This window comes from Vigna angularis, chromosome 5 (genome assembly GCF_016808095.1).
Source record: "Vigna angularis cultivar LongXiaoDou No.4 chromosome 5, ASM1680809v1, whole genome shotgun sequence".
Taxonomy (NCBI): Eukaryota; Viridiplantae; Streptophyta; class Magnoliopsida; order Fabales; family Fabaceae; genus Vigna; species Vigna angularis.
In genome coordinates this window covers 10,287,763-10,359,851 of record NC_068974.1, presented here as the reverse complement: position 1 = coordinate 10,359,851, position 72,089 = coordinate 10,287,763, and the positions used below count along the sequence as shown (strand labels likewise).

At 34.4% G+C, this 72,089-nt stretch overlaps 4 protein-coding genes and 1 long non-coding RNA gene across 10 annotated transcripts; 2 read left to right on the top strand and 3 right to left on the bottom strand.

The window, feature by feature from the left end:
• Positions 1-5,196: 5,196 nt before the first annotated feature.
• LOC108321761 (uncharacterized) lies at positions 5,197-6,968 on the bottom strand. The gene is made up of 5 exons (XM_052878110.1): positions 6,532-6,968; positions 6,332-6,458; positions 5,959-6,237; positions 5,768-5,872; positions 5,197-5,682 (listed from the first exon to the last, which is right to left on the bottom strand). The coding sequence occupies exons 1-5, from the start codon at positions 6,966-6,968 to the stop codon at positions 5,197-5,199; spliced, it is 1,434 nt and encodes a 477-aa protein (XP_052734070.1).
• A 12,712-nt stretch (positions 6,969-19,680) lies between these two features.
• LOC108321768 (NAC domain-containing protein 83) lies at positions 19,681-23,871 on the top strand. Its single transcript, XM_052877515.1, is given in 7 exon segments — positions 19,681-20,043; positions 20,195-20,388; positions 20,760-20,820; positions 21,778-21,808; positions 22,923-23,173; positions 23,291-23,439; positions 23,441-23,871. Coding segments are annotated over 4 exon segments (546 nt in total). The 5' UTR covers positions 19,681-20,043; positions 20,195-20,388; positions 20,760-20,820; the 3' UTR covers positions 23,556-23,871.
• Positions 23,872-25,572: 1,701 nt separating this feature from the next.
• On the bottom strand, positions 25,573-55,829 carry LOC108321756 (sucrose transport protein SUC4-like). 6 transcript variants are annotated; one of them, XR_008248804.1, is made up of 14 exons: positions 54,108-54,141; positions 32,434-32,675; positions 32,152-32,355; positions 31,835-32,071; positions 31,061-31,763; positions 30,725-30,978; positions 30,293-30,642; positions 30,163-30,211; positions 29,983-30,078; positions 29,843-29,893; positions 27,927-28,074; positions 27,197-27,229; positions 26,142-26,213; positions 25,612-25,933 (listed from the first exon to the last, which is right to left on the bottom strand). XR_008248804.1 is itself a non-coding variant. In XM_052877514.1 (4 exons), the coding sequence occupies exons 1-3, from the start codon at positions 55,247-55,249 to the stop codon at positions 54,131-54,133; spliced, it is 609 nt and encodes a 202-aa protein (XP_052733474.1). In that variant the 5' UTR covers positions 55,250-55,829; the 3' UTR covers positions 41,581-43,318; positions 54,108-54,130. The 6 variants fall into 6 exon arrangements, 2 of the variants coding, with proteins under 2 accessions (XP_052733473.1, XP_052733474.1); XR_008248805.1 differs by lacking the exon at positions 54,108-54,141 and having other exon boundaries at positions 30,293-30,395; positions 30,475-30,642; positions 32,434-35,437; XR_008248806.1 differs by lacking the exon at positions 54,108-54,141 and having other exon boundaries at positions 25,573-25,933; positions 27,160-27,229; positions 32,434-35,444.
• Positions 55,830-64,836: 9,007 nt separating this feature from the next.
• On the bottom strand, positions 64,837-65,484 carry LOC108321758 (uncharacterized). Its single transcript, XR_001831520.2, has 4 exons — positions 65,403-65,484; positions 65,215-65,316; positions 65,062-65,121; positions 64,837-64,918 (listed from the first exon to the last, which is right to left on the bottom strand). It is a non-coding gene; the product is annotated as an uncharacterized LOC108321758 (long non-coding RNA).
• Positions 65,485-66,133: 649 nt separating this feature from the next.
• LOC128196622 (uncharacterized) lies at positions 66,134-67,995 on the top strand. Its single transcript, XM_052878109.1, has 5 exons — positions 66,134-66,618; positions 66,699-66,825; positions 66,937-67,215; positions 67,298-67,386; positions 67,518-67,995. The coding sequence occupies exons 1-5, from the start codon at positions 66,137-66,139 to the stop codon at positions 67,993-67,995; spliced, it is 1,455 nt and encodes a 484-aa protein (XP_052734069.1). The 5' UTR covers positions 66,134-66,136.
• The last annotated feature ends 4,094 nt before the right edge of the window (positions 67,996-72,089 follow it).

Genomic DNA, 72,089 nt, shown 5'->3' with positions numbered 1-72,089 from the left:
TTACTCTGCAGAAGTTCTGTATAACTTAGTCCACGTATACTGTTTTTTTCATTTAATATATATGCATAATATTTTCAAATTTTCTAATAATTGCTTAATGTATTATTTTATATTTTATATTATCATTATATTATTTTATAATGTCCAGAGGAGCACAACAGAGAAGCAGAGGAGCAGAGGAGAGAGAACTAAAAAATTAACGTCCGTTTTGGTGAATTTAACGGAACGGACTTGATTGAAGCAAATTTTACATACGTTTGGACGAAATTGACACTTTTAAACCAAGTTTGTACGTAATTGAAATTTTTTTAAAAAGATGGACTACTTTGACACGTTGCAGCCAAACTAGGGACAATGCAAGCAATTAAACCTATAAGTTTCTTTTATGAGGAACTTTTTAACTCTGAGTTTTTCTGACGTTAATCCACAAAAGTCAAGGTGAATCCATCTTAAGAAGGTCAAACTAAACGTTTATGCATCACCGTTATTATACAAATAAGTCAAACGATATTAATAATTTCTTTAGTAGTTTTATAATATTAAAATAAAATATCACACAACCGTTTTTTCTCGAGGTCTTTCTCTCCACGTCTTCATGCTTTTTTCTCTCACATCTTCATGCTTTTTGTTTACTTCCAATAAACAAGTCAAACATTTTATTCAACTTATAAGGACAATATTAATTTTTTCATTAAAATTATTTAATTCTTAAATAATTAAATTTTAATTAATTAAGTTTTGGATAGATCATATATTAATACTTTACCTTTTACTAAAAGAAATTAGAAAAATTCCTTTAATAATTTTTATAAAGAAGGAACACATGAATTAATTGTTAGCTTTAGTTTGAATTAATTTGAAGTGATTTTTTAAAATTTGGAAATTAAAACTTGGAAATTATAAGTATATATAAAAATTCTCTTTTCTTTCCTTATCTTCCTAATGAATTGAAGTTGAATTTTAAATATAGCTAAATATCAATCTATACATATATATATATATATATATATATATATATATATATATATATATATATATATATATATATCTCAATGTGTTTAGAGGATTTATTGCATATAGCCATATCAACCTACTTTGGATTGATTGCATTGAAGGAAGAAATATTGTCCCAAAGTTGAATTAGAATGAAGATCATATTCTCACTTGTGTTAGTTATGCTTCTTTCCATTGGGATTGGTATGCTTTGATTTTGATATGTTCATGTTGTAGTCCACTGTGTTCATAAAAAAATTGTTGTATTTTAAACAAGCTTTTTTCTTTTGTTGCAGAAAACGAAGGAACAGTGAAAGTGGCAGAGGGAAAACTCTGTGATGTGCAGTTGTATAACTACTGTGATGAAGACTGTTACAATGATTGCCCAAAGCTATATGGAGCAAGAGCAATTGGTATGTGTAATCCTGATAGTCTAGTCTGCATATGTCGTAGGCGATGTTAAGTTTTCACCAAATTCTTGAACTCTTCCAACATTCTACAAACTTAATTCTAAGACAGTTAATGTCACGAAGAAATTAAATAAATATTATAAGTAAAACAAAAGATACTATGTTGGTTTTGGAGAGAATTGTAGTATCTTATTTTAAGCTTTAAAAAAAAAGAAACAAGGTACTGCATCGGTTTCTCTTTTTATTCCAACTAGTGTGTTTGATTTCTTATTTTCACTTCTTCGTGTTCGCGGCCGTGCTTTATTCAGCATTCTTATGCATCCTACATTTCCACGCCGCCATTACAGAACCTCCCTCCCATTTGCAGACCCTCTTTTCCACTGTCGCTGGTATCGCTTTGCCTTCATAACCTTGCGTTTCCACCTAGCCTTCGTCGTTTGCCCCTAGGTTGTGGTGGCTGTTCCAAATGACTCCCATTTGTTAAAAAAAAAACTATTAATTATTTACTTTGTAAGACTGAAAACTTTAAAATAATGAAAAATATTCATTTTTAATAAAATAATTTTAAATTCTAAAAAGTAATTAAATTATGAAATTACCTTTGTGAGAGAGACTTTAAGACTTAAATTTTATGTTTCAATTTAATATAAAAACATTAAACAATTTTCAATTTTTATTTTTAACAATCACGTCATAAGCTAACAAGCCCTCCAAAGAAATTTACATTAAGTTCAAAAGTCAAAAATCTATTAATTGTTATATTCGAATCAAAAGTTTTATTAGTTTCAATTGACTAATTGATAAAACTCTGTTTAAAAGTAAGGCTCGCTGTATCTACAAGAAAAAAAATATTTCTTTTGTAAGTATATTCGAGAAGAAAAACTCTGTTTAAAAGTAAGTTTTATTAGTTTCAATTGACTAATTGATAAAACTCTGTTTAAAAGTAAGGCTCGTTGTATCTACAAGAAAAAAAAATATTTCTTTTGTAAGTATATTCGAGAAGAAAGAAAACGAAAGATCCAGAAAAAAGGAACAGAGACAGTAAATGAATATTATTGATTGAATTGTAATGAGTACAACGGAAGCTTTATACAAAAAGGGAAAAAAATAGAATGAATATTAAAATGAAAACAGTAAAGAAAACTATATATGTTACAGAGACCGAACGGTAGGTAAACGTAGAACACCGTTCAGTTGACAATCAGAAGAAGATCTCTATCACCCTCTCTTAAGCTGAACATGGATATTATGCAGGTTTAGCTTGGAAGTAATAGTATTAAAGGTAAAAGAGTAAAGAGACTTGGTGAAAATATCTGCAAGTTGATTATTAGAAGAAACGTGAAGAAGCTTGATAAGACCGTCTTGGAGTTTTTGTCTGGTAATGTGGCAGTCTATGTCTATGCGTTTTGTTCTTTCATGAAAAGTAGGATTCTTAGCAATGTGAATGGCAGAAGTATTGTCACAGTAAATAGAGTAAGCAGTTGGACACTATATATGTAGATCTGCTAAACGATATTGTAGCCATTGCAGTTCACAAGTTAAAGAGGCTAAGGACCTGTATTCGGCTTCAGAAGAAGATCTAGAAACGGTGGTTTGTTTCTTTGATTTCCAGGAAATAAGAGCAGTACCAAGAAAAACACAAAAACCAGAAACGGATCTGTGAGTGGTTGCACAAGTGGCCCAATCAGAATCAGAGTATGCATGAATGCGGAAGGGATTATCAGCAGCATATAAAAGACCAGAACCAGGAGCATTCTTTAAATATCTAATAATCCTCATGGCTTGTTGCATATGAGGTTGACAAGGAGTAGAAACAAACTGACTAAGTTGTTGAACGTCAAAAGCAATGTCAGGTCATGTGTGAGTGAGATAGAGTAGTCGTCCAATGAGGTGACGGTAAGAAGAAGGATCTGTGAGAGGGAGTCCTTCATCAGCGTGAAGCTTAACGGAGGGATCAACTAGTGTGGGAGCAGGTTTGCATCCTAACATTCCAGCTTCAGAAATCAATTCAAGACAATTCTTTCTCTGATTTATACATAAACCTGCTCGAGATCTAGCAATTTCGAATCCCAAAAAGTATTTAAGATCACCAAGGTTTTTGATGTGAAATTTGCGATGTAGGTGATTTTTTACAATAGTAATTTCAGACAAGTTATTTCCAGATAAAAGTATATCATCAACATAGACCAGAATGATGGTGATATTGGAGGACGAATGCTTAATGAATAAGGAGTGGTCACCAGCACTTTGTGTGTACCCGAGAGAGAAGTTCAGATGTAAGTTTGTGGTTCCAATTTCTACTGGCTTGTTTTAAACCATAAAGTGACTTATGAAGCTTGCAAACGAGACCAGAGGTAGACGGGCAAAGACCAGGGGGAAGCGTCATGTATATTTCTTCATGTAAGTCGCCATGAAGAAATGCAATGTCAACAAGCTTTATATCTGTCAGCAAGAGCAAGAACAAGGGGGACAATAGTGATTTTAACAAAAGGGGAAAAGGTTTCATAGTAATCTATTCCTTCAATTTGAGTAAAACCTCTTGCCACTAAGCGAGCTTTATATCTGTCAATAGAACCATCCGCTTTGTGCTTGATACAATAAACCCAACGACAACTGATGGGTTTCTTGCCATCAGGGAGATCCACCAAAGTCCAGGTGTGGTTGCTTTCAGGGGCAGAAAAGCTCAGAATTCATGGCTTATTTCCAACAATCAAACTTACTGGCCTCTTTAAAGGAAGAAGGTTCAACTTGAGCAGAAATATTGTGACAAAAAGAAGCATGATTAGAAGAGCATTTATCATAAGAAAGAAACAAGTGTATAGGATACGGGGTTGTATAGGATAATGTAAAACTAGAAGTAGTACCACAGTAATAATTATCTAAATATTTATGTCTATTCTTATTTCTAAGAGAAAGTCGTTGTTCAACACTAGGAGTAATTGGATTATCAGCAGTATGATTAAAAGTGTTATTAGCAAGATAATTTGTGGCAGTGGAAATAGGTATCATAATAGGAAAATAAAAAAGAAGAACATCATAAGTATCATCAAATGTAGGAGATGAAGATGAAGTCAACGAATTTTGATAAGGGAAAATATGTTCATGAAAAATAACATGTCGTGAAACAATAATAGAATGGGAATGTAAATCATACAACACAAACCCTTTGGTTCCAGATTTGTATCTAAGAAAAATGCATTTGTTGCTTTTGGAATCAAGTTTTGTGCGGCCTGCAGTAGTAGAGCTGGAGTATCACTACAAGAAAAATCGCATTTATATACGGCCGAAATCCGTATATAATTTATATACGGAATATCCGTATATAATTTATATAGGGATTATCCGTATATAATTTACATACGGATAATCCGTATATAATTTATATACGGATAATCCGTATATAATTTATATACGGATTATCCGTATATAACGTATATACGGATATTCCGTATATAATTTATATACGGATAATCTGTATATAAATTATATACGGATATTTCGTATATAATTTACATACAGCTTGACTTGAATAGCAGACCTGGTCATCCAACATCCAAAAAGAGACAATTTACAAGACCTGCCCATACCACACAGACAATTCACAAGACCTGGACATTATATCCATTCACAAATTTGATAAATAAATTAAGTCTTTAAAACCTACAAACATGCATTTCATTAATCATAATAAGAAAGTTTACATAATTGTTAATCATAATAAGTTCAAATAACATGAAAAAAGTCATTGAGGGAATAAGTGTGAGTCATACATGTCCTACTTCTAAAAACATAACTAGTAATCTCCATAAACAGTATCATCTTGTGGTTGATCTGTTGGTTGCTGTGGTTGTTGTGGTTGTTGTGGTTGAACATTAGCTTGTGGCTGATTCTGGGATTGAAGAAATTGTTGTGCAATTGCGGCTGCAGAAGGTGGAAGATACTGCATCATGACACCAATAAAGCCTTGCAATTGAGAGTTCATCTGTCGAAGTTGGTCATCATGGGTTGATACTCGTGTGTGGAGGTTAAGAATGTCCTCTGCAATCGGTTGCTGAGAAGAAGATGCTTGTGTCTGTTGTATGTAACTATCGACACAGTCATCTTGAGCACTGACATTTCCAATGCCGTATACGCGTCCCTTGTACCTTCCACCAGCAACATCCAACCAACATTGGTTCCTCAATCTTTCCTCATCTGCAGGGTCTAGGGGAGCACATGTTGAAGCCCCAACGGATGCTGTCTCAGATCTTATTTGAGAAAATTTGGCTTCAAACTCTTCCTGTTAAATGAATACATGATTATCGTTAAATAGATAGACCTAAGAATTATATAACCTAATAAAGAATAAGTTAGTAGAAACTAACATGTGTCCGCCTAGACCTTTCATCGACAAATTCTCCTGTTGATGCTCGAATATGTGTCTGCTGAAATATTTCATCAACATGCACTGACCGACCTAGCTCCTGTGACTGCAAGCAAAGAAGATGTAAGTTGTTAACATCAATTATTTTTAAAGTTTATCCGTATAGAAATGTAAAAATAAATTTATATGTACCAGACGAATTGCATGCTCATGCACGCTAATGGATCCCCCAGTGTGCAAACAACCACCCTTGTCAGATGTCCTGTTCTTTTTGGCCGTTTCACATTTTTGTCTATAAAGTGGCATGTTCCACTTCTCCAAAAGACCATTCCAAACAATATCCCCCATCCAATCAGGTTTTTTTCCTTCTGTTCGAGCTTTTTTAAACATCTCAGATAATCTATGAGATGCTTTTGTGTGGAAATTTTTTTTCACCTTTTCTTCATGGTTAGACCTCCATGAAACCTTTCTCTGTTAACAAAAAAGATGAATACGGCCGAAATAATTGAGGACCTTAACATTTAAAATTAACTGTAGTACATAATGTAAATGAACACAAGTGTACCTTAAAACGCTCAAAGAAAACATCTCTTTGTGTCTGAGGTATTTGTCCCCATGTCACCCATGGCTCATCAAACTGTTGCTTGATGGTGGCTCTGATTGCTTTGGATGCTGTTTTTGTCGGATAAAACCTATACCAAAATAAAAGTCAAATATTAGAATAATACAGTATATGCTTGGAACATTAAATTGATGTTTTCTTACCCTCCTCCAATAGGTGTAATGATTGGACGATTGTTGGAAACATCTTCAAAGTCATTGGCTGCTGAACTTGAACGTGGAGGGTTATCCCCTATAGGAGATGGTGATGGCATATTTGTGGGAGTTGTTGGGTTAGAACCAACATGGGGGGAGGGTGATCTCCATTGATCAGCAGCAAATTGTGTTGAACTAGGTGTGAAAGGAGGAACTTCCAACGAAGGTGGAATTGATGGTGGAGTAGGTGTCAAACCAGGAACTTGTAATGGTGGTGGAACAAATCTAGCAGTGGAGGTAGAGGTAGGTGTAGATGGCTGACTACTTGAAACATTTACGTTATTGAAACGGTTTAACAACTTGACCATATAAGATTTCTTCTTGCCCTTCTCCTTATCTGATTTTGCTGAAGGTGGAATAGGAGGGTCACAACCATCTGATGCCATATTCTTGAACAAAAAACAAAATTGTGGGGTGAATTTATTTTTACAATTGAATGGAAAGGAAAAGTAAGAAAAGAACATTTTGTGTTATTATGATATTACCTATTAAATGTGCAGGGAAAATGTATTGAAATTGCAAAACCTATTATTGAAGCCTTGAAAAGGAAAGGTGCTTCTGCTATGGGATTTGTTGGTTTCTGTTGGGGTGGTAAGTGGCTTCCACTAAATTGGTGTTGTATTTTGCAATTTCAGGTCACCTTAAGTATAAACTACAGAATGTAATGTGTTTTTCTCTTTCTCTTAGCTAGGACTGTGACTAAAGATACTCTTATTTTTACTAATTTTTACAGCCGGTTTAGCATACTATGCCAACACTACCAGCCAATGGAGATATCCCTTCTTACAAAGCATTGTATGATTACTCATTAGCATGTTTTATGTGTCACCCTTGCCATGAAAGCAATTGGGTGATCATTATAAATAAAGCACACTTTTCAAACGGATTGCACTACAAGCAAGCTTTCCTTCCTATTTCTCTCAGAGTTGTTGCTGCTTTCAAGCTGTAACATTCCATTCGAGAGTCATGGTAACTATTTGCATATTGCCTGCAATATGCAGTTTTAGACTTTGCCTGTATAAGGGTTCACAGTTTTATGGTTCATATATACATACTTATCCCTAAAGTAATATAACTATAATACAACTTATCCCTAAAGTAATTGTGTTCCTAATTTCAGGCTTGCCATTTGGCCTTATGCCAAGTTGATACTTAGTTGCAAGCAACATTAGACACAAAACAGAACATTGAAAGCAACATTAGACAGAAAACAGAACATCATTTCAAACAATTAAATGGAATCTCACAACAACTCAATAAATGCCAACAAAAACCATTAATCTCTTTATTGCAGATTAACAAAAGAAACAATATATAGCACTCTATCTCTTGAGATATCAGTATTACATTATCCTCTGCTCATACTAAGGTTATATTTTAAAGTACTGGTGTAAAATTAACCAAATGAACAGTAACTACAAGTTTCAAACGGTAAAAGACACATGCACAAATGTTTAAACTGCACTGAAACAATCAGATTCTATAATTCACAACAGTTGTAGCTTAAAATGCAGCAAAATGTGATGGTTTAAAGGTGAATTGTGCATATAGGCTTCTCAAGGACCATTTGAAAATTGCACACAACTTTCAATTGACAACATACACTTGCTCAATTGGTTAGAATACATAGACACAACCAATGGCTTCATATGACAATAGCAGTTGCTTAAAATGCCGAAAAATGCATTGAAAACTTTTGCAGATTTAATAAAACAGTAGATTCAAAGCTGGCTGGTTCAAATAAAGACTCAAAGAATGCCTAAACACTAGATCTAACTACAGGATATCAGCTACAAGATTTAAAGTGACCTAAAACCACACAAAGAAAGCAAGCACGGTGCAAACACTTCATTTAAAATTGTGACAGTTTTGAAATCCAGAATTTAATCAACTCAACCATTCATTTTTCAATTCTGTGATTGATTGGAGTTGCTATCACTTGAGATATGCTTAAAATCATAAAAGAAACTTGTGTCAAGCTTTATACACAACAAAACTGAGCATAAACAATATTGACCAAAGTAGACCAGATTAGAATACTTGGAGTATATATGAGAAAAAGAGCTTCAGACTAGATCTCTCTACTGATTTACTGATTTATATTCATATGTGTGTGTGTAAGGACCACTAGCTTAGAACCAAAGCTCAAGAAAAGAAAGAAAAATACAATAGAGTTTACCATTTTAGGTTACAGATGAATACAACACAAAACAACTATTCTATCAAGGATACAAAAGGAAAATGTTATAGGTTTGGAATTGGTTATAAGAGGAGGGATAAGAGGTATAACTGAATATGACAGTTATAACCTCTTGTAAATGTTTCTTTTTTTTCATATAAACTGGCTATTATAAGTAGTCACTGTGGTGGGAGGGAAACGAGGTTGTTGATATTTCCTAGGAAGTAATAGGTTGTGGGAGTTTGAGGACAACTCGAAAGTCCTTCTGTGTTGATGTTTTACTGTCTTGTACCATATTGGTAGAAACAGTGCTTGTTTCAATAAGAACCTACCAAGAACGTGTCTTCTTTGTTCTATAATATTGGTTGAATCTATCAATTGGTATCTAGAGTTGGTTCTGTGGGGGACACAAAATAGGGTATGGTGCGTATGAGAATGGAGTCACACATGGATAATGTGGAAAAGATGATGCAAGAAATGGTTCAAGATCAAATGAATATCATGGGAGGTTTCAATGCTGGGAAGATTTCAGTCGTAGGCTAAGAAGGCACAAATGGTGACAAATTCTTCTCCTATGATTGGAACTAATCAGTCAATATATGTATTAAATTTTATATGCATCCACATATAGCTCCCTTTATCTGATTAAGCTCATATTTTGAAATGCTTAAGGTTTATACCACCCTCTTATAGGCTTTCCCTGGTCTAAGGACTTATAATAGCCTTATTCAATACACAATAAAATACAACACAAGATCATTCTTTGATTTCTTATACAGTGTATCTATAGGATATTTGATAGGTCCTCTTTAACTGTGTAATTTTTAAAGGGTTGTAAATATAATTGGGAAAAGAATCAAGGTTAAAATGTAAGGTCTGGGGCAATCAAGAAACAAGCTGCCATTTTTTATAAACACCAGAACAACACATAAATTTATTACTGAAAAATGGACATAATATTACAAGATCTTACAAGATAATATATCTTAAATTATAAAAACATGCAATACAGGCCTTTTCTGTATTCAGAAAGATGATTATGAGAGATAAGTTACTAAAACACAACCATCATTGACATACAAGATTGAGTAATACCTCTAGGAGTATCGAATACAGCTAACAATCTCCTGCCAAGATCTTCAGCTAAGTTTAGTACTTAAAACTTGGTTTGAAGAGGCTGGATAAACATGAATTTCAGAAAATATGTCAATAAATCTCTTCCACAGGTGCACACATCCTAATAGTAAGAAAGAAGTTTATGTTTGTATCCAAACTAGTAGAAAACAAATACTTCTACATGTAATCATAAATAAAAAGATCAATCATTTCAAACATTAATCAAATTATACTCTAAATCCTGACCAACTTCTTAAAAAAAATCTTAAACACAACACTTGCCATCAGATAAGATGCTTCAGTTACATATCACATAAAAAGCCAGAATCTGACATCATATATTATATTTACAAAAGAAGAAAATGATATCAAACCAAAGTAACAAGACGAACCAAAACCAACCTTAAACACTTACAGATTCAATATGCCCAGTCAATGAGTATACTAAGCTTTCGTCAAATGCATTCCAAACACAAATTCTGCATCTGCAAGAATATCATGCAACCAGATAAAATAATAATCTTCTAGCTTCAAATCATGAAACAAGATTACAACGGCTACAACATTATTATCCTCACACTTGCACAAGAGTTGTATGATAACAAGAACAATGCTTAAGTAATTAAGGGTTTGCTTAGTAAAGAAAATTATTTTACATTTTCATCACTTGTCCTATTACTTATAACAAAAGAAGCTAGTTGTTTTCAAACATTTGCACGTTAAAGGATGAAAACACCGACTCAGGGAAAATGATGCCTGCAATGCCACACTACGGTTCGGAGAACGAATGCCAAGTTACCGTTTCAGTGAAAGCGATTTCGGAGAATGAATGCCAACTACGTTTAAGAAGGAGTGTGAGCTCAAGACTAACAGAGTTGCAATCAGACACGGAGAATGAGTGTGAGGGAAGAAGACAGTGCAGGGAGAATGTTAGGGATGCATAATGAGAAGAGTAAGGGGGAGAAGGTTAGGGCTGGAGAGTGAGAAGAATCGAAAGTAAGAAAGAATCGAGACTGAGAAGAGTCTAAGAACAGTGCACGTGCTAATTTTTTTAATTACATACCGATATTACAGAGGGATAATCCGTATGTAAAATTTTCCCCCAATTACATACGGAAAATCCGTATGTATTGCCATTATTCACATCCGTATAAAAATTCCGTATGTAAAATTCACATTATATACGGATAAAAATCCGTATATAAAATTCCGTATATAAATACCATTTTTCTAGTAGTGTATGATAAACATTCAAAATCTTTTAGATTTGAAAAATCAGGTTTAATTGAATAAACAAGTTCATAAGGAGATTTATTTTGAAGAAAAGGCGTTGGCAATCTATTAATAATATAAATGGCATGCTTTATAGCATAAGACCAGAAAAGGTTAGGAACTTGAGATTGAAAAAGAAGAGACCGACAAACATTGAGAATGTGTTGATGCTTCCGTTCAACAATGCCATTTTGTTGGGTAGTAGCAACACAAGTAGTTTCATGAAAGATGCCTTTTGTGGAATAAAAATCATTAAGATGAAATTTTTGTCCATTATCAGACCGTAAAATTTTAAGTTTACAGGAAAACTGGTTTTCAGTTAAAAGAATGAAGTTTTGAAGTAAAGATTTAACATCAGATTTGTGTTTCAAAGGAAGAAGCCATGTGAAACGACTATAGTCATCAACAACGGTTAAAAAATATTTATAGCCATCAATGGAAGTGATAGAAAGAGGGCCCCAAATATCAACATGAATGAGATGAAAGAAACAAGGAGATTTAGTTTTGCTAACAGAAAATTGAAGACATTTTTGTTTAGCAAAAGCACAAGCATCACAAGCATCAATGAAGTGAAAAGAAATATGAGAATATTGAAAAGCTATTGTCTGTAAAATTTTATTTGAAGGATGGCCAAGTTTCATGTGCCACAAATTACAAGAATCACTAGAATTATTATGAAAAGACGAAGGAAGAACATTTAATTTTGAAGTGGTTATGGTATTATTACTAAGGAGATAAAAGAGTCCTTGGTATTTCTTAGCTCTCGAATTTTGCTATGGTGGATGGAGAGGAAACCATGAGAAGAGAATAAGGAAGAAGAAGAAGAAGAAAAAGACCCTAATTATCTCTTTCTCCTGATACCATGTAAGTATATTTGAGAAGAAAGAAAACGAAAGATCCAGAGAAAAGGAACAGAGACAGTAAATGAATATTATTGATTGAATTGTAATGAGTACAACGGAAGCTTTATACAAAAAGGGAAAAAAATAGAATGAATATTAAAATGAAAACAGTAAAGAAAACTATATATGTTACAGAGACCGAACAGTAGGAAAATGTAGAACACCGTTCGGTTGACAATCAGAAGAAGATCTCTATCATCTTTATTTATATTTTTTAGTTTTTTCAATAGTTATTCATTAATACATTAAAGCATATATTCTCTTTTTTATAATTATTTTTTCATAATGATATTTTATTTATAGTCGAAAAAAGTTATCGAATTAGTTTCGAAACTATAGTCACAATCAAAGTGTGAAGTTATAAGACTATGAAAATCATCTTAATTAGTTGTGATAAATGTGTCAGAGTACAAAGGAAACATTATTAACAGATACTAAAATGACTAAAAGAAAGTCATACCGACATTGCAAGTAAAAAGATAAAACGTAATTTGCGTAGTTCTAAAACATATGTTAAAATTAAGCAATAAGTTAAATAATAAACATTTAAGCATCACTTTTCTGACAATAAGTTTATTACAAATATTGTATAACAAAATAAAATATTTTTATATGCGATTCTGAATATAGTGCAAGGGCCTAAGTCCGAATCAGACATCACCGTGAGTTCCTAGCTCAGGGATTAGTTGTTGATGGAATCGTACTTGATGTAATCTTCCTTTTGTATTTTTACATTTTATAAATAGTTTAGCTCTTAAGGAGTATGGGTTACTATAAATACCCAGCTCCTCTATTGTATTGTTACTTTTGAGCTTAACGAGAATTTAAATTTCTGACCTTCAGAAATAATTCTTTCTTGAAAGTCATAGGCTAGAGAGTCCAAAGACTCCCTCTAGCCACCTTCCAAGCACCTCTCTCATTTTCCAATTTCCAATTACCACCGTGCTTCTCTCTCACGTCACCATTGCTCCACTCTGCTTCAGTGGCGTCAGTCTCCTTAGCCACGCGTCATCCAGCACTCGACATCCACATCTTCATTCCTCCTTCATTCTCGCAGAACCGCGCCTCTCATTTCTTTGTGCATTTCATTCTCTCGCGCATCCATCCACATCTCAGAGCGTCTCATTCTCGCTCTCGACCACAGATCCACACTCCATACACGTCTTCGAAGGTATCTTCTCTTCGTTCACCACACTTCCTCATCTTCTTCTAGGGTTTCCACTTCCTTCCACCATTTTCCACCGTTCAAACACCTTAATCCCTTCGATCGTCACTTTTCACCGATCATCCGAGTCATTTGAACCGATTAATCAGTTTATATTGAGTCTTATCACCATTTTAGGGTTTCTTCGTGTCCAATTTGAGTTTTCCCTCTTTTCTAGAGTTCGTTCATGACTTTAGGGTATTCTGCCATCTATTTCGATTCTCTCGGTGTCCTTCGAGTCAGCTCTCAATCTAGAGCTTCGTTTACATATCCGCTGCGTCTTATCTCGTCGAGGAAGGTTCGAGGAGTCCGAATCGAGCTCTCAAGGCTTATGTCGTCATCTTCTCGGGCGTTCGTCCATCAAGTGGTATCGAACACACTTCAAAGGTAAGTATCTTGGTTCGTCTCTATTCTGAGTTGTTCGGTTTAATTCTGAGTTAAGTGTTTCGCGTCTCTGTTTCGAGTTTTCTTCTGTTCTTGTGTTGTTTCGCGTCTCTATGCATTCATCTTATTTTTTCTCGGTTTGATTCTGTTCTTTGCGTTTTGTTTCGATTCGGTCTTGTCTGATTCATATTTTGTTCCTTTGATTCTAAGTCGCGTTTCTATTTTGCATTTATTGTTGTTTTTTTCTTTTTCTGAGTTGTTCATCATTTTCCTTCTTTGTCTTGTGTTGTAATCTGTGTTGAATTCTATTTTGTGATTCTGTACATCTGTTTGTGTCATTCTGTGTTTGAGTCTTTACCTTGAGTCAGTGTTTTTATCATTTTATTCGGTGAATCCAATTTGTTTGAGTCTTTTAATTTTTAAATCCATTTCTGTCATGTTTTAGTCTTGTGCTTTGTTTTATTTTGTTATTCTTAATATGAGTTTAACCTTTCAAATTTCCAATTCATGATTTGATTTGATATCTGCCTTGTTTGAATCTTGTCAATCATCAAGAGCCGTGACATTCAATTGAATGAGTTCGATGACAAATTTCAGTGGCAGCATTGGTTGATGTATCATGTGCTAATTGTGCGATTCATGATCTGAAATGTGTTTGAAATGTGAATGTCATTGCACACCAAATGAGTGATGAATTTCAATTGTGAGCTCGGGTGCAATTGACTAACATCAACACTGTTTTTCACCAATTACACCGAAATTGGAATTTGCTTTGAAGAGTCTATGAGTCTTTCATACTTGGTTTTAAATTCTTTGCCAAGTTCTGATTCAAATTTTTCCAGTATTGTCTTTGTTTCGTTGGCATCTATTGAGGTATATGAATCTGCATAATTGCATTAAAACTGTTTACAACAGTGATTGAATTTAGTTTGAACTTCTGAGTTTGTGATCCATAGTGTGCATTCACTGTTTTCACTTTGCTATCAATTCTACAATTGAGAATAAATTTTTGTTCACTCAAGGAAGCCTAAACCAGTGATATTGAAACTATACTATAATTGTGGCTGAGAGTGATAAACCTTTTTTCCTTTGGATTTTTTTTAGTTGAACCATGTTCACTTTCCTTTGGCAAAAATCTGATTAAGTTGCAAAACTGATTAGGTGATCTGTTGTGAATTGTGACTGAAAATAGCAAGTGGTGCAAATTGTAAAAAAAAAAGAAAAAAAGAGAGCAAAGAGAACTGGTGCAATTCACAATATTGTTCACTGTTTTCAGTAAACTATCTCTGCCAAAATCAAATCAGATATAACTTTCTTCAATCATAACTGGTTCAACTTAAGTCCTTTTTTTTATTGTTTTTAAAATCTGTTCTAGTTCTATTCCTTAGGTTCTATTTGTTGTGCTTACTTTCTTCAAAGCTTTGTTTCTTGCTTGTCTTGGTTGATAACTCTGGTTTTGTCTATCACATGTGCAATCTATTCTGCTGATCTTAATTTGAAGCTTTTACTTGCTTTATTCATCTGATCTAGAGTTGTCTTAAGCAATAGATCTGCTATTCTGTCATTGTTTTGTGGCTGTCCTGCTCTGTTCTGCATATCACTTTACCTTAGCCTAGACATTCTTGTTTGAGAAGTTGTTACACTCTGGTTTCTGGAATTTGAACGAAGGTTTGTGTGCTTGGTAGCATCTTAGGTGGTGGTGGTCTGGAAGACTCTCAAGCCTTGAACTGCCAAGGGAGAATCTCCCTTCCAAACCTTTCGTTTTTTTGAGTGCTTTAAACTTCCAGAGATAGACCTGATTTTTGTGAGTTTTGTGTAGTTGCATCTAAGAACCAAATTTCTTGTTGAGAGGTGTTTTTGTTTTAAGGGTTGAAATAACTTCTGAACTTGCAATATGCTGACCATTTAGTTGTGCAGATTTTGTTCTAATTAACATTGTTCAAAAGCAGTTTGCACGTGTGGGAAGTCTAACACAAGAATACCTACAGTGGGGAAAAAAGAGCTTTGCTACCTTCATAAACTACACCAAGTTGAATAGGGAGTTTTTTCATTCTGTTGTGTAGTTTCGTGCTATATTTGTGCCTGATTAGAAATAGTTAACCATATTTGATTGAAAATTATGCTTGGATATCATATGGTTTAACTGTTCCTGAAAATTGAATTTGGTTTAGCAAGTTTGGACATCCATACATTAAGTGATAGTGCTGGTCTAGTGTTATTGTTGGCTTAGCAGATTTAACGTAGGCAAACTATTTCTTTGATTCAATTTAGGCTAACAAATTGGATGTTGTAATTGTTGTTTGGAAGCTGCAATAATCCTTTAAGGGTTCAAAAACACCAATGCAGGGAGAAAGTTAAATTAGGGCTGGGATTTGTTTTTCTGTGTTGATAATAATCCAATCTGAACTGTGCTGTTATAAATACTAATTCTGTTGTTTCTCTGGGATCTTGGTGTATAGATAAACTGCAGCATTACGTGGGATAGGAGTTCTTTCTTGAAAAGCATTTAGAAGCAACACAACACTTGCACACGGTGAAAGCCAGAGAATAAATGGAACTATCTGGAGTTTAATTGAGCAACCAGTAGCAGCCATCTGAAATGAAGGGAGTTTCTTTCACCTTAAATTGCTTTTGTTTTGGTTGAACTATTCTTGCTATAATGTTGAATCTGGTATGACAGTTTTTGTACACTAGGATTAGCCAATCTGAATTCTAAACTGCATTGCATTGGATTAATCTGATTTTGATTAGACTGAGCTGATATTTGAGAGTTTAGCTTGAGCAGAAACTTACTGAGAAAACAGCAACCTAAGCACTTAATGTGGAAGCTTTGAACTAAAGGGAGTTATTTAGTTTAATTGCTTATGACTGTTTAAACTGTTTTGGATTTAAATTGTTCATTGTTGAATTACATGATCTGCTGAATTAGTGTGAGTTATCTGTGCAGAGTTGCTTTCATTGGAATTCAAATTGTCCAGGAGTTTAATTGAGCAGTTGCAGAATCTCACTAGAAAGCTTGTGCAGCCAAGAGAAAGGGAAGTTCTTACTACCCTATAACTTCTTTTGCAATCTATTTTAACTAAGTGAATACTCATAGCAGTTTTGTACATGTGTAATTGTAAGATGGGCATGGCAAGAAGATTCAAGACAACTGATTCCAGAAGCAACAAAGTTGAACCAAGACTAAGATGTTAAGAAGCCAGATTGGGCACGTGGTTTTCCTCTAGGATGAACAGGACCGTAGCATAGGATGGTTGCTTTTGTAATTGTTTTCCTTCAATTTGTTTGTAATAGGCTTGTGTTAGCCTATTGTTAGCCTTAGCTTTTGTTTTGTAAAAGGGCCTTTTATAAAGTCCAAGTTCTTTGGAAGAGTCCTTGGTGCTCTTTCAAACTCTTGGCAACTTTTCTTGATTGCTTTGATTTTCTTTAACATAGCTAGACAAGTGAATGTGTCTTGTTAGCCAAAGCTACAAGCTTCACCATAGGAGTAGACTTTAATATTGACTTGAGTTGTGTATCTCGTAGGGGTCATTAGAGTCTGCTGGTTTCTTAAGTGTTTTGTTTGTTTGATTTTGTGTTCACGTTTTGGGGTGATTAGGCTAAAAGGGATTAAACTCTAAGCCTTTTCACATTAGAGTCCGAGTGTCTAGTCTTTTAATTGTGCTTACTTGTTTGTGATTGTTTGAGTTGTGTACTTTGTTTCTAAAGGTGATTTTAGTTTAAGGGGTAATTAGTTAGTAGCCTAATACATTTCTGGCAAGGCAAGACTTGGTACTTAAGCAACTCTTTAGCTCACCTCTCTTACATGGGACTTGTCTAAGTGAAAGTTTTGAACCCTTTAGATTAAGAAAACTTTTAAAAACAAAGATGTCTTCTTATAGTTCATATAGGTCTTCTAGGTTAGATAAAGTTGATGAAATGTTTAAACAAGCTAGGAATCTTCCATCCTTTGGTAAAGACATAGGTGCATTAACATACCTAGCTTGGGAAAAAGAAATTGATAAAATAAATCCTTGGTTTTATGAAGAGAGTGAATATTATGTCCTTAGCATATATCTTCTAAGTTAGAAAAGCATGCAAGTAAGTGGTGGAATGAAAGACAATATCATGTTAGGAAAGGTAGAAAGTCCTCTATACGTGATTGGCATGATTTAAAAGCTTGCATGAGAAGAAAGTTTGTGCCTTCAAGTATTAAAAGAAACCTGGAACTAATTAGGGATTACATTGATGATGGAAAATTATTTCTTGAGAGTTTAAATGATCATTGGTTTCTTCGTAGAGAATTAGAATTTGGGGCAAGACTTAAAGAGATCAAGGATAAGAAAAGAGAAAGAGAGATTGAGAGAAAAGAAAAGGAAGAAAGGAAAGAAGAAGAGAAGAGAGAGAGAGAAGAAAACAAGAAAAGAGAAGAGAGAAGAAGAGAGGAATTAAGAAGAGAAGAAGAAAAGGAAGAAAGAGAAGAAGATAAAAGAAAAGAAGAAGAGAGAAAAGAAAAAGAGAGACAAGAAGAAGAAAAGAGAGAAAAGCAAGAAAGAGAGAAGAAAGAAAAGGAGAAATTGTTACTGATGACAAATCCTATTCTTTCAAAGATCATGGAACCTAAAAGGGAAGGTTTCCAAACCTTTAATTCTTTTCCAATAATTGATTACTTTTCAATTTTTAATTTCTCTTTCAAACAAATTGTCATCTCATATTCTATGCAAACTTTTTCAAAATATGACAATTTAAATCTTGAATTATTCAAATCTTTTAGGAAAGAAATAACTCAAGATGAAAGTGAATTTGGACTTCTAGAATTTCCAAATGTGATAACACAAAATATTAGAAGTCCTTATTTCCTTGTTTTTATAGAAAAATTGTTTCTTGGATTGGTATTAATTGAAAATATATTTGATGTTTATTGCAGATTTGTGTTTGATCCAGGAGGAAGAAAAAGTTAATATAAAAGAATAAGGCCACTCCAAGATGGCCATGCTCCCAAAGATTGTGTGGAGCTTCTTCATAAGGCAATTGCCAGATTTGAGGACAAATCTTTTTTAAGAGGGAGGGTATGATGGAATCGTACTTGATGTAGTCTTCCTTTTGTATTTTTACCTTTTATAGTTTAGCTCTTAAGGAGCATGGGTTAGTATAAATACCCAGCTCCTCTATTGTATTGTTACTTTTGAGCTTAATGAGAATTTAATTTTCTGACCTTTAGAAATAATTCTCTCTTGAAAGTCATAGGCTAGAGAGTCCAAAGACTCCCTCTAGCCACCTTCCAAGCACCTCTCTCATTTTCCAATTTCCAATTACCACCGTGCTTCTCTCTCACGTCACCATTGCTCCACTCTGCTTCAGTGGCGTCAGTCTCCTTAGCCACGCGTCATCCAGCACTCGACATCCACATCTTCATTCCTCCTTCATTCTCGCAGAACCGCGCCTCTCATTTCTTTGTGCATTTCATTCTCTCGCGCATCCATCCACATCTCAGAGCGTCTCATTCTCGCTCTCGACCACAGATCACACTCCATACACGTCTTCGAAGGTATCTTCTCTTCGTTCACCACACTTCCTCATCTTCTTCTAGGGTTTCCACTTCCTTCCACCATTTTCCACCGTTCAAACACCTTAATCCCTTCGATCGTCACTTTTCACCGATCATCCGAGTCATTTGAACCGATTAATCAGTTTATATTGAGTCTTATCACCATTTTAGGGTTTCTTCGTGTCCAATTTGAGTTTTCCCTCTTTTCTAGAGTTCGTTCATGATTTTAGGGTATTCTGCCATCTATTTCGATTCTCTCGGTGTCCTTCGAGTCAGCTCTCAATCTAGAGCTTCGTTTACATATCCGCTGCGTCTTATCTCGTTGAGGAAGGTTCGAGGAGTCCGAATCGAGCTCTCAAGGCTTATGTCGTCATCTTCTCGGGCGTTCGTCCATCAGTTGTGCTAAGGGACAGGCCCTCGAAACCCTAGGAGCCAACGATTTGTGCTACGTCGTGTGGGTGTCAATGACATTTGACAGAATGCATGTCAATTTTTTTAAAACGTGTAAGAGCAAAATGAAAAATGGCAATTAGTTTGAAATTTGTTCTATTGAACCATTTGGGAACGTTTTCTCTCCTTTCCGCTAATTGTTTTGGGGTTTATGGTTATGCAAGTTTTCTCTACCAATGGTTGTGATTTTGTGTCCTACTGGTGGTGAACGTTTCTGTCTCGATGGTTGTTTTGGTTTAGGGGTTTGGCAATATTATGGTTGTTCATTGGATTTTCGATTTAGGGTTTAACGCTTCGTTTAGGTTGGTGGGTAGCACGGTGGGTTGAGGGCATTGCGTTTAGGGTTTTATAGCAGCGAAAAAGGGATTCTAGGTGTTGGTGTTGCGTTTAGGGAGAACATTTGTTGATGAGAAATTTGTGCAACCTGGTAAAATCCCAAGTCCTATGCTTATATTGCCTCCTTTGTGAACCTAATTTGTGGATGCTCTAATTCATGCCTTTTTTGTGTTCTCTATCTTATTGATTTTGTATATCTTTTTCATGTTTCAATTTGGGTGGATGCCCATAACGATAATTAGTTACGCGAAGAGAAAGCGACCCAAGCAAAATATGTTTTCATGGAATGGAAGAGTCCAACGGGATATGTTGTGAAGATGGTTGCGGATTTGAAGGATAGAGATGACGGTGATGGGTGAGCGGCCGTACATTTTTCGATAGAGATGATGGTGGAGGGAATGAAGGTCGCGGCCCATGTGGTTGAAGGGGCGGCGAGGTATGTAGAGCATCAAGTTAAATTTATTTCCTTTCGTTAGCAGATGTTGTGCCTTATTCAGCTCACATCTCATGCTATGTTGATACGTGTCACTTACACTCATTTGACACGGGCCACGTCAGCATTTTTGAAAAAGAATTGTACAGTGGATAAGGATAAAAGGGTAAAAAGTGAAATTTCGATTTAGTTCTTCTTTCGCTGTTCATTCGAAAATCCCGTTTTCTTTCTCTCCTGCATTGTTCTCCATCTTCTTCATTGGTGTCTTGATTGTCATTTCTGTTTTTGAGCTGCTTAAATCGATGGTTGTGGAGGTTATTGTTGGGTGTTAGGGTTTAACATCATTGTGCCGCTCCCAATCGGTGGTTGTGCAGGTTTCTGGTGGCTGTGGAGTTGAAGGTTTTTTCATCTTCGTGCCGCTTGTGAAGTATAGAGGTTTTCCATCATCCGTGAGCATTTCCATTTTTTATCTTTCTCGTAAGTGAGTTTGAGGTAGTGGTAAGTGAGGGTTTTTCTATTTTTATTTCACATTTCCATTTTGAAGTATACTCTGGTGTAAACTCATTTGTACAATCCTTACATTCATTTTATATTGTGGTGCTTTATCATTGAGGATGTGGGAACCAAAGACAAGAATGATACAACTGACTTTTGGGTAGGTTGTATGGGCTTAGGATTGATTTCGGTTAGGAAAGAAATAACATTGTCTTGATTTTTTTGGAAGGTAACCAAAAACAATATTTGGCATGTTCGTTTAGACTATCTTTTTAATCAAAGGTCATAATTGTATACAATATAGTCTGAATGAATGTTGTGAAAACAGAAAAGACTTCCTTTTCCAGAAAGTTTTTCACATGCTTACAATGATTTTGATTCCTTGGGCCAAGGAGTTTTCATTTATTGCATTTTCGTGATATAAAAGCATTCCTTCTCCACACCTTATTTGTTGATGTTGCCATTTTCAAAGCTATTAAGGCTGTTAAACATGTAATGGGAGAGTCTGATGTACACAGTTCTCCTACAGAAAATGGTATTCATTTCACCGAGAGAGTAGGTGACTTGAGTATTAGAGTCATGAAGGATGCATTTGTCGCTAACTGCAAGGTTGATTCAAAAATTGATGGAGTTGAAACTACTCGAATAAATCAAAAGGATTTAATAGAGAGGAATCTACGAAAAGGAATTATTGTTCATGAGAATACTACAATCCATGTATGATAACTTTTACATTGAAAGAGTGGTTGTAGTTCCTTAAAGTTGTTTCTTTGCCTTCATATAACTGATAAACACTCCACATTCTGCATGCATGACATTACCACCTTAGGTGTTGCTGTTATAAGATACTGTGATTATTTGGTTTCCGTGAAAGTATTGAATATTTTGATGAGGCAGATGATGGTACCAAGGCACTCAACATTAACAGGTACTCCTTCTAAACTCAAATAAATGTGAAAAAAAAAAACATATCTAGTGAGCAAAAATATAAACAAATCTTAACTAATTTAACCCTATTTAATGATATCATCCCCAAAACCCCGGTTATTTTAGTGGGTTGTATTTTCACAGATTGAAAAAATCTTTTTTAAAATGAATTTAGTAAAATTTAATGATATTAATTTTCTAAATTAGCATGAATTAGTTTTTGATTATTGGCTTATATATATATATGAGCCTAGGGTAGTATTTTCTAACCATTGAATGTAGTAGTTTCACTACTTTACATTATGCTCGTGTTCTATAAACTATGCGCTCTCTCTCCAGTTTGTGTCTTATGGTTTGTAATTTTATTAGCTGGACCTATCACATGAGTGACAATTATATTTATGAATAAAATATAACCATGGTTTTGATGTTTTTTGTTAGATATAAGATTGTAACATTTGAATCTAATTCAGTGTTTTTATCCCGTGTCTATAAAGACTGACACAAATCAATCGAATGGTGTGCCTGACATTTTTGAAACACAAACCAGGACACTTGTCCATACACCTTGGACACATGTTGGCCACACATCTACTGTGTCAACTTATTTATCTTTTTCTGGCTGGAGAACCTCCAAAACACCGGCTAAGAGAGTAAGCTAGCCTTGCTTTTGGCTAAACATTATCTTAAAAAATGATCATGGTTTAAAAAGAGTCTTATATTATCAATGTCGGGAGACTCCATAGCTTTTGAGAAAAAAATATCATAGACTTTACTGATTGTTTTAATTTTAAGAGATATGATTCATCTTATTGTGGGATCTTTTTCGTAAAGATTGCATTGTGAAACAAACCTTCTTAGTTACTGTTGTATTTAAATTGTAAAGCTTAACAACTTTGTTTTCAGAAGGTAATATATTTAAATACTGATTGTAAAGTTTCATTGTGGGGTTTCTTTTGATGAAATTTGTAAGCTTGATTTGGTTGTTTATTCTGCTATTTCTTTTTCTTCTGTATTTGGAGGAATTTTTATTGTTGATAATTTTCCTATCTTCCCTCTCTCTTCTTCTTAACTAATTAAGACTAATTGCAATTCCTTGTGGATGGTGTGTTTAGGTGATTTAGAGAAAGAAAGGTACTTTTTCAGCATCAAAGAACCCAAATATCCTAACGGCTATCGCTCTAACTGAGCCACCGGTTCAAGTTACTAGAAGGCCATTGGGTTACACAAACAAATTTTAACTTCAAAAGGGAACCAATTAGTGGGAATGAAGAAGAAACTTGTTTTCTACAGAGGAAAACCGCCTCATGGATCCAGAACCGATTGGATCATGCACGAGTATCGCCTCCTTAACGCTCCGTCTCAGGTCAGGATTCAAAGAAAGTAAATTAACTCGAAATTATCCTCGCGCACACATTAATTATTCACACAATAGTGCGCATTAATTATTCATACAATATTTTTGGTTTGTTTGTGTGTTCAGGTTCCCATGGAAAACTGGGTTTTGTGTCGCATATTTTTGAAGAGGAGAAGTGGTTGTAGAAACGGGGAGGAGAAGGAGATGGAGAGTTTGAGAGGCGAAGTGGATAATAGGAAGGTGAGGAAGTCGAAAATGGTTTTCTATAACTTTTTGGAAGAGCAAGACCGATTCCTTATCTTCTGTCGGTAGTGGAATTACTCATGAATCAGATGAGCATGAAAAGAGTAGTAGCTCCGACACCTTCCCTTATTTTAGAAGAAAACCTTGACACCCTCCACTTAAATTCTAGTGTTATTGCTTGTTTTAAAATCATCTCCGATCAACCTAAGCTTTACCTCTTTCTTTTATTGTCTTTCCCTGTAATTATCTTCTTTCCACCGGTGTTGAGGGTAGTCTAGGTCTGGAGAGTATGCTAGGTCCACAATATGCACTCTATGGTCAGATTAGTAAGAATATTGATGTGTATATTTTTGGTGTAGTAAACTACTATAGATTACACCATTTGTTTTTGTTTTTGTATGTTCTTTGATATTACCTAGTGAGTCATTTCAAATTAAATTGATATAACTATTGTGTGTGGTGTAGCTGTGAGAGGTCTAATCTGTTTGGAATAAATAGATTGCGCATCTATTGTTTTGATTAAAACTAAAGTAATAAAAGAGTATTGGATTAAAACGGATTTCATGATTTTAAGAGCCATATCTTAAAAGAGTATTTTGTTTTACATATATGTAGAAGGTCATTATTGTTTTTTCTTTCAGGTAGTTCTTTTAACATATTCTTAATTGGGGTACGGTGAACAATTTCAATCAATGAACTTGTTGTAGTTGTTAGTATACAAAACCACATATTGAAGCATTTGTACTTGTACATAAACAACTTAAGAAATAACCACATAAGATTGAGTAGATAACTAGTTACTGTACCAAAAAATGTGATGAAATCTATCTTAAAATATCACAACATTTGTTGTTTATAAGCAATTGAGTAAAAAACCACATACGACTTACTATATAACCATTTACTGCACCAAAGAAATGTGATCATTGATATTGAATTTAACCATTTTTATTGTTATACAAAACCCCTTTCAGAAATAACCACATAAGATTGAGTAGATAACCAGTTAGTGCACCAATAAATTTGATGAGATCTATCCTCAAAAACCACAACATTTGTTGTTCATAAGCAATGGAGTAAAAAACCACATACGACTTACTATATAACCACTTACTGCACCAAAGAAATGTGATCATTCATATTGAATTTAACCACTTTTATTGTTGTACAAAACCCCTTTAAAAAATAACCACATAGGACAGAGTAGATAACCAGTTACTGCACCAATAAATTTGATGAAATCTATCCTAAAAAACCACAACATTTGTTCTTCATAAGCAATTGAGTAAAAAATCACACACGACTTACTATATAACCACTTACTGCACCAAAGAAATGTGACCATTGATATTGAATTTAACCACTTTTATTGTGGTACAAAATCCCTTTTAGAAATAACCACATAGGATTGAATAGATAACCAGTTACTACACTAATAAATTTAATGAAATCTATCCTCATAACCACAACATTTGTTGTTCATAAGCAATGGAGTAAAAAACCACATACGACTTACTATATAACCACTTACTGCACCAAAGAAATGTGATCATATATTGAATTTAACCGCTTTTATTGTTGTACAAAAGCCCCTATCAAAAATAACCATAAGAACTGACTAGATAACTAGTTACTGCAATAAATTTGATAAAATCTTTCCTAAAAAACCACAACATTTGTTGTTCATAAGCAATTGAGTAAAAAACCACATGTGATGAAATCAGACCACTTAAAATGACCACTTTGTTATTGTGCATAATATCAATCCAACTAACCACATAACTTTCTGCACATTAATTGCTTAATCAACTATTGATATCAAAGCACTTGAAATCAGGTTCATTAATTTATTGTTGTACAAACTTTGTATAGTAACTAACCACAAAAAGTTTATTGTATAACCACTTACTACACCAATGTATTTGACCAATTGAATTGTATAGTAACCATTTTGTTGTAAAGCAATTTGACCATTTTTATTTGAACCATTTTGTTTTAAAACATGAATAATAATTTACTCATACCAATGATTTATTTCATTGTGTGTTGTGGTTATGTTTTATGAATACAACACTCACTTTAAAATTAGTTATTTGTTATGAAGCACATTGTTACATTAGATTGGCAGACAAAAACAAAAATAAAGTATCTCCAAATCAAATTGATTCAACCTGAAAAATGAAAACCTCAATAATAATTACAAATGGATCAAATATTCAACCTTTATTCATCAAAAAATATGAAGAGTTAAGTTCATTTAAAATTACAATTGTGTTTCCTAACAATACATATGAATTCATACATATATCCAAAGACAAAAAACTTCACAATAAACTATTCAATGCGCCTACGATTTTTCCTCTGTAATATTGTCCAAGGGTTTTCAAAGCAACACTTTTCAAACGCTTCAAGTATTGACAATTCCAGTTCCAGCACAAACAAAGTTGGCTCTGACAACCAATCTTTGCCCGGTGACTTCGGGTTCTAAATATGGCAATGTGGATTCCCTCTGCCCAATACCTTGACCTACACAAGACAACAATAACTACTACATTATATACAAACTCTGAACACTGTAAAACATACAGGAAAATTAAACCCCCATATTTCAAATGTAATACCATCATATAACCAATATTTCATTGACAGTAAAGAAAACATTTTAGGCCTTATTAACCTCTGAATGACTAATATGTAATGCAATCAAACTCTTGGGCCTAAAGGTTTAGTTTACCTTCTTTTGAATCTTCCTATCAGTTGTATAAGCCTAAACGTGAAATCCTGCTTGCTGGATCTGATCTTTCACCTAGAAAATTGCAGTCCAAGAAAGTTACATGACTAACAAACCCTTTCATTTCACTATCAATATATATAGCAGAACAAGTTTCCTAACAAATTACAAACAGACAATAAAAAGTCAATAGCCTGTTTTATTTAAGAAACGTTTTATGCCTTTGCTAATCATTACAAATATAATATATTTCCCTAGTTCCTATTTCCAAAATATTGTACAAGGTGGAATATTAATGGGCCTTTTGTAAAAATAGAAAGATATATATAAAGCTTTATCCCAGGTTGCATTATCTCCTAGGTATTTCTCTGGTCTCTAATGAAGTATCTGACACATGAAATAGTTATCTTGAAAGATAAAAAAAACAAGGATTGAATCGAAAAAACTTTCTATGCTTTTCTTTTTAACTAGGAAGCAGGATAGAAAGACAACAAATTTGTTGTGAAGTTAAAACGAGACTATAATGAAAATCCTCGTTACCATACCAAATAAATAAAAATACATAGTGAATACATTATTTTGCAAAATTTAATCCATTATTACCATTAATAAATGAGACCCACAATAAAAAAACTATATTTCTTAGTAAATTTAAATAAGAGACTAGTATAGCCATAATTATAATTTAATCTATTGGAGGAAACTATCACATTAATGGGATGGCATAATAAAATCTAAAAACAGTCCACAGGAAAGAACAACTAAGATACTACTGAAGGCACCTTAAATTGAAGACTAAGCTTTGAAACTCTAAATTTTTTTATTTTAAGGACATTTAGAAAGGTACATGGGCATTAATAACAATTAAGATTGAAAGCATGTCGTTGAAAGCTTCAGCTCATATGTGAAACCAAATATGCTATACACATAATTGATGAAACTCAATGCGTTCCTCACTTCATCCTTTAACTATAAAATAAACAAAATCAGTAGCTCACATTGAAACTCAAAAGGGACTTACAAAGATTTATGTTGTATAAATTTAAAGATAAACTCACCTAGGACTCCCTGCAGAAAATATGTGCATCATCCTGATCAACATATAAATCAAATGTCATTAACCGTATCATATTGTAAAGGAAAAACAAACATCACCATGGAAAAATGACATTTTAGCTACAATACTATAACAGTGTATAAACACAACCACGATGTTTAATTTTAACATGAGCAGATCAATCTCCTGTTTCTGTGTACAAAATTGTCAAGCCCACAAACAATAATCTCCAACTTATTTGATAAAAAATGCATTTTCTACTCCTGTATTCACAATTAGTGAGACCCAAACATGCATTCAAAATTTCAAACACCACAATGATATTTGTTATGGTTAGTATTCAATTCACTATGTATGCCTACGAAATTGAAAACCCAAAGAACCTAGCCACAATAATGCATAAAAATGTATGTGTTCTTGCCTCAGTACCTTGACACGAAAAATAATGAATTTCCCGGTTCTATGAACTTAGCAGCAAATTAATTTTATTCGATTAACCCAATAAAAAGTGGACCCCCTTTCATAAAAACTAATGTCAATCCTTATACATAGAGGAATAAGGACGGATTGGAGGAATAGGCGTATTTGGTGTTTTCGAAACTGAATCAAAAAGAAAACTCTCTGTCTCACCCCTTTGCCCCTATATTCTAGGTTTTCATAAATGAATCAAAAAGAAAACGAAAGATAGAGAAATGATGACAAAATAAGAAAGGAATAGAAAGGGGACAAACCTGATGCTTCGCACGTTGCCGGTTCCAACTCTTTTGATCACCGAGCACGTCTAGCCTATGGCAGCCATGGAGTTCTCCTTTTTTTTTTTCTTTCTCGCTCTCTCTCAACCCTAACCCTAGACTTCCTCTTCCAAGATGAAAGGGTCGACTATGAAAGGAATGAAAACTTTCAATAAACTTTTCACGCATAGCAAATGACAACTTTGCCCTTAATGACATTCAGAATAATTGGGCCCCACCCGGGTCAAATGAGTGTCAATTTTTTTAGCCGTGTCAAAGAATTGTTTTCAATGTTGATATTTAGGGATGGGTCATGGTAAACATTGCTGATAATTCATTTCAAGTTATTTAACTATGATAATACTCTACTGTGTTTATTTTAACCTTGAAATCCTTTAAATAAGTGCAAATAGGATTTTGGACTAAATACAAATAGTAAAAACTAAAAATAAAGTATAACTGCTCCAAAATAAAAACAAATACTTAATCTAACTTTATCTTATATCAACAAAATAAAATAGTAATGTACCTAAATAAATGGAAAATCAAAACTACCTATTTCTATTTTATCTCTATCAAAATCAAATTAAATATTATCAGACCCAAACTAATAAAGTAAGATTCAAACAAAATTATTAATAAACTCCTAAAATTTAAATTTATTCCAACAAATAGAACACAATAAGAAATGTACCTTAAGACAGATTTTGAATACAACAATATAGAAACTTAAGGTGTGATGCCACAAACATTATTAGTAATATATTTTGTCTTTGGAATGTAACAAACTTCAAATTCTCCGTTAGATCTTAATGCAAGGAGCTAGACCTGGGAAAGAGACAAAGGATTAAGTCATTGATGTAGACAAGCTCAAGAAAATGAAACCAAAGAAAGTTTCTCCTTGGACTATGAAAGGGTTGATTATTGTGATAAGGAGATTTGGGTTGTCTATCACCTCCTATGTACCGAATGAAAATGAGAATGACAAAAATTAATAGATAATGGGAAGCAAAGGTGGTTGCATACAAAATTTTTGGGAACATAGCCAAGCTAGGACATAAGTAACATTATGAGCTTTTCAAAACCCTATAAGTTTTTTTTTATTGAGTTTCGCTAGAATTGCTTCTTGTTCTCATTTCACCCTCAAATAATTCAGTTATATCAAGAAGGATGATCTCTTGTGATTCATGAAAAATGAGGAAGTGGAAAATGTGTTTCCACTTATTAAAAATAGGAAGCCTTATATCTGAATTCAAGAGGGGTGAATTGGATTTAACCCTTTTTGAAAATCTTTTTAAAATCTTTAAAGAGTTCTTAAAACTTGAAATCAATATCCACAGATTTCATGAATCAACTAAGTAAAGAAAATGTAAAAGAAAGATCAAAGGACACCAAGATTTATACTGGTTCAGTTTACACTAGTGCAAAAACAACATATTACGTCGGTTATTTTTGGCTTTTAACGACGAATTAGAGACCGACGTCATAGTGGGTGACGTAACTTTTACGTCGAATATCATGAGGCGACATTAATAGGAAATTTTCATGTCGATTATATCGAGATCTGACATAAACCTAACGTTGTCATTGTGCAACGACGTGAGATTACGTCAGTTAGTAAAGAGATTGACGTTCAATATTTGAATAAATATTTATATTTATAGTAAGATTTGTTGTCTTATGTACGAGGGAATTGCCGTAAACTTAACGTCGATGCGAAAGATAATGGACGTAATGTTCATGTCGAAGTTCAAAGAAGACGTCAATTTTTTAGTAATATTTGAATAAATATTTATATTTAAAGGAATATTTGATGTCAAGTATAAGGGGATGGACGTAAGGTTAACGTCGAAATTTTCTATATGGGACCTTACTGTCGATGTTTGAACGTCAAATGGTGTGTACTTCGACGTTACCTTCAGTGTTTGTTTTTTGGATTTGATTCGATTTAGCTCATTCAACCAAACCTGAAATACAAAAACCAGTTTTCCAATATATTCATTTTAATGTCAAAAGTTTATTGATATTTGTAAGATTTTCAAATGTAAATTTTTACCTCAGTCCATTCCCCTCTGATTTCTGCTCGGATGATTGCCTTCATCCATGACATGATGTAGTAGCCACATGCCCAGGAATCATTCTGCTTATTACACTAAACATGTGAAAGAACTCAGTCAAATGTAATGGTTTAAATTTGACTATGAAAATTAAAGGTTAAAGATCAACGAATTCCAACCTTAGGATATATAATTTCAAGTTGTTGTTCTCTGGTCCTAGTCACAACTCTAAACAAATTTGAAACATTAGAAACATAAGTTAATATATTAATATCATAATGAATTGATAAGAATGAATGTAATACTTACGTTTGTATCAAGGACTTCAACTCCGCTTTAATCTTCCTATGAAGAGAACAAAACCACACAACTTGTGCTTTTTTGGAATGATCACCATGAGTTGTCAATGGCCCTTGTCATGTACCAATAACTAGTGAGTTAGTTTATTGATTAAAATATGATAAAAGTTGACAATACTGGGAAACACATACGCATCAATGTATGGTGCGATATATATCTCTCAGTTAGACTTAGTCATCCATGTTTGAATATATGATTTTCTGAAATCTAATCTGTTTCCAGATGGTTGAATGGTCTGAGGTTCAAGAAAGCCCTAAACTGACGCCCGACCTGATTCAACTACGATGGTGTCCATGTACCTGTAAGAATAAAGTTAAGCATATTTATTAAAAAGTAATAATACTAATACACAAACTGCAAAATAACAAATAAAAAACTTACATGCACCATAGTTGTATGCATGAAATGTTGAGCATTTTTTCTCCACCAATGATCTCATAAGCATCATCGAAATTAATATACAATGGAACATGGCACTCGAGGCCAAATGTTCTTAACTCCCACAACATCTCTACCGGTCCTTTTCTCAACTTATTTAATCTGGAGGTTAATATGGATATAACATCATGGTCTTCTGCTTCCTCACGAGCCTCGTTCACAGGTTGAGCAATTGATTGTTTCTCAGGACGGTAAACCTGCAACTCACATTTACAAAAGTTAGGAATCGTTTAATTATAACTTGAAGATTTAAGATAATTAAAAAGAAGAATATAATACCGTTTGTGGGCCAAAATATGGCATGATCATATCCTTAGGCCAAGCTATAAATGTGCCTAAGGCCTCCCCAAGAATTCGATTTCAGATGTAGGCAATGACACTCGAGCCTGGGGGTCTCTTGGATCATCAATCATTACCCGCGCGTGAGTGGGCAATAAAGGAGCACCATGAATAGTTTGGCCTCCTGCAATCTGTCGTCCCACGGCCACTACGCACGGAGGATCCTCATCAACCAAAAACTCATACTGAATATTGTAATTAGTACAATCTGCAGTAGAGCATGAGCCTTTGGTGCTCACATGAGGTGCAATAGGATCATCTGTAGGGGCATCCTGTTGCTGTGACGGTTGTTGTTGCTCTTGTTGTTGTTGTTGTTGTTGTTGTTGTTGTTGTTGTTGTTGCTGTTGTTGGGTGATCATCGCAAGTTTTTCTTCGAGCATTTTGAAGCGTTCATCCATGCTTTCCTCTAATTCGACTTGCACCTGTTGCCTGATGCTACTAACCATTTCTTGAGTCACAACTACTGTGTTCTTGGTTTAGGGCCAAAGTAGTCTCTCAATCCAATAGCTCCTTCAACACCACGCACACGACCTGGACGGTCTAGCCAACCTATGGCTGCTACTAGGAGGTCCTCCCTACCTTGTGCCATAAATGTTCCTTGACTTTGTTTGTCAACCAAGTCATCATGCATATCATAATGAAGCTAGACACATTAAAAAGTTTGTTACATATTTTTTTATGAACTATGGTAATCAGTTAAAAGTTTGCACTTACAATTCTCTAGGATATCTCCTGAGCAGACTGGGATGTAAACTGGCCGTTGGACTTTGTCCGTGCAACCTTCCACAATTCATGTCTGGCTGGTGGAGGTGCGAGATCAAGTGACTCAAGACCTAACTCCTCAGCGCGACATTTTCTCATCTTTTTATCTAATAACACATAACCACCACGTGACAATACGTGTGGTGTATCATTAAGCTTCTTCCTCTGCTGGGCGACTATCCATTTCACCTATGAAAAAATGAAAATCTTTAAGCATAAATCACAAATTAACATCTTGTGTGACTAGAGCAAAATATTGAAAAACATACCTGCCACTCAGGAGTAAGTCTAGATTCTTTAAACTACACCCACTCCTCCTAAGTTATTTTATATTTGTTACAAGGAGTGTCGTTTTGTTTAGAGCCAAAGACGTATTGATGTGTCATTCTCGTCTTGAAGTCCCTCCACCGGACTACAATGTGGGATAAAATCTTCTTCCTTATCATCTCATCATTAGGGACATTCCAATTTTCCTGTTTAAAACTAAATTAATGTTAAAGCATGATCAACAAAAATAAGTCAATGATGGAAGTAAAACATCTTAAACATACCAAAATATTCTGCCATAGTAGATTTTTGTCAACCTGTGGGACATCATCCCAACAAGTAGCGACAATAGGAACATGTGTTTTTGCCATCACGCCCAAGTAACTTTTGAACGATGTTGCATGTATTTCATCAGATACATCATCGACCTTATTTTTAATGGTTCTTGATGAGAAGGAGCTTGTCTTAAGTATATCTAGAGAGTCTTCATCATCAGTTGTGTGCATGGCTCTACCTTCAAATACCACTGACCATTTATGATTCACTAGGTTAGTGACATAGAATATTTGTCTTGCTTGACTAGCCACAATAAATGGTTCATCCTTGTAACTCATTTTGTTAATCCATAATTATTGTCAATCCATTTACACTTGAAAACTGGAACTCTAAAAGTGACATAATCAATTTGCCAAATATCTTGTATTATTCCAAAATAACTAATTGATGTTGTAATTGGATTCTTATCCTTGGAACTGGAAAAGTGTACAACCTTAACTTGTAGGGTAACTCCACTATTTTGAACTCTATTTTTATTGTCTTCCTCTTTTGAATAGAACAAGTAATTTTTTATGTAATAACCATAACCGCCGAAAGTGATCACATTAGTGTTAGGTCCACGAGCTAGTCGCAATAGATTTTTAGAAACATTCGGAGTCGCATAAATCTTTTTCTTAAACCAAGCTAAAATGGATTTGTTATGTTCATTAAGTGTCCTCTTTTCACTCATATGTGGATGTGCTAACTTAATTTCATCAATGTGTTGTGAAATGTAAGGAATAACATCCTCTGTGTTGTTTAAAATGTACAAATGTGCTTAATTAACTTCTTTTCCACTAACACTTTCAATCCTCACTCCTCGAACTCCCTTTCCTTTACGTATGTTTTCATGTCATTTCTTTGGAAGTCCTATTGGGTCACAACTTGGCATATAACTTGAGCAGAATTCAATGGCTTCCTTTGCAATGTAGCGCTCTATAATCGAAGCTTCCGGTCTCAATTGATTCTTAACATATCCCTTTAAGATATTCATGTATCTTTCAACCGGGTACATCCACCATAAGAAAATCGGCCCACATATTCGAATCTCTCTCACTAGATGGACAATCAAATGAACCATGATATCAAAAAATGAGGGTGGGAAATACATTTCCAATTGACACAATAGTCTGATGGCCTCATTTTGTAAATCATCTAACTGTCGAGGATCAACAACTTTCTTGCAAATGGCATTGAAAAATAAACTCAAATGTGTGAGAATACCTCTAACAGAGGCATGTAATATGGCTCGAATAGCTACTGGTAAAAGATGTTGCATTAAGACATGATAATCGTGAGACTTTAAACCAACCAACTTCAAATCTTTCATAGAAACAAGACAACTAATATTCGACGAATAACCTTGTGGAACCTTCACACTATGTAAACATTGAAAAAAAATTGTTTTTCTTTTTTTGAAAGAGTGTGATAAGCTAGAGGAAGATAGGTGCGTCTTCCTATGGATTGCAAATGTAACTCAGAACGGATTCCCATGTCAACCAAGTCTTGTCGTGCTTTCACTCCATCTTTTGTCTTTCCTTTAATGTTTAGTAAAGTCCCAACAACACTATCACATACATTTTTTCCAACATGCATCACGTCTATGCAATGTCTCACATCAAGTTTACACCAATATGGAATATTGAAGAATATTGATCGCTTTTTCCAAATGTTTTTCTCAATGGTCTTCTTTTTATGTTTTCCGAAGACAACATCAATGTTCCTCACCTTGTCGTTGATAACAGTTGAAAAACTGTTATTTTCATGCTTAAAATTGATACTAAAAGCAACCTTTAACACTTAGAAACTAGCTTGAAATCATGCTTTTGGTCATATTTTCATAAATAAGAGAGCTGGACAGGTTTATGCTTGACTTCAGTGTTTCATGCAGGTTTTAAGGTGAATTTGGTGAAAGAAGTGAAGAAGGATAGAAATGGAATCAGAAAAGACATCAAAAAGTGCAAAAGGAGAAGTCGCAATTACCGATCAGCGGCAGTTTACCGTTGAGCGGCACTCAGGAGCTCATGTTGGATCCATTGAGGGGTGAAAATGCCGCTGAAGGGGGAAGAATTAATTCATGCACTTACTGGTGAGCGGTAGTTTACCGTTGAGCGGCACTTTTATGGGCTTGGACCTAATTTTCTGTATTTTTAGAATAGTATATAAGCTTTAGGATGTCCTAGGGTTTGTATCTTTGGCGGAGACAAAGCAAACACTCACTTTTCCACCCCTTGAAAGAAGATCTTGGATGCTCAAGCTACCTCCTCCTCTTTCTAGGGTTTTATCTTTCATTCTTTCATTATTATTCATCTAGTTTCACCATGAATATGGTGAACTAAACCTTGTATTGTTGTTGGGGAATCAATGTAGTCTTGTGAAACTCTCATATATGGAATTTGTTTTAACATCTTATTTTTAAGACTTATGCTTTCTTTCATCATTAGTTAGGGATTTTCCTCTTTGCGTAAAGCTTGCTTTGTTTAACTCATTAATTGCCATGATTAGTGATTTTGTCGATATGGGAACGTACGGGGAAATCTAGATCCGAGGAATTTCTCCCAATACCATATTGGTTGCCGTTATTGAAGTGTTTGTATTTTGTTTTTTTCCATTGATCAAATTCATGCATACATATTTAATTACTGTCTTTTGCATTTAAATCTACAATCAATTTTTCACAAGTCTCAAATAATCAATAAATCATATAGCTAAACTAGGCCGTGAGTCCTTTGGGAAAACGATATTTGGTCTTACCTTGTTTTATTACTTGATATGATTTGGTCACACTTGCCGATTGTTAAACAAGTTTGTGGCGCCGTTTTTCGGTGTTCATAAATTTGTCATCAAGTTTTTGGCGCCGTTGGCGGGGACTCGTGGGTTAACTAGTTCATTTGTATGATTATTGATTATCTTTGACTTGAATTTTGAATTTTGAAATTTGAATTTTTGTTTTTATTTTATTTTATTTTATTTTATTTTGTTTTATTTTATTTTATTTTATTTTATTTTGTTTTATTTTATTTTATTTATTTTATTTTATTTTATTTTCTTATTTTATTTTATTTTATTTTCTGTTTTTATTTTCTTTTTGTTTTCTGTTTTTATTTTTCTGTTTTCATTTTTTTGTATTTTTATTCTATCTTCTCATCTCTTATTTTATATCGTCTTCTATATCATTTTGTGCTAACGAATATTTTTTAGAGTTTTGTGCCTAATGTTTGTAGGATGCAATTTGTTCAAGAATTTAACTATATGGGCACTCAATTCTACTAAGGTAATTTCAACCACTGGTGGGAACCTCACTCAAGCATGGATAAAAATCAATTTTGGCAAGCTGTCAAACAATTTAAAAATGAACCACCACAATAATGGGAGTGAAAACCCTCTCTATCGAGAAGAAGGATAACGTTGGAGGACGCACTTGAACAATACATACAAATATCTAATTGTCATCACAAAAGCACTCAAGCTGCCGAAGAATTTGATAGGCCGCCACCACAACAATGGCAGCAACAACCCTTTCTATCAAAAAGTTTGGATGACACCCTTCAACGATTTTTGAAAAATTCCATCTCTACTCAGAAAAGCATTGAAGCATCATGTAAAAGGATGGAGATGCACCTTCGTTACATTAGTCAGAGATTGAACGTTAAGGTTAATACTGAAGATAACCCTATGGAGGAAGGTCAAGCTATTGTCACTGAAAGTGACAAGATTTTTTCGGAGAAAAAAAATAGGGAAAGATGAGGAAAAGATAGAGAGAAAAGAAAAAGAAGAGTTGAGTGAGAAAGATAAAGATGAAGAAAAAGAAAAAGAAGTGGTTGAGAGAAAAGAGAGAAAGAAAATTTGTGTTAAAATAAAGAAGTTGAGAAGAAAAAGAGAAGGGAAGAAAAAAATAAGAAAAAAGAAAAAGACAAAATTTGGGGAGAGGAAAAGTAAGAAAAAGAAGATAAGAGGAAAGAAGAAGGAATCATATGAAAAACCCCATCCTCAGAAGAATCATAGGAAGGAAAAGAAATTTAAGTGCTTTATGGAAATCTTCAAGATATTGGAGATTAAAGTTCCTATGATTGAGACACTGCAACAGGTTCCTAGTTTGATCAAATTTCTGAAGAAGTTAAGTAGAAAGAAGAAAAAGAAGATGGAACTTGAGCTTTATTGGGTCAAGCTAGTGACGTTAAAAGAGCGCTTGCTAGGAGGTAACCCAGTGATTTAAGAACTTTTAATTTTTGGTTTGGTGATGTAATTTTGAACTTTTGGGTATTTTTGTTTTTGTTATAAGTTTGTTACAGGGTTTACATCTACTGATGGATGTTAGGCGGAAGAGTATCTACTGAAGGATACTATGTTTGTATACACCTACTGATGGGTGTTGGTAAGAAAGATTTGCATCTACTGAAGGGTGCTAGAGGATTTTGGGTCAGGCTCGTGACGTTAAACAAACGCTACTTGGGAGGCAACCCAGTTGATTGATCATATTATTTCTATTTGTTTTATTGTAGTTGCATAATAGGGTTTTGCATGAGTAATCTGAAAATTTAATTGTAGGGAACCAGTGAGGGGCATGAGTAGGAGGCACCTAGGTTAAGCTAGGAAGAAGAAGTAAACATACCGGAAGTGCCGCTGAGCGGTAGTATCGCAGATTGGGCTTAGGTTGCCCCTTAGCGGAACTCGAGCCCATTAGGGTATTTTTATACCCCAAGCTGCATTTTAGTTTTTCTTTTCAGAATCTTCTCTGCACACACACTCCTACATACCTTTTCAAAGGTTCTCCACATCTTTTCCCTCTTCCCTCTTGAGAAAATCTCCCTTTCACTTACTTTCTCACTAGTTTTCCATCTAAGTTTGGGGTTGGGAGAGAGCATCATTGAAGGGGCTTATTTCTTCATTGTGGTTTACTAATGCTTAACAATGTATCTTTTGGTTTTGTGAATTATGTTTGATGCAGGGATGGCCTCCTCATCGGGCAAAAAGAATCAAGACTATAAGATCCAAGAAGAAGGAGAGGAAGAAGACTTTGACGATAGCATGAGTTGATGAGGAACTCAGATAGCATTCACTGATGGATACTATCAGCACTAGAGCGGGATTTGTTTTATCTTCTATTTTGTTCTAAACTTATTTACTTTTGTTTTAGAATAGGGTTTGATGTACTCAATTGGAAACTTTGTCTGTTATGATAATTTGCTTATGATTGTGATTGTTTGATAAGTAATGCTTGATTATGCTTTGAGATTGATTGATGTTGAGATGTGCACATTATATGCTTATACAGGTGATTCACAAGCTTTGTGAACAAATGCATGATGTTGTGATTGTGATTATGATACTAAGCAGGATGTGTATGTCAAATGTGAATGAGCTTATATGTGAGGTTTTGAGCTCCAGATTTTTTATGATTGAATGATATTACTTTGAAAGCATGAATGATTTTGCCCAGGTTTTCTATGATTTAATTAATTGCTTGTTTGCATCATATGATCAAGGCCATTTGTTGGTAACCCTTTTATTAGCCAAATTCATGAGTTAAGTAGAAAATATTTTGTGGTATTGATAAATGTTCAAGTTTGAGGTTGTTGGAAGTTATGAAAGGGAAATTGAAAGCATTGAGCTAAGAGCTAAGAAATAAGAATGTGAAAAGAAAAAGAAAAGGAAAAGAAAAGGCAAAGCTCATTGCAAAAGAAAGTTGGGAATAAATAAGAATGATTGTGTCTATATGATTCTCTTAACTCAAGGGTTTTGTGATCTAGAAAAACCAATTTTCTTGTTAGCCCAGCCACATTATAAGCCATTGAAAAGCCCTTGTGATGATGCATGCTTGTGAATGTATTTGATTGTGGTTAAATGAAAGGCAAAGTTAATTCATGTGACATTGTGATAGTAGAGTGAATGAGTGATTACCTCTTATACACTTGTGTTTGAGTGAAACACTTTACCTAGTGAGGAAATATTCCATGAGCAAATGAACATTCATGCTTAGTTGATTGATCATTCATGAAAAATAGCTCTTGTTGGATATTAAGTGACTTTGTGAACATTAAAGCATGTGCATGTCTTGATTGAAGTCTTTGTCTAGAGCTTAATTGAAGTACTTACTTATATTGAAAAGAGGATTTTTGAATAAAGTGAACCATTGTATGGATTGGTGGAAGATTGAGTTACATCTTGTTTGCTTGAGGACAAGCAAAGTTCTAAGTTTGGGGTTGTGATAACAGTTGAAAAACTGTTATTTTCATGCTTAAAATTGATACTAAAAGCAACCTTTAACACTTATAAACTAGCTTGAAATCATGCTTTTGGTCATATTTTCATAAATAAGAGAGTTGGACAGGTTTATGCTTGATTTCAGTGTTTCATGCAGGTTTTAAGGTGAATTTGGTGAAAGAAGTGAAGAAGGATATAAATGGAATCAGAAAAGACATCAAAAAGTGCAAAAGGAGAAGTCGCAATTACCGCTCAGCGGCAGTTTACTGTTGAGCGGCACTCAGGAGCTCACGTTGGATCCACTGAGGGGTGAAAATGCCGCTGAGGGGGAAGAATCATCTCACGTACTTACCGCTAAGAGGTAGTTTACCGCTAAGCGGCACTTTTATGGGCTTGGACCTTATTTTTCTATATTTTTAGAATAATATATAAGCTTTAGGACGTCCTAGGGTTTGTATCTTTGGCGGAGATGAAGCAAACACTCACTTTTCCACCCCTTGAAGGAAGATCTTAGATGCTCAGGCTACCTCCTCCTCTTTCTAGGGTTTTATCTTTCATTCTTTCATTATTATTCATCTAGTTTCACCACGAATATGGTGAACTAAACCTTGTATTGTTGTTGGGGAATCAATGTAGTCTTGTGAAACTCTCATATATGGAATTTGTTTTAACATCTTATTTTTAAGACTTATGCTTTCTTTCATCATTAGTTAGGGTTTTTCCTCTTTGCATAAAGCTTGCTTTGTTTAACTCATTCAATGCCATGATTAGTGATTTTGTCGATATGGGAACGTACGAGGAAATCTAGATCCGAGGAATTTCTCCCAATAGCATATTGGTTGCCGTTAAGCTTCTGCACTTAAGAATTAATTACTAGGAATGCTAGGAATTGTATGAACTCGTAATTAAGGATAGGCCTTCTTGCAAGGTGATTACAGAGTGGCATTAGCAATGATGAAAAGAATGATGAATTCCTAAAGTATATGAGAGTGGATAAGATGAAATTGATAACCCTAACAACATACTCATCCATCTAATTTATTGAAGTGTTTGTATTCTATTTTTCTCCATTGATCAAATTCATGCATACATATTTAATTACTGTTTTTTGCATTTAAATCTACAATCAATTTTTCACAAGTCTTAAATAATCAACAAATCATATAGCTAAACTAGGCCGTGAGTCCTTTGGGAAAACGATACTTGGTCTTACCTTGTTTTATTACTTGATACGATTCAGTCACACTTGCCGATTGTTAAACAAGTTTGTGGCGCCATTTTTTGGTGTTCATAAATTTGTCATCAGTCGTATACTTCTTTCCTATTACGTCGTCTGCATACTACATCATCCTCAAGACTTCCATTAAAAGGCTTTTTTCAATCTACGGTAAGGGTGATTTCGAGGAAGGAATCTTCGGTGTCTTGTGTACACAGTGTTTTGCCCATGCTTCAGTTGAAGATAGCTAGTATTTTCTTCACAAATCGGAAATGCAAAATGAACTTTAACACTGTAACCACTCAAGTTCCCATATGCTGGGAAATCATTTATGGTGCAAAACAACATTGCACGCAAATGAAAGTTTTCTTTTGAATATGAATCGAAGACCTCGATACCCTCTTCCCACACTAATTTTAAATCGTCAATTAACGATTTTAGATAAACATCAATGTCATTTCCAGGTTGTCTAGGACCCGATATTATCATAGACAACATCATGTATTTTCTCTTCATGCACAACATAGGAGATATATTGTAAATCATCAAAATAACTGGCCATGAACTGTGTTTGCTACTTAAGTTGCCATAAGGTTTCATACCATCGGTAGCAACTGCAAGTCTTAAGTTTCTCGGCTCTGCACAAAATTCGGGAAATGTGCCATCAATGTTCTTCCATTGTGGGGAATCAGCTAGGTGTCGAAGAAGATTATCACATTTTCTTCCATCAACGTGCCACATAAGATTCTTCGCATCTTCTTTAACAGAAAACAATTGTTTCAACCTAGGTACTATAGGTAAATACCACATGACCTTAGCCGGTGGACCTTCATTGTGTTCATCATTATTTCCATCAAGTTTCTTCTTAAATCGTGATGAACCACACGTCGAACACACCTTCATTAAAGCATATTGATCTCTATACAATACACAATCATTGGGACATGCATGTATCTTTTGGTATTCCAAACCCATTGGACATAGAATTTTCTTCGCGTCATAGTTACGGATAGGTAACGTGTCATTTTCTAGTACCATCTCCTTCAGCAACTCCAACAATTCCGTGAAACTTTTATCAGTCCCTTCGTTTTTTGCTTTCAAACAAAACAATTTCAAAGTAGCCGACAACCTTGTAAAATTGATGCATCCTGAATACAACTCTTGCTCTGAATTGTTCTTAAGACTATCGTACAAATGAGCTCTTCCAAAATTTTCTTCTCCAACGTTACGTACCATTTCATCTAAATGATCACTCATCCATTCGTCGACATAATCCGAACCTCTTAAAGTTATTGGCTTATATAATACTTCTCCATGCCATGTCCAAACTGTATAACTGCTCATTATTCCATAGATGAATAAATGATCACGAGTGTTGTCCAAGTCTTCATATACTTGATCGAGACAACGAACACAAGGGCAAAAATATCCCCCGTTCACTAGTTTTGCGTGTTCTTTAACATATTGTATGAACTCAGAAACCCCTCGCTCATACTGTTCACTAATACGACGCTGATGAATCCAACTTCGATCCATACTACTACACTGAACGAAAAGAATCCACGGAAAAAAAACTAACTTACGTAGAGAAACAAAAATAAATACCTATCATACGTTGAAGGAAAAAAATAAAGTATCATACTATATGTACACGAACACAAATATCTATCGTTATACATATATCATACGTCTAGAATCGACAAACACGAACACATATATCATACATAAGAGATATTGAAGGAAAAAAAAAACAAACTTGAAATAGTGTCACTGGAGAAGATGACGAAGTTCGCTGACAACGAACGAACACAAATACCATATGTTGAAGAAAAAAAAAAACTATCATAGTATCGCTATACATATAGATATCATACGTCCAGAATCGACAAACACAACACAAACATGAGCACATACATCATACGTAAGAGTATTTTAAGAGAAAAAAAAATACTTCAAATGGTGTCACTAGAGAAGATGACGAAGTTCACTAACCCCGAATGAAAAAGAACCTAAAGATAAACGAAAAACAATCAGTCAACCTTATGAATGAGAACCAAATGACATTACAAAGACAGAAACGACTTAAAAGTAGCCTTCTTTCTTTATCGTAGTTGTCCACCAAGAAGAAAGTTCAAGCAGAAATGGAACCGCGAACAAATAGTGAGACTGTGTTTTGTTTTTAGATTCAATAAAAAACTTTCACGTCGTATACAACAAAACTTTGACGTTATGTTTAAAAACAACGTCAAAGTCCCAAACCATTCGACATTTTCTCTTAAAACAACGCGCCATTTTTATTAATTTTTTCTTAAAAATTGCAAAGGTTACGTCAAATTTGAAGGGCCTTTGACGTAGTATTGGAAGCCACAAGTTTGTACCTGTTTATTTCTTTTTAGTTTTTTCTTTTGAAAACGAGAGCATTAATAGAACGTTGAGTTCTGTTGGAATTCGATGTTTTGTTCTTCTACCTAAAAGTACCATACTTTCTGATCTTTTTTCTTTTCAACCCTCCCATAGAACGCCGTAGACTGCCGGGCTGGGACGTGAAGGGAATAGAAGTACTTGGGAACATTAATTGTGTGCTTAATAGAATGTCGTATTCGGTGGGGCTCCGACGTTTTATTCTATTTTCTTTAAAATCAGACATGAAATTTTTTTCTTTTTACTTCTTCCTTAATCGATTCAAGTTAGCAGTGTACTAAAATTTGCACTTTTAAACCAGTGATCAGTTTTTGATCAATATCAGAATCTTTAGTCCACATAACAATGCAATTAATATTCACAATTCACATATCGTTTACTAAATTAAATCTTCATTTCATTTCAAAATAAAACCGAAGCAGTACATAAAACTAGAGGTGACTTAGTGCCATGATTACAAAATATAAAAAAGGTATAATACCCTATTTTGTCCCCAGTTTCGCTCGGAAATGTCAAATTAGTCCATCCTTTAAAAAATGTGTCAATTACGTCCTCACTTAATAAAATTTGCATCAATTAAATCCCTTCCGTTAAATTCGTACAAACGGCGTTAATTATTTTTCTCTTTCTTCTGCTTTTTCTGATTTTTCTGATTTTTCTATGCAAGCAGCAGCTTTTTTTCTCTCTTCTACTGTTCTTCTTCTCTGTCTTCTACCAAATTAGTACAACTTTTACAGTCACACTTTTTCATTATTCTTGTTTTCTCTCTTAATCATATTTATTTGCTTAATTTTGTTTTCTCTCTTTGTCATTATTCTTAATCTTGTTTTCTCTCTTAATCATATTTATTTTGACGGGATTGAGGACCATCGGAGCGACCTTTCTGCATCACCATCTTAACATTGACCACCTTCACGGTTAAAGTGTGCCCACTTGTTCCTAGGCGAAGCTGTTCAACCTTGGTGAACACTGGCTTCCTCAATCCTGGTTTTGAATCTGCCATGTTTCAAATCCTATACAAAAGCCCCAAAAACATCAAATGAGATAACATAAAAACAGTAGTAATGCACGCTATCCCAATCTTGTAAGATCTTAACACATAGCCTAATATAAAAGGTTTAATTAACAGTGTCTTAGTACATAGGTTTTGAGCAAGAAATTCTCGCTTATCCAACATTTCTCATCCAATATTTCAAGCTCAGGGAAAAACCTCGTTAAGTGGATACCAAATAAACTTATCGAAACATGTAAAATCATCCTACCCTAACCCCAGTTTAAAAGGGTAAGAATGTTTTGAAATTTTCAAAATCCATGGGACAAACATTGATAATAAAATCAGATTAGTGACAACAACGACGAGCATAACATCCAAACCATACCAACATTCAAATTCCAACATGCATTCCAACAAAATTTACAGGAAAAAAATACAGACTTTCGACAAACCAAGAATTAAAAGGAGGAGTTGTTTTACATAAAATTAGAGATATGAAAGTGGAAAAGAAAGTAAGAGATTGAAGAAAAGGGGAACAAAAATTCAGAGAAAAGCAAAAAGATTGAAGATTGCAATGTGACCTGGAAATTGGTGTGATGAAAGAGAGATCTGAAACTGAAAGCGAAAGTGAGACTGAGACTGAGACACAAGCGTCGAGGTCGGGTTTTAAGGAGATAAATGCAAACAAAGGTAACATTTATCAACCTTGCCCAAAAACAAAATTAAGCAAATAAATATGATTAAGAGAGAAAACAAGAATAATGAAAAAGAACCTTTTGAGAACAAATTAAGAATCAATTGTCTTGGCATATGATGTCAGAACAATTCTTATAATTGGTAGAAGACAGAGAAGAAGAATAGTAGAAGAGAGAAAAAAAGCTACTGCTTGCACAGAAAAATCAGAAAAAGCAGAAGAAAGAGAAAAATAATTAACGCCGTTTGTACGGATTTAACGGAAGGGATTTAATTGATGCAAATTTTATTAAGTGAGGACGTAATTGACGCATTTTTAAAAGGATGGACTAATTCATTTTCGAGCGAAACTGGGGACAAAATAGGGTATTATACCTATAAAAAAAATCCACATAGAAAAGTAGTCCCTATTCTTACGAAGAAGATTCCATTCAATCTTCATCAGTTGACTCATCATCAAAATCTTCAGTTTCAAAGCCAATACCATTCTTGTTTCCCTTCTTCTCCCATCTGAAAAGAGTATCTTCAACTCTCTCATCCCTTTCAAACTTCTTCCTAAATTGATCAACAACATATTTCTCAAAATCAGTTTATGGAATGAAGGCAGTATGATCTACAGTAGGAGTAGGTGTACTTCCAACAATTAGCTCATCTCTGAAGAACCATCCATTCACAGTCCTTTCTAGCCCAATAGAAAACAGACTTAGTATACTCATTTTTTTTGACTTGTTGCACACAAGTCTAACTTCTTGAGATACATCTACTCCTTGAAGTATCAACACCTGGCTGATAAATACTCCATATGGAAATTTCTGTGCATATTTATGACCTGAAACGATCATACGGTCTTTTAGTACCACAACCCAATTGGTTGGTATTCTAGTCTTGATAGCATTCAATAGAAATACATCTTCTGTTGACATTCTGTCCTCGATAAATCTTCTAGGAAGTAGTAGCCAAGTCAGGACATAAGCAATCAGTTTCTCCTCCTTGTTTAAGCCATCATGTAGATATTGCTTATCCACCGTGTACCTTTGTGGATATCTTAAGCAGTTTACATATATAGCTCTCTTTGTTAGCCATCTGTTTGACTCAGAATCACGGATATGAGAATCCAAACCTTCAGCTTTCAGTCCAGCAATATGTGACCAAACATTATCATCAATAGTAATGTTAACACCTTTGACCCTTGAGTGAATGACCCCATTTACAACCCTCAAGTTTGTGTAGAAAACTTCTACCAAATCTGGATAGCAATCTCCTTTCATCTGGACAAAATCAAAAGGAACTCTTCTTTCTTGAATAATTGCAGGTCCACATACTTGTGAGGAACTACATATTTTATAACTCTCCATAATAAAAACTTTCTTCGGATCTCGTCATCACTTATCCATCCAGATGGGATTGCATTTCTTGTAACCCAAGCAACCTTCTCTTTTCTTCTAGATGATGATGATGAAGAAGCCACGTCTAGATAGAATTCTTGGAACCTCTTTCACAATCTAGTAGTTTTTAACATCTTAACTTCGAAGCTTAAAATATACAATGGTTACGTCGAATTTTACTAGGCTTTGACGTACTAATTGTCAGCCAAAAGACAAAGAGTTTGACAAAAGACAAAGGTTACGTCGTATCATGCAGATATACGACATTTTCTTCTTCATCCACGCTCCTCTTTTTCCTTTTTAAAACCTCTCATAACCTCCCAGTACCATTATATTTTAATGTAATATTTACATTTTAACATAACCTCCCATTAGAAATGCAACGTTACCGATATTCGAGGTTTTCTTCTTCAGCCTCCCGCCCTTTTCTAAGCTTTTTTCATTTATAAACCTCCCATAACCCACCATTATCTTTATATTTTAAGATAAGATTTACAATTTTTTTTTTATTTTTGTATTATATAAATTTGTTTAAATTTATCTTGTAATATTTACATATTATAAAATATAAGAATGATTTGTCGTTGAAATTTAAAGAGAATAAAATTTTGTTTCTTTAAAATATTAATTTTATTTCATATGGAAAATAATAATAATATTTTATGAGAATTGTGTTTTAGTTATAGATCACAATAATTAAAATCATAATAAATATTTTTAAATAATTAAACGTAAATGTTTTAGGTTAAAGAAAGGTATGATTATGCTAAAAGACTTTGATTGATTTTTAAATTATAATACTAAGTTTGAGAACAAATTAAGTTGACTAATAAACTAAAGGTTAAGATAGAATATCGTAGACAAAAATTGAGATAGCTCAATTAGAAAAAAAAATATTTAGACAAGTTAACAACAAAGATGCATTACACCAAGTCAAAGATCGAGATGAGACAACGTGTATGGAGAATAGTCCGACCGATCTAGACAAAAAATTAAGACATAATTAATGGGTTGGGTCGAAGATTAAGGCAGGTTAAGTTTGATGGTGGAGACTGGTTGGTATGGGCTGACCCGACCCAAAAGTAGGATAGGGGCCTATCTCATGAATAATCATTAACATCTTTGTGACAATTATTCTTTTAGGGTTTTTTAGGTGCCTTAAACATTTATATCTATATATAGGGACACCAAATACATATGTAGACACTTTGGAAGTCATAAATATGCATTTTCAACGTTGAGGAAGGATTCTTTTGGTTTTTGGTTTACAACTCTCACTAGTGCAGAAAAGGCTATAGACGTTCGTTCTTTTGCCCTTTTGCCGTCCGATCTTCCCCCGACGTCTTTGTGGGTGACGTTACTCAAACGTCGGGGGATTCATACCGGACATCTATATAGACGTCCGGTGTGTCAGGCCGGAAGTCTATATAGACGTCCGGTGTACACCCTTGGACGTCCGTATAGACGTCCCGTGTGCCAGACTGGACGTCTATATAGACGTCCGTTCCTCCCTGCCCGGACGTCTATATAGACGTCCGTACCTCCCTGCCCGGACGTCCAGTTGCCTGAATTGTTTGTGGTAGGGGTTGAAGCAATAAACTCTTCAACTCCCCTCGTCAGCCTTTTAAACGTCCGTTAGAGGGGGCCGGACACGGACATCTAATAGGCTGACGGGTGGTTGAACGCATTAACTCTTCAAATACCCTATCAGCCTCTTAGACGTCCGGTCTGGAGGGGGACGAACGTCTATAATATTATAGACATCCAGCCCCCTCTAGAATGGACGTCTTAGAGGCTGACAGGGTAGTTGAAAAGTTAAATGCGTTCAGCCTCTTAGACGTCCGTTCTGAAGGGGGTCGGACGTCTATAATATTATAGACGTCCAAGCCCCTTCCACGTACGTATAAAACCCCCCACGAATGTCAATTTTAAATCCCCAAAGACGTCATATTATTGATGACCCCGATGTCTATAATATTATAGACATCGGGGCCCCAAACTACCGGACGTCTAATAGTATTAATACTAAAACGCGAACCCGCGAGCAGTTGCGCTCACTGTTCATCATCTTCCCCATGAACTCTCTCTGCAGCATTGCTTTTCTAGGTTCGTTTTCTCTCTTTTGGACCGTTTAAATTTACTTTCAATCCGATTACATTGCCTTGTGATGAAATATCTTTGATTTGAACCGATTAAACATCGTTTTCAGTGTGTTTTGGTGTAGTCTCTTGCGTGTTCTTGGGCGGCTTCTTTGACTATTTTTGGGATACGTTTTAGGCCGTTCCCTCCTCGATTTCCCTCCCTTTCATTTGGAATCTACTTTTCAGGTTATCTTGTTCATTGATAAATTTTTGTATGCATGTTATTGGGTTTTGTGTATGCATGTTTTTTACTCTAAGGTATGCATGTGTTATTGGCTTTTGAATATGCATGTATTAGTTGTGTTATTATAATTGTGATATGTTAGTATATAAGTATAAAATCATTGAGTGACACTTAGTTCCCGTTTGAAATTTAACACAAACGATTAATCTTTTAATCGTTTGTGTTAAATTTTGAATTGTCCGATTGGACAGTTTGAGAAAATTAATTTTCATAATTTGCAATAACATGTCAATTGGAGTTTATGGATAAGATTGATAAAATTTTGGTTCAGTATCTGTGTTGTTCTCCGGATGCATATTTGATTGTGGTCATCGTTGACTACTCTCATTTGGTGTATTTCGGAGACCAATGCGAAATGCTGCCGAAATCTTATCAATTTTATGATGTAGACTTCAATGCACGTGTCTTAGCAAATTAAAAAAATTAATTTTTTTTAATGGGTAGGGCCTAACCTTGTGAGAGTTAAAAAACTTCAACTGATGATTTTACGAACATAGTATGGATCGAAGCTGGATGAACGAACGTCATATCAGTGAAGAATATGATAAGGGTGTTTCGAAGTTCTTGCAATACGTTGAACAAAATGCTAAGTCTGTCAACGGGACATATTTTTGTCCTTGTGTTCGTTGTCTTAATCAAATACAGCAAGACTTAGGCAATGACCATCTATTCATGTACGACATAATGAGGACTTATACCGTTTGAACATGGCATGGAGAAGTACTGGACCAGCCTACCACGTCACGAGGAACGGATTATGTGGAAGAATGGATGAATGACCATTTAGAGGACATGATACGTAATGTCGGTGAAGATAATTTTGGAAGAGCTAATTTGTATGATTCTTTTATTAATGATTCAAAGCAACCATTGTTCCCAGGATGCTCGAACTTTACACGTCTGTCTTCAAGTTTAAAGTTGTTTAGTTTAAAAGCAAGGAATGGATGGATCGATAAAAGTTTCACCGAGTTGTTAGAGTTGTTAAAGGAGATGCTTCCAGAAAGATACATGCTTGTCCTAATGATTGTGTTTTGTACCCAAAGGAGTTTGCTTCGCTAAAGTAATGTCCAACATGTGGTTTATCCCGTTTTAAAAAGAAATCTGATAGAGTCACTGGTTGTGAAGGTAATGATGGTGCACCTGCTAAGGTGATGTGGTATTTGCCTATAATACCTAGGTTCAAACGTATGTTCTCTGTTAAAGAAGATGCAAAGAACCTTAAATGGAACTCTGACGAAAGAAAGTGCGATAATCTTCTTCGACAACCTACTGATTCACCACAATGGAAAAAAATTGATGACAAATTCCCTGAATTTGGTGCAGATCCAAGAAACTTAAGCCTTGCACTTGCAACTAATGGTATGAATCCTTATGGAAACTTAAGTAGCAAACACGGTTCGTGGCCAGTTATGTTGATGATTTACAATCTTTCTCCTTTGTTGTGCATGAAGAGAAAATATGTGATGTTGTCCATGATGATATTGGGTCCTAGACAACCTGGAAATGACATTGATGTTTACTTAGCACCTTTAATTGATGATTTGAAATTGTTGTCAGAAGAAGGGGTCGACGTGTTTGATTCACATGTTCAGGAACAGTTTCGTTTGCGTGCAATGTTGTTTTGCACTATAAATGATTTCCCAGCGTATGGAAACTTGAGCGGTTATAGTGTTAAAGGTCATTTTGCATGTCCCATATGTGAAGAAAACACTAGTTACCTTCAGTTGAAGCATGGTCAGAAGATGGGATATACAAGACATTGAAAATTTCTTTCTCGTAATCATCCTTATCGTAGATTGAAAAAAGCATTTAATGGTAATGTTGAGGATGAGGTTGTGAGCAGACCCCGAAATGGTGAAGAGGTGTACAACGCTGTCAAAAACATTGACATTGTGTTTGGAAAACATCATAAAAGTACCTATGCAAAGAACATTTGAAAGAAACGATCAATATTTTTTAAGCTTCCATATTGGTGTGAACTTGATGTTAGACATTGTATTGATGTGATGCACGTTGAAAAAAATGTTTGTGACAGTGTCATCGGAACTTTATTAAACGTCAAAAGCAAGAGCAAAGACGGAATAAAAGCCTGACAAGATTTGGCTGACATGGGAATCCGATCTGAGTTACATCCACAGATAATAGGAAGACGCACCTATCTGCCCCCAGCTTGTCACACACTTTCCAAAAGAGAAAAACAAAGTTTTTGTAACTGTTTAAGAAGTGTGAAGGTTCCGCAAGGTTATTCTTCAAATATTAGTAACCTTGTGTCTATGCAAGACTTAAAACTAGTTGGTTTAAAGTCTCACGATTGTCATGTATTGATGCAACAATTGTTACCTGTTGTTATTCGAGGCATATTACCTCCTTCTGTTAGGGGTATTCTGACACGTCTGAGTTTTTTCTTTAATGTCATTTGCAAGAAAGTTGTTGACCCTCGAGGTTTAGATGAATTGGAAAACGAGGGAATAAGACTATTATGTCAATTGGAGATGTATAATGTCTTTTTCCTTAGTATTTCTATGTTTATTCTTCAAATAATTGTTGATAACTCTTTGACGTAAATTCTTATCTTCAGTTCACATGTCCTCAGAAGCAGTCAATTCATGATACAGTCATACATGAAGATGATGACATGGCTGAAGTGGAGGATGATCCTCTATCAAAGCTAATGACAAAATTACCCAGATTGAAGAAAGCATCATTAGAACTATAATGGGATTTTAGAGTATTTGGTCTCCCCCCACATGTGCCAGTTTATATCACATTCTCTGATGCATTGGAGGTGATTGGGGGAGACAGGATGTTGAATATTTTCATCATTTAGATGTAGTGCATGTAAGATAGTCAGTTTGGTCTTTCATATTACTTTTATTTACATTGTTATAGTTTCTAACAACTTAACTTTGTTGTTTTAGGTTCATGAACACAATCGTTGTAGACCAAGGTCGGTCTTCCATGTACGGATTTGTTGAACCTCAGACAATTCAACCTTTTGGTAACACACTTCAAAACAGACAACATTATTTGCACACATGGATGGATGAGTCAAAAAGAGACGTATACCTTGTGCCATACATTGAGGGGTAGGTGTTGTTATATGTGGCCAGTTCATTATTATAGTTTCCTTAATTAGTTAAATAACTATTTGTCCTTCGTGATAGGTTGCACTGGCAGCTGATGGTCATCATTCCCAAACAATGTAAAATTATATGGTTTTATTCGTTGCACATGAGGATGAAAAATGACTTGAGAACCATGCTTCAAGGGTAAGTGTTTCTCCAAAAATGACTTTGAATTTGATGTTCACCTTTAACTTTTATGATAAATATAGTCATATTAATTATACTTTGTGTTTTTAATCTGTACAGAGTTATTGGTAAATCTCGTGGTCAACTGGTTCAAATTTTGTATCCAAAGGTTGTAAGTCATTTATAGTTCTAATTCATTTTCTATGTTATTGAATGATCTAAATTCTTAACTATTTAGTTTGTCATTTTAGTGTAACCAACAGCTAGATTCATGGGAATGTGGCTTCTATGTGATGTGTTGGATTAAGACCATCATTCGAGCTGTCATTACAGATGACTGGAATGAGGTAATGATGTATACCTTGAATACATTACAAATCAAATTCATCTTCAAACATATATGAAACCATAATGAATCTTTCTTGAATTTTGCACGCTTCAAGAGTACATCTCATATACCAGAGGACACAATTAGGCAGATAAGGCAGGAGTGGATCGCTTATCTTCTGCAAAGATGGAGTTAGGAATAGTTTTATTTGTTGTTGAACATTGCTTAGTTTTAGTTTAAGTTTTATCTTGATAGTTTTGGTAGTGGATTATATTTTACATTAAGTAGAACTTTGTTTATATGAAATGCATATATATATTATTGCAAAATTGTTCTGAGACAATTTTTTGCTTTTCAGGTGTGGTTTTATTACAAAAATAAATTAATTTTTTTTTAGAAAAACGCCCAGTAGATGTCTGTTAGTGCACTGTCCGACGTCTATAAACGTCCGGCAGTGCACAACCCGACGTTCAACGCCAACCTTAGCACAAAACCATTCAGCATGTGGTCGTCTGTGTAGACGTCGGGAGAGGGCGGCGCCGGACGTCTGATGAGACGTCGGGGCTGACACATCGGACGTCTATATACACGTCCGATGTCTACCCCCGACGTTTGAGTAACGTCACCCACAAAGACGTCGGGGGCAGGTCGGACGTCAAAAGGCCAAAAGAACGGACGTTTATAGCCCTTTCTACACTAGTGACACTCTTCTAGTGCAGATTTATCAACGACAATGAAGTTCATTGGATCTTAAATGAATCTTTGAATGTATTCAACAATGCAACATGAAATCCTCCAAGAATTTTTCTTGAGAAATCCTGTGCAAAGAACTCAGAAAGTATATCAATATATGAAAATTAAAATATTTATGAAACAGGTCTCGAGTAATGTTAATATAAAAATTTCAAATCCTGACGAAGTTTAATCAATCTTATTATTAGCATAATCTATTATGATTTTGCCTCTGTTTTAATTGATTATTGCAACACTTATGCCTATAATTGTTTCTTCTAACAAACTTAATAGATTAGGCTATATGTGTAATGGATTAGACGTTGCTTTCCGTTTTAATCGATTATAGAACTTATGTAATCGATTATCTGGCCAGTTAGCCCAATTAGTCATCCATTTACCTTTCTGAATAGATTTTGTTACTTTTATAATAGATTTTTCCTATCTCTCTATTTTAATCGTTTATGTAACTTATGTAATCGATTATAACAAAGTGATTTGCTCTGGTTTAGCTTTCTAAGTGTTCTGGCTTAATCTCCCATATTATACCACTACAAGAAATAATGAAATTACATACGGACAATTATATACGAATTCATATCCGTATATAAATGAGACATTATGTACGGAATTTATGTACGGATACCAGAAAAAGCTTTATATACGGATATTATATACGGATATTTATATACGGAATTTTCCGTATATACATTCCGTATATAAAGTTTGCGCGTGGTGGCGGGAAAATTATCCAAGGATACATCCGTATATAACCCGTAGTATCCGTATGCAGTTAGAACGAAGTTGTTAACTGCGGATATTATATACAGATGTGGGAAATTATTTTTTTAAAATTTTTTTTTTCTGATTAATTGGATGCTGAGCTGCATATCACACTCTGAAGAAGTGTTTTCCCCTCTTTCTCGAACCCTAACTCTGTTCTCGAACTCTAGAACTCTTGTTCTCTCTCGAACTCTCTTTCCCCTCTTCATCAATCCTTCATCAACCATTCATTCACCTCTCCTCTCGAACATTCAGTCAGCTCTCGTGTCGAGCCTTCGTCTGAAACCTTGAGTCACGTCCCCTCTGGATCGTCTCTTCTCTGCAGCTGTAAATCATTCTTCTCTGGAGCCCTAACTCTGGTAAGTGATTCTTCTTTTCGTTCATGTTTATGGTAATCTGTAATGGTTAGAAATCTTTAAAATTGAAACCTAATCTGTGTTGATTTGATTTTCATTGCCTCATTTTTGGTTCGTTTGGGAAGACGTAGTTGGATTTTGACGAGGCATCGATTGAGGCTGCTGTGTTGCGGTATAAGCTGAGACGTAGAACTTGGTGCTGCGAAGGCCGAAGGAACCACAAAAAGGTGTTTTTAATTTCCTCTCTTGTAATGGAAATTAGCTTTTATAAATGTGATTCTTGCTTCTGCTACTACTGCTCTATTATGGATTCAAACTCGACTCACTTAGCAAGCAATCCCTTGTGGCACTCTGATTATTTAATGTGATCACTCAGTGATGGAAATTCAATGCACAATCATGTTTTACATCCAAAGGCTAAACACATAGAACAGTTGTCAGTTATTAGTTAGAAGTAAACAGCTGACAGCTGTAGTTTGTTCAAATGAATAACGTAATGTAATGTAGTGCTCCTCTGTCTTTATAACCATGTGTTATGCAACAGAGGTTCACTGACTTTTATAATAATACTCTATAATGGTAAACTGATTTACAAATTCAACCACATTTCTTAATTTCTCTTTGTTGATTGTCTCGGTTTGATTTTTTTTTTGTTAGAAATCTCACATTGCCTAAATATATAGCCAAATTATAGGATACATATGAATGCAAATTTCACTTTACAAATTAATTTTGTGAAGTTGAGTTAGATTTTAAGTAGAAAGATTCTTCTTCACAAAATCTACTGGGAATGCCAAACAAGCAATTGCAAAGAACTTTCTTTGGTTCTTAACCTCCCACCTCACCCCATCCAACAAAAGAAACAAGAAATAGGGGATAATTCGAAAAGTAATACCTGTGGGAACACTATTGCAAGATTTAGGACCCCATTGACAATCCTGGAAATACTAACAGTTAATATAGGTAGCCATAAAATACAATAATATACTCACAAGAAAGAATAAGCTATCAACCCTGCTCACCTTGGCCAAGCCCCAATGACTGAATATGTGTGGAAACTAAGGTATATGGAACGCTGTAAGTGATCTGAAATAATTGATCCATGAAGCCAGATTAACTTACACAGAACTCTCAAATAATATATTGGCAAAATCATGCACAATTAATGGGGTAATGTCCAAATTTTAAATTTTGACATGTCTTGATTCTCGAGATAGAAAATGCCAGTTTGTGTTAAAAACTGCTGCCAAGCTTGAGTCAAGACACTATAGGAGACATAATAGTACTGTTTATGTTAAGGTACATAGGAGAACAGAAGGCAGTTTGAGCTAAAGAGATCATGCAGACAAAATCAAATGAACTAAGATACTTTATATGATGAGTCACTGAAACCATGCAAAAAGACAGAATTTGAGTTTTTGTTTTAAGGAACATGGGAGACAGAAAGGGTGCCTTCAATATTGGCAGAAAAAGAACAACAAAATGCTTTTAGCAAGAAATAGAGCAACTTACTGCAAGTGGAAACCCAAGAACGGTAAAGATTGTCAATGCAGCAATCACAATGGCAGTTGGTAGTAGTTCTTTGCCTATATAGCCAATTCTATTTGCCAGATAGGTTACAATAAGCATTGCAATAAAGCAGACAGCCATCAAGATATTTGAGATTCCCCACACAAACCCAGCCCCCCGCTTCCTGCATAACCTCTCCATGAGTACAGACGTTATTCCAAGAACAACTGAATTAAGCAATAAGCCTATTGCCCCCATTCTAACTCCAGTATCATAATTAGGGCCTTCATTTGGTTCACCACCATAAATCTCTCGGCCCATCCAATCAGTATCAAAAAGGAGAAATGGAAACCACCCAATCCAAGTTAAGGCAGTAGCGGACAGTATTGTCCATACTAGGGTTGAAAAATATGTGACTGTCCCGAATAGCTCCCACAGAAAAGCTTCTCCAGCAGCACCCGATTCCCCTGCTGCTGCTTCAACAGGTTGTGCCCCACTAGAACTCAGAGGTACTTCATGAGCTGCCATGATGCTTATATAAGTGGTGACAGCGATGAAACCAATGTCAAGATAGAAAGCGGACTTGAGATTTGCACAACTAAGTAAGTTATTGTACAAATTTCAGAATTGAAGACAACAATGAGGAGCCCCATAAGGGTGATAATAAATCCTGTATGTGAAGGCAAAGAAGTTGTAGAAGAAGGCTCAAGCTTCAGCCCAGAAAGCCTTTTTTCTTTGCCACATGGTGTTGGTGGCTTGCACATGTTGGATTCTTTTAACTATGTTGGTGAGAGTTCTGAGGATCTGCTGTTAGATGTGCCTTCTAACAGTTCTTTTCCGCAGGCAGAGCTCCTGCTCCCAACTTTAAGCTATGGTGCTAAGGTCTGCACCACTAGTAGCTCAGTACACTCAATTGTTACTCATCATCCTTAATAGGGTCCAAATATTTGCATCTGAAACACCAAAATTCCAAATGATTTTCACAACCTTTTTATACCAGTAGGTTTAAATCTCAACTCTTCAAACTTCCATCTAAATAATAAACCGTATATATGCATGAGACAACTATGGTTGGATTAGATGACAAAGAACTGCAGAGTTATTGTCTTTAGTATTTTCAAAGAACCACGTCACGTTGGAATAGATTATCATTAATAGCAACGATAAACATGTTTTGAAGATTATTTATTGTGAGTCTCTTGTAACTATTTCTTTTAGTGGTTTTGATCTCTTTGTACTCTTTTCATGGGATTAGAAACCAAGCAATATAAGTTTCTCACCTACGTTTCCAATGGCCTTTATTGGTGTCTAAATTATAACCATTCATTTTTGTCATCTTTGGTGTTACTCTAAAATGTCTTTGAATGTGATCATTATATGTTATATCTTATTCTGTGCGGTAATGAGAATGAGTCTTCAATTTGGGTTATAAAGTGTTTGATGAAAAAACATCATCTTACTCATTTTGCTTATAAGTTCTTACTCATTTTGCTTATAAGAAAAGTTCTTACTCATTTTGCAGCAAAAGCCCAACATCATGGTTCATATTTTGCTATTAGCAAAGGCAAAACTGGTGTGTTTATTTACTAAGTAAACTCTAATTGATTTTTTGTTGTTGAATCCGTAATGTGGTGTTGATGAGTAGGATACAATTGTCACACTATGAACGAAGAATAGTCGTTGGCGTCATGCATTTTCACTTACCGATTACTTCGCAATAAGTATCGGAAATTGTTGATATTTTCGACTTTTACATTATGTTTGGACAATAATATTTAAAATTTTAGAGAAGTTAGGTAAGTGGAGGAGACAAGGGTTAGGTAAATGTGGTTGGCTACCCTCCCTGGTGACTAATGATGCTACTTGTTATGTCTGGGTCCCCCCTTTCCCTCTATTATGATTACTTGCGACAATAGAATTTCCCACGTCATTGGAGAAACTTCTAGTTATCCAGTTGATGTTGAAACCCGACCCAACTTTATTCTCCACTGGTCCCTTCCCTTTATAGACTATAAAAATTAATTGATGATTAATACTTGTTTTTATATTATATCAACTTATCATTTCATACTTTAACTAAACATAATTACATTTCACTATATCACTTTCTTAATTATAAATAAAGAAAACTATAAAATTATAAGTAATTAACATTTAACATTTTATTTGGTGAACAATATAGGTAAGTAATCCACATATCCTAATCAGAGTGACTTTTTTTAACCTGTCATAAAGAGTTTATAGATAATGAGGAAGGTTTGAATATAGTGACGGGCAATAAGTCAATTCATTTAAATATTTTTATATAAATTCTAATTCTAAAGTTTTAAAATAATTAGTTTATAAATATTATATATATATATATATATTACAATGTTGTTAAGATTATTTTAATAATATTTTTGAGATCAAGAATCATGTTTTCTTTTTATTTTTAGGATTGAAGTTTTGTCTTTCTACATGGTAATTAACTAAAGAAAGAAAGTATTATCTTAACTTACTCTAGTTGTATGTTAGCTTGGAAGCCTGCATCCTTTCCTATAGATCATCTTGTTCATTATACATTGACCAATAATAATCTCTAAGTTAGAATCTTTTCTAAATATCTTGGGAAACTTAAATTAATATATTAATTAGTTACCACTATTTCAACAATAATTTACTGAATTTTAAATAGTGAGCATGATTGTGAAGTTAAAATATATTTTTTATATTTTTATCTTTATTATCATAACTCCAGCACTTGTATATAAATAAACCATTGACTTATTAAAAAACAAATAGAAAAAGAACCCTTCCTCTCTTCTCTCTATCTTTTCCTTATTATTTTATATCGTGGATATGGTAAGTAATGAGTTAATTCATCTACAAAATTTCACTTTCTTCAATGATGAAGAAAGATACATAAAAGAAAAACACTAGAACAAAGAAAAATACCCATATTCTGATTTGACCCACACGTTGACTCACTCTGAATACCATTTGATAGAACACCCAGAAAGAAAATACCAAGACAGATTCTTGAATGTTTTATTCGGAAGAGAACGGTCCTACCAACGTAGTAGGAACACAACAACAAAGTATAGCAGAAAACAAAGGTCTTTTGAGAGGACCCTAACTGTCCTAGTTCCCCTTCTCCAAAAGCCCCCAAAAAAACTTCCTGCTCACCTCCTAATAAGACTATTTATAATAGTCTGTTACAGTTATGTAATTACAATTGTACTAACTACCTTCTTTTTTCCTTCTTTTGTATACTGTATCAAACTTATCAAACTTATCAAACTTATCAAACTTATATACTGTTTGTTTTAAACTTTGATTAGTCTCGTGTATTTAGGCATTACTAAAGTTTTAGACCCAAATTTGCAAACATATACATTACTACCTTGGTGTTCTTAATTTAAAATTCTAATATGCACATTGAAATTTTGAATTGGTGTTTAGTATACTGTTCTGAGCTTTCATTTTTCATATTTTAGTGTATTAAAACTTCTTCACATATGTACAGGCCAAGAAATCCAGTTCTCAAGTTCATTGCTAGTGGTAAGTATATGTGAATAATTAGTTTTTATATGATATTTTTTTATTTATGAATAATATTATATCAAGTGCGTTATATTAGGTAGGTTTATTACTTATTATAAATTGATATGTGATGTTGTTTCTTTTGTAGTTGCACTCGGTACCTGCAATCCACTGTAGAACAAGCTTATTTTGACCATCAACCAAAGCTCGTAGTAAGACCTAAACCTTCAAATAGTCGTCCAATTACAAATGTATGCTTATGTAACTGTATGTAACATATTAGGAGGGTTATTTAGTTCTTTAAATGTTGATTTTTTAATTAAAATTATTTAGCTCAACGTAATGTAGGTTGGCCAATATCCTTCTGTATCGAAACCTTAAAATAATATTGTACATAGTGATTAATATAAAACAATAATATTGTACATAGTGATTTACATGTACAAAACAAGTATTAAGATAGAGACATGTTGAAAAACATTCTAAGATAGAGAGAAGAGGACCTAAATTAATTTAGGTTATTCTTTAGGAAGCCATTTGATAGGGTACGTGTCATAATATAGAGACGTATATTAAGCATTGGCTAATTGTTTTGTAATCGATTTATGTACAGAACATGGATCGTTCTCCACCAAATCGTGCATGGATGTACGATAGGTGTCATAGAGGAAGAAGTGCTTTGAAAGAGTCTTTTGTATTAGGTGTTGAAGAGTTTATAACTAAAGCTTGTGAACAAGAACGTTATCGTAGAGATGGGGGTCTTCGATGTCCATGTTTGAAGTGCGATTGTACAAAGATTCTGCACGAAAGAGTTGTGAAGGTTCACCTTTACAAGAACGGTTTCAAGCCTAATTATTTCATTTGGAAGGATCATGGGGAAATAATGCCAAAAGATCATGTACAGAATCATGACAGTTCGATGGCTGTAGAGACAGAAGATGGTCAAATTAACCAATTTCAAACAATGGAAGACATGGTGCATGATGCTCTTAGGCAAAATGAGTCGTGGCAAGCATCTACTTCTAATAACATTGAAGAGGCTCCGAATGAAGAAACACAAAGGTTTTTTAATTTTTTGTTGGATGCAAACCAGCCGTTGTATGGAGGAGCATCAAACTCGAAACTATCAATGTGTGTCAGACTATTAGCTTGCAAGTCAAATTGGAATATTCCTAACCAATGCATAGATTTTATTGCAAAAATGGTTATGGATGCAACACCCATCAAATCAGGTTTGCCTAAAACATACTACGAAGCAAAAAAGTGTGTATCAAAGTTGGGATTACAATCGCAGAGGATTGATTGTTGCGTGGATGGTTGCATGCTCTTCTATGATAATGAATATGGTAAGAATGATGGCGTATTGCTTGAATGCAAATTTTGTGGAAAGCCAAGATATCAACCACGTAACACGGGAGCAACTACTAGCAAACCAGTTCCTATGAAATCAATGTTCTATTTGCCATTAATTCCCAGACTACAAAGAATGTATGCCTCAACACAAACTGCAGGACAAATGACATGGCACTATCAGAACATGTCGACGATGGGTGTTTTGCGTCATCCATGCGATGGAGAGGCTTGGAAGCACTTTGATAGAGTATATCCTGACTTTGGTATCGAGCCACGCAATGTTCGACTCGGTTTATGCTCTGACGGTTTTAACCCATATGTACAGGCGTCAAATATACCATATTCATGTTGGCCAGTTATTGTCACTCCTTATAATCTTCCTCCAGAAATGTGCATGTCTAAACCTTACATGTTCTTAACATGTCTCATTCCTAGGCCATTCAATCCAAAGGTTGGCATAGATGTGTACTTAGAGCCCTTGATAGACGAATTGAAGAAGCTGTGGACGGGTGTGATAACATATGATATTTCAAGGAAACAAAACTTTATTTTGAGGGCCATGCTAATGTGGACAATTAATGATTTTCCTACTTATGGTATGTTGTCCGGCTGGAGCACTCATGGTAAGATGGCATGCCCACATTGCATGGAGCATACAAAGGCTTTTAGATTATATCATGGGGCAAAAAATTCATGGTTTGACTCTCATCGGAAGTTTTTACCGAAAGACCATGCTTTTAGGAGGAATAGGAATGCTTTCAAGAAGGGGGAAGTGGAGATGGATGACGCACCACCATATCTTACAGGACCTGAAGTTTGGAATATAATCAATGGTTATCCTAAAATAACTGAAAATGGTGCGGCAAGAATTGATGGATACGGTGAGTGGCATAATTGGACGAAAAAAAGCATCTTTTGGGATCTACCCTATTGGAAGGATAATTTGTTAAGGCATAATCTTGACTTCATGCACATTGAAAAAAATTTCTTTGACAACATCTTTAATACTGTGATGAATGTTGTGGGGAAGACAAAAGACAATGACAAGGCCCGAATGGATATAGGTTTGTACTGTAGACGAAAAGATTTGGAGCTAAAAAGTCATAGCAATGGAAACATGTATAAGCCAAAAGCAAATTATACACTATCAACAGACCAAATAAAACAAGTCTGTCATTGGGTAAAAGGTCTTAGGATGCCTGATGGATATTCTTCTAACTTGTCAAGGTGTGTTGATGTGAATAGGGGAAAGCTCATTGGGATGAAAAGTCATGATTGCCATGTGTTTATGGAATGCTTACTTCCTATAGCGTTTAGTTCTTTACCGACTCATGTTCTGAATCCCATTACAGAGATAAGTCATTTCTTTAGAGATTTGTGTTCTACAACATTGAACAAGGATGACCTAGCGAAGATGGAAGAAAACATTCCCATCATTCTGTGCAAGATGGAGAGAATATTTCCTCCCTCATTCTTTGATTCTATGGAACATCTCCCTATCCATCTTCCATATGAGGCACGACTTGGTGGACCAGTCCACTATAGGTGGATGCACCCATTTGAAAGGTACCCATATGACATGTTATTGTTCAATTTACCAGGCATAATTCAAAAACCCTAACACATCAATTTCAAATTTGTATGTTCATGGGATATGCTAAACGTTCAGTAAAGAATAAGGCTAGGGTTGAAGGATCTATTTGTGCATCATACTTGCACAGAGAAACAACTCATTTTTGTTCCCACTATTTCAAAAACTTCATGTTAACACCACAAAGCAATAGAAATGAAGTAGACATTGAAATAGAAAGCTTTACGACAATATTATCAGTGTTTAACCAACCTGGCCGTCATTCTGGAAGGGAATCAACACATTGGTTAAGTGATAAAGAATTGAGATCAGCTCATGTTCATGTATTGATCAATTGCAATGAAGTTGAACCTTACCTTCAGTAAGCCTCCAAAATAAATTATATTTCCCAATTCTTTCATTTGATATAATTAATTTTCTTTGATCTAATCTGGACGTACATGTTGACACCTCATTCTTACATGTCTATCAACTATCTGAGTCAAACAGTTCGACATACGTACATGCTAATTTCCCATTGTGGTTCAGGCAAAAAGTACGACTTCCTATCAATCTTACACATTCATTTCTTCCTTAATTTTTTAAGATTACATTGTTGAATAGTTTCATATCATGAATGGTTGTAGGTTCATAACGATCCTTTAAGTGTGAGAAACCAACATCTTAGAGATTTATCACTTGGTCCTTTAAGGTGTGTAAAGGAATGGCACACCTTCTTTGCTAATGGATACAAATTTCATACCCATGCATGGAGTCAGGGCAAGAGGACAATAAATAGTGGGGTTCATGTTAAAGGGCTAACAGAAGGAGGTCAAGATGATTTTTATGGTGTCATTAAACACATCTATGAGTTGGAATACAATTCAACAACCACTGAAAAGAAAATTGTATTATTTTATTGTGATTGGTTTGATCCATCGAGAGTAGGTACAAGGGTGGATTCAAAGTATGGCATTGTGGATATTCGAATGGATAAAAGATATGTGTTGTTTGATCCTTTTATCATTGCACATAATGTACAACAAGTGTATTATGTACCATATCCTACATCACGCACGGACAAACGAGGTTGGTGTGTTGCGATAAAAACAAAGCCTAGAGGTCGCATTGATTCTAATGATGTAGAAGCCGATGTGCCATACCAAGTGGAGGAAATGTCACATGTTAATGACATCATTGAAGTTGAAGAAGTAGTCCGATTACAAGATGTAGAAGCTGGTCTTGAAGAAGTTGACCCTAACAATATTTCATCATTTCAAGGGCAAATAGATGAAGATACAACGGAATCAGAAGAATACAATGCAGAAGGACAGGGTGAAGATGACAATGAAGATGAATTTCATAGTTCTAGCACTGAATAGAGTTAGGGTGTATTGCTCCTTATTTTGTCACTTTATTATAATGATGTCCACAATCTTAAGAGTTAGGGTGTATTGCTCATTATTTATTTAACTTTATTAATTTAGGAAGTGTTTGATAGAAACAGTAAAAACCAAAAAAAAATTAAAATTACAGCAGTAAATAATAACAATACAAATAGTAAGTACAGAATTTTCAAATATATTCTTTCACCTGTTGGCAGGTAAGTATAGAAAGTGCAATAATCAACAACACAGTACAAACAACAGTAGAAATTAAACGGTAGGTAAACAACGACAGAGATTAAATTGCAGCAGAAATTAAAAACAGTATCAACATAAAAACAGTATACAGTTCTGGAATTAACAACATGAAACCAACTTTGAATTGCATTTAAATTTGTGCAAGAAATTCGTAGAGCAAATAGGAAAATCAAATTAGAACATGCACACCACACAGTGTCGTGCTTTCTCCTCTAGTGTCCATCTCCTACTGTTCCAGCACTTTCACGGTCCAGCTCCCTATCCAGCTGCAGTCCCGTACCTTGCAGCCTCTACACTCTTCCACGGTTCTGCTCTCCTTCCAAACTCTCTACTATCTACTCCTACACTACACTACACTACATTACATTTTTAGTGAAGAACTACACTGCACTACATGGAGATTACTCTAAGAGCTACTGGAAGAGAGGACCTCTCCCATCCCGTCCGTCCTGCCTCTCTGGAACCCCTCACTTCACGACCAGCCTCTCCTCTTATATTCTTGGAGGTGCTCTCCTTCATCCGTTCCAGCCAGCTTCCCTATGTTTTTGGTCTCCCATTATCGTCAATTGCTGCTTTGAGTGTTGTGTGTTTTCTCGGTGACAGTGTGCTTGCTGCCTCCAAAAAATGTTTAGAATTTTCTTCATTCTTCCTGCGCATGCCACAATGAAAGAAGTCTCCACTTTTCTGAAAATAAGGGAAAGTTGCACCCCATTTCCTACGTGTATTCCCATGCCAAATAAACAAATAATTTCCTTTCAGTGTGTGGGTTTCTTCTCTTCTGTTTGCTTCTGACCACTGCACCACCGTGAGACTTTTCTCACAGCCTCCTTCTCTTCTTTAAGACCATCATTCACTTCCTTGCTCCCTATTCACTTCCTTGCTCCCTTCTTGCTACCGTGGGTGTGCCTCCATATGGACATCGTGAGGATAATTAATGAATAGATTTAGAAGGCGTGACTTGCCCTATTTTAACTTATATCACAGTGCAACTACTGGCTGAAAGAAAGGCTCTTAACAGCATGAGCACTTTTGGAAGGTGTTTTTTCAAATGTAGGTCCATACCTGTCCACAAAAGACAATCATTCATTACTCTTCACACATGTCTTTTATATATTATTGCCTCCAACCATGCTCAACAGTACCCATTTTCAATGATCAAACAGTTTGCATGAATTTTACAACGACCTTCCATTCCAAACCAGTCTATGTATATTACAAAAAAACTGTTAAGTTTTCTGAAAATCAAGCATTTTATAAGATAAATAAATAATAAATCCATTTTAGTAAGATTTTGAGTTGAATGTGGTATTATATTTTTTAAGTCTGGTTCAGTTTTCATTATTGTTGAATTTCTCCAAAGTTTTTATCATTAGAAACTATAGCACGAGGTGGGAATAATTCATCTCTAAGACACCACCAATGAGTTATTTTTTACGTATTACATGAAATAATCTTCCTGTTATTCAACCAAAATTAGTTTATGTTTAAGAAAAAACTTACATAAATTGTGCACAAGCAAGTTATTATGAAGAAAATAGACACAAAAGAATGATCTAGCTAGAAATTAGTTCGTTGTTGAGATCTGGCATTGGGAAAGGAGCATAGACATTAAATATAGAAGAAGTTTTTAATGTGAAATTAAGTTAGGTTTAGATGGTATCACAGACAATATAAGATGGAAGTAGTTTTAGAAGTAAATGGAAATGGAAGACCAAAATCGGGATGAGGACAAATTGAACAGCCTTTTAATCTCCAAGAATTCTTTGCTCATCATATGTTGCTTCATCTCCTAATAATCTCAAGGCATCAGGTGCATGCACTGCCAATATGCATCCATCATACACTTCTTCAAAACCATCTTTGTAGTACACAACACATCCTGCAATTATTTCTCTAACCATGTCACTAGAATAGCAAAAATTACTTAGTTATTATTAGAAAAAATGGCAATGTGCATGCCAATCAATCAGATTGAATTCACCTTCTGTTTGTGAAGAGGAAGGAGTTGAAATGGATTACTCAATCACCTTTTTCAGTTGTCGAAACCAAGTGAACCTCACGGTTAGTTATTATGTGACTACCATCCCTTTCAAGCTCTTCTTCGACCTGATTTTTATAACAATAGTTAGTGAGAAAAGTTGATTTATAACTTACAAGTTGAAAGATCTCTTGCATGAGAGACACTGAAAATTTCTCTCCAAGTGACGCAGTTGTAAATTTAAGACAGTATGAAAATAGACAAATAACACCTTCTTTACATAATTTTGTGAGCGCCATCTTACAGTTAGCCACTGTGGTCTGCCAAAGATCTGCAGAGAGGTCTTATCTTTAATTATTTTGGATTGTAGAACTATATTATATCGCAGAACATAAATCTGGAAAAGATTCTATTGTGCTACTACCTGAAGTAAATGGTGGTTGCGACAGAACGAAAGAACTGAGAAAGCAGAGAAGCTCATAACTCCTTCAGAAGCGTAGGACCAGATAGAAGAACAAATTGGAATCTAAAGGCATTGGATATTATACATATACATTTCTCACAGAAAAGATATATATATGTAGAAAATACATATAACAGCATTGAACTCACAAGATAGGCTTTCTGAAATAATTCTGAGTAACCCCTAGACTTGATGAATTCCTCCAGAGGCTCATTGCGGTCAATATCTGGGTTATTCTCAAGCGTATCAAGATAGTTGCATGGGAAAATTTGAAAAGACAGAGCCAACTAAATGATCAGGGTTCAGTTATTCAGGACAATAACAAGAAGACTACTATTTGGTATACTTGGTGTTTTTTTCAACTTCATCATTATGCGGTTGAGTTCAAATTCAATTATGCAGGGAAGTGAATGCTGAACTATGGCCAATTTCATCCAAAGATATAATTATTGGGATACCAGTTGTTTCTCTGGATATGTAACTCCTAGAAAGAAAAGCACCATCAATTTGGTGATTTTTTGTATGATTTATTATTCCTTGGTTCATTGGCAATCAAAGACCATGGAAAGATGGAAATTTAACAATGCATGAGAAAGATATATAGTGATACATCCAACACTTGAATATGACATTACAGTTAAAACTTTGACATCAAATATATATATGTATGTATGTATACACCTTGAACATATTAAAACATCCCCTTCACTTATTATGGTTGGACTCATTAAGGAATAATGCTGTTGAAAAATGGTTGAGTCTGTTTATCTTTCTTCTGATATATATATATATATATATATATATATATATATATATATTGGATTTATCTCTGATTGTACTATTTCTAAATTTTCTTTTCTTCTATTGTATAAAAATATATATTATGTTCAAGAATATGGCATCAGGTCCTTCTGGCCCTCCTATTCCACCTTCAGGAAATTCTGATAAGGGCAAGGGGAAGAAAACTTACGTAGTGAAGTTGATGACACGTTTCAATAATGAAATTGGTTCAACCAGTCAACCAACTACACCTACCTCTACCTCTATTGGTAGATCTTTTCCACCTCCATTAGTTGTTCCTGCCTTCACTCCCACTCCACATCAAGTTCCTACATCTTCACCTACCTCTATTGGTACATCTCTTCCACCTCCAATACAAGTGACTGGCTTGACACCCACTCCATACCAAGTGCCTCCTTATCTTCAGGCTTCACTCTCTCCCAATGTTGGTTCTAACCCATCAACTCCCAGAAATATTGCAGCATCACCTGGTATAGAGGATGCAGATCCACATTCTAGTTCAGCCGCCAATAACATGGAAGCATGTTCCAATAGTCGTCCAATGATTACATCCGTTGGAGGAGGGTAAGAAAAAAATAACTCAATTAATATATACACAATTCATTGTTGTATTATTGTAATGTTTGAGTTTAATTTTGTTTTAGGTTTTATCCTACAAAAACTGCATCCAAGGCAATCACAGCCACCATCAAGGAACAGTTTGATGAGCCATGGCTAACATGGGGTGCAATCCCTAAGTCAACCAGAGATGTCTTCTTCGAACGTTTTAAGGTAAACACTTTTCATTCCTAATCCTGTTACAAGTCAATAGTTGGTGTCCTGCATTTAATTTATACTTTGAACTTGTTTACTTATTCAAACTTATTATTTCTAATATAACAGAGAAGGGTTTCATGGAAGCCTGAAGATGAGGAAAAGGTCAAAAAAAATTATCACACCAAGGCATCTCATAGACTCTCAGAGATGTATAAAAAAGCTAGAACTCTAGGAAAAAGACCTGATTGGCTGGGGGACGATACTTGGAATGCTCTTTTGGAAAAGTGGAACATGCCACTTTATAGACAAAAGTGTGAAATGGCAAAGAAGAATCGGACATCTGAAAAGGGTGGTTGTTTACACACTGGAGGATCTATAAGCGTGAATGAGCATGTTATTCGTTTGGTATATAACTTGTACATTTTTTTTGTTATATTTGTAATCATAAACTTTACAAATATTTATTAACAACTCCTTTTGTTTGCAGTCACAAGAGCTTGGTCGGTCTGTGCATGTTGATGAAATATTTCAGCAGACACATATTCGTCAATCAACAGGAGATTTTGTGGACGAAAGGTCTAGGCGGACCCATGTAAGTTTGTACTAACTCTATCACATTATAAATTTTCGGTTTTTAAACCTCATGTGTAATGATAATATTTATTCATTTAACAGGAACAAATTGTTGCAAAATTTTCTCAAATTAGATCTGAGACTGCATTTGTTGGTGTCTCAACATCTTCTCCTCTAGACCCTGCGGAGGAGGAAAGATTGAGAAACCGATGTTGGTTAGAGGCTGCTTGTGGAAAATACAAGGGACGCGTATACGGCATTGGAAATGTCACTTCCCAAGATGACTGTGTTGATAGTTACATCCAACAAACACAGGCATCTTCTACTGCTCAACCTCAAAATTCAGAAGAAATTCTTAACCTGAAATCGCAGTTACAAAAATATGGTCAGCAGCTTCAAAATCTTGAAGGCTTTATTGGCGTCCTCCTGCCATTCCTTCCGCCTTCAGCCGCCGCGGCTGCACAACAATTTTTAAACCTTCAAAATCCTCAAGTTCAAAATGACGTACCCAATGTAGTCCAACCAGAACAGCAACCTCCAGAACAGCAACCACCACACCAGCAACCACCAGATGAACAACCACAAGATGGAAATGATTACATGCATTATTAGGCATTTTATAGAACTTATTTCCATTACTGTTGAACTTATTTAGAACAACAACTACAATCTGTTGATGAACTTACCAAATGTTGCAGTTATATTCATGTAAACAATATTTATGAATTCATATACAATGTTTCCTTTGTGGATTAAGTGTATCTAAAAACCTTATTAAATTTATATATCAATGTGTAATGTATAGTATAATGTCCAGGTTTGTTTATAACAATGCTGAATGTTCACTATAATGTCCAGGTCTGCTTGTATATTGTGCATGGGGAACTGCTATATACAGGATATTTATTTAGCTCTTGTTAGAACATTATATACGGATATATCCGTATATAAGTTATATACGGATAAATCTGTATATAACGTATATGTGGAAATTATATACGGATATATCCGTATATAAGTTATATACGGATATTTCCGTATATAACTTATATACGGATATATCCGTATATAATTTCCGTATATAAATTATATACGGATTTATCCGTATATAACTTATATACGGATATATCCGTATATAATTTCCGTATATAAGTTATATACGGATTTATCCGTATGTAAATTTAGCTACGACGGTATTATATACGGATTTTTGCCCGTATGTAATCCGTATATAAAGACGTATTATATGCGGATTTTGGGTCTTATATACGGATTTTTGTTGTATGTAATACACTTTTTTCTTGTAGTGTACAACTTATGTAATCAATTATAATTACTAGAACCTGAATTCTCAATCTATTTTAGGCTAATTTCACTAACCATGAATGGATTAAAAACATGTGGCACTAACATGTTAATCATTTAAATATTTGTTATGCAGTTTTGTTGTACAAGAATGATTAAACCCATTTCAAATCAGTTGAACCTATTCATCATCAAAAACCAAAATGTATAGAAGCTAGGCTCCTCCCATCAACAATCTCCCCCTTTTTTTATGATGACCAACATTTTCTACAATTTCCATTAACTCTCTCCCTTTGGGCATTAGCAAAAAATGGCAGAACAATGTAGTATAATGGAATGTACATGTTCAATCATCAAAGAACTTTCAAAATAATTAAGTGTGCAATGCTCCCCCTATCAAAAAGAGTAGATGCACTATTTAATGTTGTGAGCAATATAAGTATTATTCCAAGATCAAAATTAGCTCAAAATAATTATTACAAAGTAACTATAAAATAGATATATAGGGACAATTTTGTTCAATGTTAGCAACATATGTATATTTCATATAAATCTGTCCAACTATGGATTTGTACAAGAATCAGGGCATAATGGTTTAAGCAACTATGATTTTGCAAAGATATCAAGTACCCTTTTTAATACTCAATGTAAGTATAATTTGCAAATTTAAGCACATAGTATTTATAGCACAACTACTATGTATCAACAAACAAAAGTATGATGTATACCAGCAAAGTTATGCAGTAGAAATATAAATGCTCGATTTGTACCAAAATAACGCATATATCACAATGTACAATGAAATTAAGTGTGAGTTTAAATTGAACAGATCATATCATGTGCATTGTACTCAAAACATGTATCTAATAACAATTTAGACTTATGTAGCCTTCTTCCTTCATATCTTCCTCACTGTCACTTCCAAAGACATCTTCATCATCAAATTCATTATCCAAGTTTTGCTTATCTAACTTCTTCTGAATTTCAACAGCTGATTTTTCAAGTTTGTCAAACTTAGTTGACTGCATTCTTCACGCATATAGTGAATAATCTCGTTAGATTAGATAAGTCCTTTGATATTGATGAATTAAATATAACAATTCTTAAATCTTTGGACAAGACTTAGCAACCAAAGGTGAATGCCACCGGTGAGTCACAAAATCTCAACATTATGTCAATGGCTGCATTGTTTGGTAAGTTGAGATAACATAAACTAGATCTCGGGAGATTGAACGAGGTTGAAGAGAAAGAAAAGAAAAAGGCTTCAACGTTTAAATATGAGATTGATAAAAGCAAACATGTTCATGATGAAGAAGACTCTCAAGAAAATGAAGATGATATGGATATGTTCATTAAGAAATTTAAAAAATTCATGAAGGCCAAGGCCAAAAGAAGATTTAAAAATGGTAAGAAGGAAAACAAGGAATCATCATCAAATTGTCGTTGTTATGGTTGTGGAGAAAAAGGACATATGAAGGCAAATTGTCCAAACCCAAATAAGGGTGAAGAAAGAGGCCAAAAGAAAATGTACAAGAAAAAGAAGGCATATATTGCTTCGGAAGAAGATAGTGAATCAACAACAAGCTCAAGATCAAGCCAACATATGTTTCATGACTGATGACCTCTCTCAATATCAAGTAAGTTCCTCTAGCGATTATGAAGATTCAAATTATAGTGAGAGTGAATTACTTGCACTTATAAAAAATTATTCATTGAATCAGAGAAATTAAATCTTGCTCATAAGAAATTAAGAATTGATTTTAAAGAATTAAAATCAAAATTTGAAAATATGCTTGAAGAAAATTAAAATTTTAGAAATAAAATTTCGTATTTAGAAAAAAGAAAAATTTGTTAGTAATGATGAATGTATATCTTGCATAAATTTGAATAAATTAATATAAACAACCCATGCTAAAAGTAGTGAAAATAATTCAAATGTTAAAATAGTTGTTAAAAATGTTCCTAAATATAATTATAATTACTATGATTATAACTGTAATAATAAAATTAAAAATCTTCCCAAATATAATTATAATTATCATGATTATAATTATAAGAATAAAATCAAGTATGTTCCTAAATATAATCAAAATTATTATTATGATTATAATTATAAAAATATAAATAAAAATAAATATAAAAGAACCCGTAGAGTTTGGGTAGAAGAAGAAACTACTAAGAGGAATCCAAATGTTGTTACTTGTTTTTTTGCATGAAAAAGGGTCATACATCAAATAAATATAAAATAAAGCATGATGATGTTCCATGCGGAGAGTTTACTTCGGTTATAAAATAATTTAAATATTTGTCTAACTAACCCAAAGGACCTAAATAAGTACTTTTGGATTTTCACCTGGTAAAATATGGTTTGTCAAATTAAAGGGAAGGTTTTAACATAAAACGAAAAATTTGATATTTTTTTAAAGTACTTATCTTTCTTCCTTAAAGTATAAAATTTAGAGGCAGTTTAATTTTTTTTAAGTTACTCAATAAGGAGGAGTACTTCTTTACACTCTTTTTTTTATTTATTAAGATTTCTAAATTTATTGTATTTTCTATGTTTTGAATTATGCCACCTATTTTCCCTTAATAAAAATTGTGATAACTATTACTTATTTGTTTTGCCTTATCTTTTTTGTCTTCTACTCAAGAAGGAATTTTATATTAAGGGAGAGAAATTATTTAATCATACATAGCGCCCTTTTAATAATAATCAAAAGGGGGAGAAATTTGTTTAAAGACTTAATTATATTAGTACAAGTTACAAAAAACTTTAAACAAAAGGAGTTTTTGATGATCATAAAAAAAGAGGAGATTGTTAGCATAAAGCTGAAGAGAAGAAGTTTTGATGATGTCTCAAGTGCTCTTATTACAAGAAAATTTTCATGAAGACTTGTTTTATGTTAAAGTTTTTGCAATTTAGTAGATTTATGTATAAGATGTGGTTTATCTTTGATTCTATGTATTGTTTGACTTAGGTTGCGTTAGAATTCAGTTTGAATAAGAAAACCTCATTTTGTACTCAAGATAATCGATTATCAACTTATAATTAATCGATTATCAGTAATCAATTATGACTTGCCATAATTGATTATTACGAGCAATTACGAGAATTTTGAAGCAAGTTTTTTACCGTTGTGCATTCATTGAATGCATAATCAATTACCATAATTGGATAATTGATTATCACACCTTAATTAGGTGACAACAAATTTTTGGAGGTATCCTTGAGTGAGATTTCTATAAATTAGATTTGGAGTCACATTCAAAAATATGAAATACGAAACAAACAAAAAGTGTATTTCAAAATTCTTATCTGCAGGTTTCGGTGATAAGTGTTCTAGGGCTTGCTGAACCCTTGTGCTATGGGTTCGAGAACTTTGACATAGAGCGAGAACTTT

Bases quoted from the DNA above. Each gene is read 5' to 3' on its own strand.
- LOC108321761 (XM_052878110.1), bottom strand. From the start codon at position 6,968: ATGGCATCAGATGGTTGTGACCCTCCTATTCCACCTTCAGCAAAATCA. The intron at 6,238-6,331 runs GTACACTTGTGT...TTTTGTTAACAG, and splicing joins TTTTCTTTGAGCGTTTTAAG to AGAAAGGTTTCATGGAGGTC. The intron at 5,683-5,767 runs GTTAGTTTCTAC...TTCATTTAACAG, and splicing joins AAAGGTCTAGGCGGACACAT to GAAGAGTTTGAAGCCAAATT.
- LOC108321756 (XM_052877513.1), bottom strand. From the start codon at position 41,420: ATGGATCGAAGTTGGATTCATCAGCGTCGTATTAGTGAACAGTATGAG.
- LOC128196622 (XM_052878109.1), top strand. From the start codon at position 66,137: ATGTTCAAGAATATGGCATCAGGTCCTTCTGGCCCTCCTATTCCACCT. The intron at 66,826-66,936 runs GTAAACACTTTT...CTAATATAACAG, and splicing joins TCTTCTTCGAACGTTTTAAG to AGAAGGGTTTCATGGAAGCC. The intron at 67,387-67,517 runs GTCTAGGCGGAC...TTCTCAAATTAG, and splicing joins GGAGATTTTGTGGACGAAAG to ATCTGAGACTGCATTTGTTG.